This window comes from Hermetia illucens, chromosome 3 (genome assembly GCF_905115235.1).
Source record: "Hermetia illucens chromosome 3, iHerIll2.2.curated.20191125, whole genome shotgun sequence".
Lineage (NCBI taxonomy): Eukaryota > Metazoa > Arthropoda > Insecta > Diptera > Stratiomyidae > Hermetia > Hermetia illucens.
Genome location: NC_051851.1, coordinates 87,757,850 through 87,829,938, shown reverse-complemented (window position 1 = coordinate 87,829,938; position 72,089 = coordinate 87,757,850). Strand labels below are relative to the sequence as shown.

The 72,089-nt window shown below is 42.3% G+C and overlaps 5 protein-coding genes across 6 annotated transcripts in view; 1 reads left to right on the top strand and 4 right to left on the bottom strand.

Moving 5' to 3' along the window:
- The window catches only part of LOC119652932 (enteropeptidase-like), a 9,053-nt gene extending 7,417 nt beyond the window's left edge, over positions 1–1,636 (bottom strand). Inside the window, exons 1-2 of the mRNA XM_038057322.1 lie at positions 1,476–1,636; positions 1,064–1,418 (exon numbers count right to left, since the gene is read on the bottom strand). Of these exons, the coding sequence (XP_037913250.1) occupies positions 1,064–1,418; positions 1,476–1,533 (413 nt within the window). The 5' untranslated portion in view covers positions 1,534–1,636. The remainder of the gene's footprint in view (positions 1–1,063; positions 1,419–1,475) is intronic.
- Positions 1,637–18,575: 16,939 nt separating this feature from the next.
- On the bottom strand, positions 18,576–19,394 carry LOC119651572. The gene is made up of 3 exons (XM_038055207.1): positions 19,236–19,394; positions 18,955–19,155; positions 18,576–18,882 (listed from the first exon to the last, which is right to left on the bottom strand). Exons 2-3 carry the CDS (start codon positions 19,153–19,155, stop codon positions 18,619–18,621), a joined length of 465 nt encoding a protein of 154 aa, XP_037911135.1. The 5' UTR covers positions 19,236–19,394; the 3' UTR covers positions 18,576–18,618.
- A 24,931-nt stretch (positions 19,395–44,325) lies between these two features.
- Positions 44,326–45,245, top strand: LOC119652628 (putative pterin-4-alpha-carbinolamine dehydratase). Its single transcript, XM_038056875.1, has 2 exons — positions 44,326–44,683; positions 44,882–45,245. The coding sequence occupies exons 1-2, from the start codon at positions 44,375–44,377 to the stop codon at positions 45,176–45,178; spliced, it is 606 nt and encodes a 201-aa protein (XP_037912803.1). The 5' UTR covers positions 44,326–44,374; the 3' UTR covers positions 45,179–45,245.
- On the bottom strand, positions 45,190–46,167 carry LOC119652627 (N-alpha-acetyltransferase 40). The gene is made up of 2 exons (XM_038056874.1): positions 45,680–46,167; positions 45,190–45,485 (listed from the first exon to the last, which is right to left on the bottom strand). Exons 1-2 carry the CDS (start codon positions 46,054–46,056, stop codon positions 45,251–45,253), a joined length of 612 nt encoding a protein of 203 aa, XP_037912802.1. The 5' UTR covers positions 46,057–46,167; the 3' UTR covers positions 45,190–45,250.
- A 19,527-nt stretch (positions 46,168–65,694) lies between these two features.
- LOC119651363 (RNA pseudouridylate synthase domain-containing protein 1-like) lies at positions 65,695–67,326 on the bottom strand. 2 transcript variants are annotated; one of them, XM_038054937.1, is made up of 5 exons: positions 67,162–67,321; positions 67,021–67,100; positions 66,325–66,568; positions 65,971–66,250; positions 65,695–65,911 (listed from the first exon to the last, which is right to left on the bottom strand). In XM_038054937.1, exons 1-5 carry the CDS (start codon positions 67,199–67,201, stop codon positions 65,767–65,769), a joined length of 789 nt encoding a protein of 262 aa, XP_037910865.1. In that variant the 5' UTR covers positions 67,202–67,321; the 3' UTR covers positions 65,695–65,766. The 2 variants fall into 2 exon arrangements, with proteins under 2 accessions (XP_037910865.1, XP_037910864.1); XM_038054936.1 differs by having other exon boundaries at positions 67,021–67,326.
- Positions 67,327–72,089: the final 4,763 nt, after the last annotated feature.

Below are 72,089 nucleotides of genomic sequence, written 5' to 3'. Positions count from 1 at the left end.
GGTGGAAAACCCGTTACGAGCTATGCCATGCAATGACACCCACTATTTCAGGACGGGGGACGATGGCGTTTGGTGAAGTTGCTGCCCTATGCCCCATTTAAGGGTACTATACCTCGATACACTACTTGAACTCAAATAGTTAAATAAGTTCAGTTAAATCTTGAAAAATGTAATGTAATCAATATGATAATGATAAAATAGCACACACCCACTCCAATTTGCTTGTCCCTAATTATCCAACAGTGGTTCGTAAGGAACATCCCAATTTATATAGAACATGAGATACCAGAATAAAGTGAGACCTGATAGGTCGCACTCCAATAACAGCTGAAACAGAGAGGCAGTATTGATTTGACGCGATACTCCTGACTGTTTTGGATTATAAAGTCATTATGCGATGGAAGTTCAGCAGCCTTGGATTTAAAATACGATTGATTGATTCTAATGACATGTCGGGAATCAATGTACAACCCCCTCTCCCCCTCCCCCCAACTTTCAAAACTGTTTAAACAGCAGGTAAAGAAGTAATTGGCCTTAGCCAACCCGAATACTCATTTAAACATCCTCCAACCTCTAGTTTTAGTACAAATGCCGACCAATGTGGACCCTAAGAAAACCGTTTACTTGGGGCAGTGTAAGGGGAAACACCCATTGCATTACTCGTTACAAAAAACATATATTTGAAGTGTTTCATCACAAATGTAAATGATATCACAAGCAAAATTTTATTTCAGTCTTATGGGATTTTTTTTTCTGTTACTCCAACCCACAAATGGAACTCTTAACTAAACTGAAAATAATCAGCAGATTACGTAGCTTTATCTAACTCAACTATTCTCTGGCAAAGTAATTACTCTGCAGAAGCCTTCAATATTACAGCATAAAGTAATATTCTCTTATGTAGAAGGTAGGTTACTGAACAAGATGATTTCATATTATAATGGTCAGACAATAGTAGTAACCTTCACCACTAATACGTAAGGCAATCTTCCGATTCGTGTTTAATTTGCAAATGATGCCATTTTCAAACTCAACCCTTCACTATAAATACGTAAGTACTTACGTAATCCAAAATGGATGTGAATTGTGTATACTCGAAACGGTTGTAAGGACATGTTGATCACCAATCAAAACACCCTTGCTCAGAGTTTTCCGCTTGTCCCTTCGCAACGGGTCGTGGTGTTCAATCACAACAATCCAAGGGACAGTTGTATTCAATTTTAACAATCCACATTTCGTCCTCGGGCTGAGTAACTCCTCGATTTTCCGCTCACGGTCAGACTTTGGATTATCAAACCCGAATCCAGTTAATGTCGACGCACTGCCTAAATCCGTTGTCAGGCTTTCTTCTGGGCCTTCGGTGGTGCTTGAACGATACCGCCGCCATTTCGAAAGTCTAGTTCGGTTCACATCGGCGGCTGTTAATAAAAATTTCAAAATAAAAAGGAATAATTAAAGTCACTATCATTTCATACCTGCAATTTCACCGTAGAGCACTACAAATACAAAAATTAAAAAAAATATTAACTTCATTGATGATGTCTCTTAAAATACCGACGCGACGCTTGCAAGCACGAAAACCCAACTAACGGCCAAATTCGCGAAATCAGCTCACCACATACGAGCTTATTCGAGAGATGGGCATAAAAGTTGATAAGGATTTATTTGGATTATTGTTAAAGTACCGCTGATAGCAAAATCTTTGTTTACTTCCTATAAATACATCAATCAACATTCGCTTAGATTCAGTTGAATTCGAAATAAAAGATTGTTGCTCAAATCATTGCTGCTCATATACTATATATGTATCAATATTCACTCGCCAAGATTGGATTGAACATTCGGTGGAAAACGACCAGAAGGCCGATTGAAACAACGAGCAATCAAGCAATCAAAGAAGTCAGTGACGGTAATAAACAATGAGACAATCAGTTGGTGAGCCATGTATTCACAAGTACATGATCATGAGTTTCGGCAAAGTCGACTAGTTCGTGACAACGTACAATCGAGTTTCCTGTAGAGCGTAAATAGCAATGTGGCTTTTCCGAAGGGCTCTTCGGAGTTCCTCCGCCTTTCCAGAGGGGTACCAATATTTAGTGTGCAGACACCTGTTTCTTTTGCGTGGACTAATTTACTTGCACAAGGCTATCGAACGGCTCAAATCTCATGATGTCGGATACCAGTCGACTCAGCTGTGAACGAGTACCTGAGTCAAATCAGGATAATAATCTCGGGCGAGCACAGTACTCACCACATTTCCTCCTACCGGAAACAGTGTACCGTTATAGTCTTGAATGAAATGCTCTAACATGCTTCAAGGCCCTGATCTAATTGGATTGTTGAGCCAACAATTATTTTTATGAATTTAATTACCTCCTGACGCCGTCCAGCCTCAAGAATACTTGCTCACTTCTTGGCAGGACCAAGGCCCCTCCTGCCGCGTCGAATGCGCTAGCATTATCTCGAGGGCTATTAATCAAAGTGACCGTTGCTGGTTTTTAATAATAATAATAATAATCGTTGGCGCAACAATCCATGTTGAAGTGTGTTAGAGCACTTCATTCAAGACCGTAACGGTACTTTAGGAGGCAATGTGGTCAGCATTGGGCTCATCCGAGATTATTATCCTGATTTGACTCAGGTACTCATTCACAGCTGATTCGACTGGTGTCCGACGTCAAATCACGATACAAATTCCACTGCCACCAGTGAGATTTGGACCGCGACCTTCCTTACGACAGCCTTGCGCTCTAATCACTTAGCTATTCGGACCGGGGTTTTAAAAACACTTAATGCATTTTGTTAGGCCTGTCGCGGGAACTGTCACCAACAGAGGTCAGAGGATTTAGTAGTAGTGGAGGAACTTCAACTATTTTTGTTATACCGAGGATAATAGAAAATATGTTGCGTCAAACCCTCTATTTTTAATTGGGCATGGGATCGGCATTGTATATAGATAACATCGCACTTTTAATATATTGCGTCTTTACCGCATTGAGATAGTGATTTCCCTGAGAAGTGGAGATTCAAAATTCACTGAAAGTATTCCCTGGGGTAGAAATCTATAAACTCCTAATTTCGAAACATCCCTGCAACAGAACCGTTATCCATTATCGTTATCCTGCGATAAGAGCGATCCTATTGGCAACGATCTTCCACTATTATATCAGGGCAAAAGTTGGATGCTTACTTTCTTCAATTTGCGCGAGAATTCAAGCGTTACAACCTTGGCATTCTAGAGTTGAGTGAGGTTAAATGCGGGGGGGGGGGGTGCTACTTTCTCCTTTATGACACTGTGCTATTCTACTCTAGATATTCAGGCTGAAGGAAGTGTGAATACCGCATTCGCGGATCGATACCTACAGCAAATGCAAGACGCAGTCATATTATTATACTTTCAAGGCGGGTTTGAATAAGATTCTAACTCCAGATCCCTGTCCAGAACGAAGAACACACAATGAGGTTTGTAAATTTCCGCCTCGTTCGCACCGTCTCGCAATTAGTGGCATATTGTTTCACTACAAAGCTTGCCAGTTAAGTTTCAACCGATCGGCAACATACAGCAATCAAATTGACCATATTACGATCAGCAGTAAATATAGGGGATGTGTGTAACAAGAAAGTAATTTTTCCCGGAGGCTGGTAAGGAAAACTAAAGTTGCCACAGTTAGCGATAACTTCAAAACCTATATCGCGAAAGTGTGGAGGTTCTGCAATCTGGAACGATCAAGCGAAGATTCACCCGAGCTCCACACTTAAGTTAGCGCAGCAGCAACTGGTCCTGTGAGCAACGTTAGCAGTCAACTCCTCACCCACAATGAAGTGCAATTGAGACGGTATAAGGAGCCCTTCAACACGAACTGTGGAGCTGTAGTGCAAACTTCCATAATACCCTGCACCACCTTCTAGTTGCAATATATCTATTTGCGCTTCTTTCAATGAATAGGGCAAAATCTTGAGCATTAAAAGCAGTATTAATTTGTAAGGTACACACCTCGAGGACACGGCAAAATGGAACCAATAATTGAGGTACAAAGCAACTATATTTTGTAGGCTTTGATATCAGAAGAATTAGCTGAACACATAAACTGTATAAGAGTAAAGTGAATATTTAGTTACGATGTACTCGTATTCTTCCTCCTTCCTTTATGGGGTAGAGGGGCTCTGCGCAGTGGCAGTCGTGAATGCTAGTCAAAAATTAGTATTTTTTTCTACAAAAACCTTCGTTTGATAACACATATTCCGCAATATAGTCAGTAGCTCCGTTGGGAATTTTTAACTGTTAATCCTGGCTTGGCCTTATCGAAAAATGTTTCCGAGTAATATCGAAAAGAGTTTCTCTTGATGCCCACTTGACTTTTTTTGCGGTGAGCCCTTTAGAACAGCTTATAAAAATGGGAACAAGGAGTGCTTATCCAAATACTTAGGCCAATTGGATAGTCTCCTGGTGTGATTACTCAACAAGTTTCCTGCCTTTGTGAAGGTTTACTAAGCTTTTCAGGTCCCTTTCTGGAGGGGTAATAAGAACGCCGCCCTTGCAGCCGCCGGTTCTTTCTCAAAAACTTTCGCCCGCACCATTGCGACTTTCCTCATTTGACTATGTCCTCAAAATAGTCTAGATGATTTCGATCCTATGCCTATTCAAAAGCGAACCTAAGTACAATAAGAGGCCATAGATGATGTTTCTTCCGGGTTTTCCAAATAAATTCATAGCGCATGTTTGATCGCGTTGTCGAACTAAAATTATTTTCAATCTATGTGCGTCGTTGATTATTTCTAGTTTTCCCTCCAAGTGAACTATATTTAGGACAGCTTACAGTGCAGCAAATGGCTTAGTTTTTATCGCCTCGGCAGTAAAGCTAAAGGATCTGTACCAGCTGTTTCTAGTTGTTAGCTGGATTTAACAACCTTATGAAAATGTATATGTTTCATACATCATGTATATGTATATGTTTCATACATCAAAATAGACTTTGTTTGAGCTGTGGCAGTGAACTTTCCCAGGAACAGTGGCATCATCATCATCATCATCAACTGCGCAATAACCGGTATCTGATCTAGGCCTGCCTTAATAAGGAACTCCAGACATCCCGGTTTTGTGCCGAGGTCCACCAATTCGATATCCCTAAAAGCTGTCTGGCGTCCTGGCCTATGCCATTGCTTCATCTCAGGCAGGGTCTGCCTCGTCTTCTTTTTCTACCATAGATATTACCTTATAGACTTTTCAGGCTAGATCATCCTCATCCATACGGATTAAGTAACCCGTCCACCGGAACATATTGAGCCGGATTTTATCCACAATCAGACAGTCATAGTATCGCTCATAGATTTCATCGTTATGTGGGCTACAGAATCGTCCATCCTCATGTAATGGGCCAAGTTGAGGTATACTCCTAAATATTGGGCTGCTCGAAATAGTTGAATTGCGTCCTTAGATAAAGTGGGGTGTGTGAAACTACCCTACTTAATACCTTATTCCAACTACCCTTATGTTCGGTGTAAGTCCGTTTGGGAAATACCGACTATGAATTGTTTGCAGAATTGTACTCATAACATACAGTCAGACATTGTATCCAGGAATGATTTTACAACCCCCTGCAGCCATAAGTAAAAAAAACTTTAAGTTGATAAAATGTCCCATACTCTATAATTCTATCTATAGTACTAATACCTCTTAAATTACTTAATAAAATAGATGAAGAAAAAAGAACTGTTTACTACATAGTAGTAGTAATAGACTTCTTCTCGCTTCTCCTGTGTATATGAGGGTTTGGCTACTATTGGGAAGAATTCGTAATTAGGTGAATTATCCGAACCTAACCGAAAGTCGCACAGTGTGCATTCCCCTCTAATCCACAATCTATTTAATAATTTCTCCTATAAGTATGTAATCTTTGAATGCATATTTTCAGGGGAATGACAGTGACTTCTAAAAATACTTGCTTCGAAAATCTCTGAAGAAGTAAGGAAGTATAGTATAGTGTGCAAAACACTGCATATGTGCGAACAAATACACTTTCCAGTGATTTTTAAGGTTTCTTGTAAAACAAAACCTTTGGACAGTAGCAAATTGGTAAAACTTTTACGAGATCTTTAAATAACTAATTTATTTCTTTTACAGCAGTGGACAACTTTTAGTGATAAGTTCTTTGAGAACAAAAAATTTTTTGAAGAGATTTTCAGCCGGGAAAAGGATTCGAAATGGAGACAAGGGCCCAGAAAGCCCCAGAGGTCCAATTACTATCGGACCAAACCCAAGAAAACAAGTTGATCGTCAGCTTACAGCGAAGTCTGGACGAAATCACGAAGCAACTTGCTGCTGCTAAAAAAGAAATCAAAGAACAGAGGAAGCAAAACGAGGGTCTGACAACCCTCATCAAAAGTTTGCAGGAGTCGCTCGACCTGCAAACCGTGAAAAGAAGGAAAATGGCAAGAGAATTCGGATCGAGAGCCCACAATGTCCACCGACAACACGGACAACACCGACACCGAAGAGAAGGTAGATGTACTCCCCACCTCTGCCACCACCGAAACCAGTGCCGACCTAAGTCACCGGTAAAACAACCGAAGCAAACAGGACAAGAAAGTCCTAAGGCAAAAGAGTTGGAAAAAGGTGCGGTACCCGTAATTCTACAGCAGCCGTCAAAATGGCCCGCGATAGAGAAAGAGCTGAGAAATAGGAAGATCAATATCCTTCAGGCTAGGAGGATACACCTTGGTGTAACGATAACTCCCGAGCAGTCGAGCGACCACCGGAAGCTAACGAAGTTCTTTAGAGAACGTGGAATTCAATTCCACACCTATCTTCGCCCAAAAGAGAAGAATATTAAAATAAAAATCCGGGGGCTCGAGGGAATAGCGTCCGAGGATGTAAAAGAAGACCTCGAGGACCAGGGCTTCCACCCAATCAAACAAACAATTCATCAAAATAAAAAACGGACCCTCCAGGCTACTTAAAGTTCTTATGTCGAAAAATGAAACCGGCATCTACAACGTGAAATCGATTTGATGATTGTGCAAATCGAGTCACAAAAGCCCAGCAGCATTTGGGCTACGCCGAAGCACGTTGTGTAAAGTGCGAGGGATCGCATCATTATACAAAATGCGAAAGAAAACAAGAGCAGAAGGCAACCTGCACCTACAGCAAGGGGGAACATCCAGCCAGCTACGGCGGATGTTCAGAAAATCCCAAGAACATAAACAAAACCTTCTCCCAAATGACAAAATCTATCCCTTCCCCAGAGGTATTCCAAACAACCAACAAGGCGACAGGAAAAAACGCAACAGCATCAAAAACTCCCTCTTCCACAGCGAAACCTAAGCCCATATAATTGGATCAAGTGCTGAGCAGCATGCAAACACAGATCCAAAATATGATGGAGTCAATGATGACAAAAATGATCCAAAATCTGTTTAACTCGCAGATCCCTCTAGGCAACCCAACCAAGAATCACCATGAAAGCATTAAGCTTAACATCCCCTCGTGAAATGCAAATTCCGTAAAAAGAAAAATGGGGGAATTGGAAGAATTCCTTTACGAAGCAGAAGTAGACATACTTATCCAAGAAACGTTCCTCAAACCAACAGACCCACTAAAAATACCCAACTACGAAATATAGAGAAACGACCGACTTACTGGCCGTGGAGGAGGAACCGCAGTCATCATCAAGAGAAACATCGAGCATCACAGCCTGGAAACACCACCCATCACAGGAATGGAAGCTACAGTCATCGAGGCAAGGACAGGACCAGCAGATGTATAAATTATATCAGCCTACCGACCACCATCAGCAGGTAGTTTCTCAGAGGATCTTCAACTGCTGCTCAACGAGGACAAACCGACTTTTCTCGCCGGGGATCTCAACGCGCGTCATCGCGACTGGAAACTAATACGAAACACTTTCCTAAACGGAAACGGAGCAACTCTTCACACACCAGAGGAACCAACACATTATGGACGCAGCACAACCGGCACCATAATCGATGTGGCTCTAACAAAGAATTTCAACAACCACATTAGAATCAACGTGTTGAACGACCTCTCATCGGACCACAAATCGGTGCTATTTTCAATATACAACATATATATTAAAAAACGAACAAAAACACAAACTGGGACACCTACCGCCACATTGTAACACAATACACCACAACGACAAAACTGGAAACATCGGAACAGGTAGAGACAGAAATCCAAAAGCTAGCCGCCCACATAACTTTAGCCAAACAGGAGAGCACAACGGAGGCAGAAGCAAACGACCAACAATACTACCGGCTCCCAAGAAATATTAAAGAGAGAATAAGGGAAAAGGGCACCAGGAAGAGAGGAAGAAACACAGGAGATTCCAATCTGAAAAGAGAAGCGAATCAGCTCACCAACGACATCAGAGAAGAAATCGACAGATTCAGGAACAAACAATGGGAATACTTCCTTCAAAACTTAGAGCCAGAAAACAACAACTTCTGGCGGCTCACCAATTACTTCAAAAGAGGCTCGAGAAGACGAATGCCTACAATTCATGTTCCCAATGGCCTTGAATTCTACAAAGAAGAAAAGGCCAAAGCTTTCGCGGACTCACTCGAACTCCAGTTTAGGGAGAACAGCACATCGGACGACGAATCAAAAGACGAATATGAGTCAGAAACAGAGACACAAAATGACTCAACACAAAGAGAAGACTTAGAACTCCAAACAGACCAACTGGAAGTCCAAATCATCATCCAAGAACTAAGCAGCAGAAAATCCCCAGGCTGGGATATGATTACTAACGAGTGCATCAAGAACGCACTGAATAACATCGCAGAATTAATCACCGCAGTAATAAATGCAGTACTTCGACTTAGGACATATCCAAAAGCATGGAAAAACTCCATTATCATCCTTCTGCCAAAACCGGGAAAGAATCCAACCTTCCCACAGAACTGGAGACCCATCAGCCTACTTCCAACAATAGGAAAAATTGCAGAAAGGCTAATACGTAGCAGACTGCAGGACCAACTCACCGCGTTCAACATCATCGCAGAGGGACAATTCGGATTTCAACGAGAGCATTCATGCGTGCTACAACTGGCCAGAGTAGTCCAGCACATTCGCAGCGGATTAAATAAGCGGACTAATCATGTTCGACATATCGAAAGCTTTCGATAAAATCTGGCACGCAGGCCTCATAGCCAAACTGGAGAAACTCAAAATATCTCATTCACTGATAAAACTAATCGAATCTTTTATTACAGAACGGAGTTTTATGGTGACAGTGGAGCAGCACCAATCAACCGAAAGAAGGATAGAGGCAGGAGTACCCCAAGGATCACAGGGATATCCTTATTCGCGGACGACATATGCATCTTCCACACTTCGAAACAGGCACGCTTCATCACAGACAATCTCCAGAAGGCGACCAACACAACATTGGAATACTTCAAGAAATTGAAGATCAAAATCAACCCGGAGAAGGCTCAGGCAATCTTCACCACAAGAAAAAGAAAGCAGAAACCGGGAAACATCAAAATCGGCAATCAGCCCATCGAATGGAAATCAACAGCGAAATACCCAGGACTAACTATGGACAACCGACTAAACTGGAAAAAGCATATCAAGTCGAAACGCGAAGCCTGCACAGGTGCGTTAAACTCTCTTTACCCATTAATTAGAACTAGAAAACTAAATATTAAGAATAGACTTTTGCTTTATAAACAATTAATTCGTCCATCGCTGCTATACGAGGACAGCGTGTTTTACCAAACTTGTATGACATATAAAAACAATTACAAATATGCCAGAATACAGCTTTAAGAAAAATCTTTAATGTCCCGCAATACATTAGGAATAGAACCTATAAATAAATTTATTAATAACAAAGCCCTAAAATTGTATAAAAAATTGACACTCATAATAACAAAACTCTAAAAATTTTAAAAATAAAAACAAATAAAAAGGAAACCTATCCAACCTTAAGGGCGCTAGTATTGTAAGATTATATAGTATTATGAAATAATATAATTTTGCAAGATAAAATATAATTATTGTAAAATAATATAGAAGTATTGTAAGATAACATTTTTTTTTGTGCGTACACGGAAGTGGAAAATCTTAGAAAGATACGTCCGCCGCAGCTCCGCCGCCTGAACGGCGGAACTACAGCGGGCGCGTGTGGGATTCACACCCACTAAAAACCACCCCCGGTCTCTCCAGCCCCAGCCCCGCGGGACCACCATTGAGGTATTACTTCGCGGAGTAGGTTTGCTCTTAGGCACTCATCCTTCTCCTATTTGCAGCTTTCCTCCTTCTTTGTTCCTTCAGCAACTCCTCCTGCATCTCAGTAACCAAGCTCTCCGGGGTCCCGCTCCTGCCCAGCACCTGGTTTAAGCTCCTTCTCTCCATCGCAAATCGTGGGCAGTGAAACATCACATGCTCTGGATCCTCCGGTATGCCATCGCATCTGGGACAGTACGGAGAATCATCCAACACAAAGCGGTGCAGATACTGCCTGTAGCAACTACCGTGTCCCGTGAGGAACTGCGTAATGTGGTAGTTGGTCTCCCCATGTTTTCGCTCAAGCCACACCCTAATGTTGGGAATGAGCCTGTGCGTCCACCGACCTTTCGTAGACTCGTCCCATCTGCGTTGCCAGAGATCAAGCGACTCTGACCTTGCCGCATTTCTACGGTGTGCATGCCCCTCCATACGTCTTGCATTGTACAGGATACTCATTTCTTTGGCCAGAATTTCAACCGAGATCATGCCTGCCACCACCAATACTGCCTCATCTGATGTGGTTCTAAAAGCACTGCAAACCCTCAAAGCCATCCGCCGGTAAACCGAGTTCACCTGCTTCCGTCTCTGAGAGTTTGCAAGCGCCTCTGTAAGATAACATATAAGTATTGTAAGATAATTTTTAAGTAATAATAAGAAAAAAAAACAACGCACCGATTAAAGATGGACAACAATGTCCACAAAGAAAAGGGGAGTAAAGGTGTCGAACACCAGCTCCAGATGTATCACAGTTCCAAGGGCAAAACCTTATTAAAATCGATTCACTGTCTGTCTGTCACACACACTTTTCTCCAAAACAGCTAAACCGATCCGAACGAAATTTGGTGGAAAGATGGGAACTATGAAATCCTAGTGCGCGGCATAAATGGCCCAACGAGTGGCATAAATGTAGGTGGAGTTTGAAGGGGGGTTCTCCATACATGCAAAGGAGGGATTCAAAAATTTGTTCACCGGGTATAGTCGTGTAGGATATCAAATGAAAGGTGTCGATTAGTACTTTCCGCAACTGATATTAGTTTTGTTGTGAATTGCAAACTGCGCGAGTGAGGAGTCAAAATGTACGCACTTGAAGTGAGACAGAACTCATTTTCAGAAACTACCCAACCTAAAAATCCGAAAAAAAATCAGGCCTTAAAATATGTCCCATTCTGATATCTGCTCAAATAAACTTACGAATAGTATATTAGCAACTTTTAAAAATTTACTGAAAACCCCCCTGAATTCATCCTAGGACTTCCAATTTTTTTTGTATCAGCATAGAGGACAATATTTCGTATATATGTGCTAAATTTCCTGGAAATCAGGCAATTAACGCCAAAGTTATAGCAGTTCAAACTTAGCACTTTCGCGCGAGTTAACTGCTTCCAAAGCCATGCAAATAAGATGCTGACGTCATAATTAACGGGAATATATTGACATTTGCGTGAAATATTAAAGCCGCATTTATGAAGAATCTACTTCTCTCCAGCCCTTTTTAAGGTTTTGTGTAAAACACTTATGTAAAATCTAGGCCTCGAGAAATGTCCCATTCCGATATCTCTTCAAATAAACTTACTAATAGTATATAAGTTGCTAACGTTTTAGAAATTAGCCGAAAAACTCCCCTTACCTTCGTCCTACTAAATTTTGTACTGACATAGAGGACAGTCTTAAATCTGTAATAATAAAATTAATAATATATATGTAAAGTTAATAATAGTAGTATATTATTATCATTTTTAGGAGCTGACTACAAAATCACTCGAAAGTGACATTCTCGCATAATATATGCATATATTACGAGCTAGGTATTAATGGGGCAAATGTTCTGAAATCGTTTTATAAAAGAAATATACAAAACCTTTCATACCTGAAGCGTCCTCCTTCTGGTTTTTGGATTTGTTTTATACATTAAAGAAAGTGTGCAAAAACACCAAAATTAAAAAAAAAAGTTTAACAAGCTACTAAAAATTTATCTTTCAATATTTTTTAATAATCATAGTTTGGGAACCGTGATATATGCTTTAAAATACCTTTTATTTTTGTTGATGGACAAAATACTCTCTAGGGTGGCACTGGGAGAAAATTCGCATTTGTACCTTTATTCAGTTCTTCAAAAAAGCAAAAAAATAAGGACTCCACACGGGATAATCCAATTAAGAACTACATTTTTTCTTATTTCGAAATTCAGAAATAAAAATGAATCAGATCTTTTCTGAAAGAAAGAAATTTCCTCCAATCAATGCGGGCTGACATTAAAGAAACAAAATTCCTTCTACAACCTTAAAGATGTATTTTATTATTAATAATATTAATCAATCAAACAATCCAATTGGTTCTGGACCTTCAAGGGTGTTAAAGCACTTCATTCAAGACCGTAGTGGTACACTAGATCATTGAAGGGTAAATTGCAATTATTATGATTGTCACCACTCAATGCATGGGCCATTAAACTTATTGCCTAGATACTACCTGGTCATTAAATAATCAAAAGTGTAAGTAAATTCAGCAAAAATTACAGAATTTTCATACTTCATTGGAAATAACAAAAAAAAATGTATTTAGCATAGTTAGCAACATTAATATAAAAAAATCTGAAAAAAAAAATTATTAGTCATTTGGAAATTCCAAGCCTTTTTATTCGAGTCGCCTTGTGAAGCTGCAAGATATTCCCAGTTCACTCTGGAACGATGATCTTTCGAGCCGGATCGCCAAGTAAACACATACTAATTCCTCTTCTTTAAACAGAAAGGATAATGTCGGAGTTCTTAGAACTCAACTTCAAGGCGGTACAAAGCATCATTTTAAATTACACGAAGAACAACAAGTCACGCCATAGTTTCACGTACTTGAGTGAAGTACGGAAACCAACATCCTACAGTATATAAAAGATTAGCTAAAAGCACGCAGTCTCTTGTGAAGTATACGGAGAAGTATGAGGCATCTCACTGGTGGCAGAAAGGTTTGTTCGTGACTGGATGTCGCATACCGGTCGACTCAACTGGGAATGAGTACCTGAGTCAAATCAGGATAATAATCTTGGGTAAGCGCAATGCTGACCACATTGCCTCCTGCAGAGCGCTGTAGTATACCGTTACAGTATTGGATGAAGTGCTCTAACACACTTCAAGGCCCTGTCCAATATGGATTGTTGCGGCAAAGAATATTATTATTATAAGGCATCAGGAAGTATTTTGCACGACTATTCTACAATATTCCGAAAAAAGATAAACATGTTTCGATCATGCATTAATAGGCGTCAGCAGTGCAAAAGGGCCACTAAAGCCGAAGAGAATTAAGATCCGATCATTTATTGGGACCAACATCCATTAGTTTGCCTTCCGGGACATCTTCGAAAGCATGGTCCATGAAAATAACAGCGTCAACCCCGTTAAAAAAAATCAGTATCTCGGATTTCCGTGTGTGACGAAACAGAGCAACTTACTAACCATCTTAGCATAACAGAGGTGAACCACCAGTCCGCGTGGAAGCTGCGAGCCCTACGACAATTACCCCATGATCTCTCAGGAAGTCTTGCAGAGCCTCTGGGACATTCTCAAAAATGCTCCCACAATGATTTCAACGGGTCAAAAAGCGAATGTTAGATGCCACCAACCAACTATTGGCCAGCATCGATACATTAAGAGGTTAGGATTCATCAAACAGCGATTCACAATACTCGAATCTCTTTCAGGCACTGATTGTCGCAAGGACAAGAAGGATAAATCAAGTAAAGAAGGATCGATCGCCGCCGGGTGATCGGTTGTGCTTGAAATGCAAAGGAACTCACAGATTGTTTGAGTATAATACTTTTAACCAAGTACAGCACAAACCCGCCGATATTTCGTGTAGTCAAAAAAGCTCCGAAAATTATTCAGAGTCTTCTTGTACCTGCTGAAATCCCACAAAGCCAGATATTACAAGCTACCGCGCAAATTCAAATCATTCAACCAGAAAGTGGCGGGCACTGTTAGATACTGGCGCTCAACGGTCATTCACCAGTTAATTGCCACTTCTCAACCGTGCAAAGGTTCAGATCGCAGGAATAACGACATACAGTGTACCATCTAAAGTAAACATTTTGGTCGGAACAGATATATACGGGGAAATATTAACACCTGGAAACCCATATGCACGGCATTCTAAACTCAGCTGAGTGCTAGTCGAACCAATCAGCAAACAACCCATGGACAGGCCATCGAGGCAATGGTATCATATGTAGAGTTTGAAAAGGGTTACGAGAGTTACGGAGATTCTGGGAGACTGAAGAACCACCGTCAACTAGTCCATGGGTGCTTACTCTGTGAGAGTGCCACTCAAGTCTACGTGATTCCGTCAATAGGAAGCCTCGCGAAAGCACCCAAATCAGGCGTTTGGCAGAACAAAATGGCGCAACAAATGACGACGAACCGAACTCTCCTCTGGACGGGACAAAGGCTAAAGGAAAAGAAGAAGTGGGTGGTGCCTACATTCGATTAAGATAACTTTTGCATCATTAATTGCAAGATTCCGATCTTGATGAACAATATAAAGCTTTCATGAAAGAACATGTAAATATGGGACAAATGTAGAAAATGCCAACACTTCATATTGGAAAAAAAGCAGCCTATTATCTACCTTAAAGAAAAACAGCTGTAAAACGAAACTACGTGTAGTGTTTAGAAAAATTCGTGTGGCAAATCATTGAATGACCCACTCATCACTGGGCCAGCCATTCAACGAAATATACTACACTTACTTATGCAGCGGAGGCAGCATCACCATGTAGTAGCAGCAGACATCAAAGGAATGTATAGGCAATTCTGGTTGAATGAAGCAGATCGTGTCTATCAACGAATACTTTGGCCTTTCAATACAAGTGAACCCATTCAACATTACCAATTAAATACGATTACCTATGATGCATTAAGGGCAGCTGCTGTTAGAACATAGCATCAATTGGCAATTAATAAACAATCTAGACTTCCGGAACCAGCTGAAATTTTGGCGAATTACCTGTACCAAGGAAACATTACAATGAGGGCAACCTAAGGAAGCTGATTACCATGTCCCTCAAAACAGAGGGAGCTGGCGCAGAAGTCAATGCACCAAAAAAAACATACGCAAGTATAGTTCAGGCAAAAATATAAAGATAGTAGTATGAGTTAGGAGTAGTTTGCGCCATTTTGGCTGGGCGGATTGGAGAGACTACATTTTTCAAACAGCTAACTACTAAGAGGTGACTGACACATCTATAGAAATTTCGCCACCTGCCTACTAATATTGCTATGGAATATGTGAAATAGGTCTGAGGGCATAGTGACACTTGAATAAAAAACATGTTTGACTGTGGGTATGAAAAATTTATTAATTATTTTCAGCGATAGATTCTAGGCATGGAGCATTTTTTCATTTGCTGGATTAAGTATTACTTGAGCTCACTTCGGCGAATCATTGATTTCGAAAAATAATAGGAAAGGAGGGGGCATAAGGAGAGGATTTTATTCTTGTTGAGAACGGAAATGATCTCAGTACATTTCCATGGTAAAATAAGCTTCAGCACGTAGAGTGTAATCAATATGGAAAGGAGAAAACTAATGGATGCAAAGCCCGTTTTAAGGATAATCGTTCGCTTTTATCAAGCTTCTTCTTTTTTTTTAGTCTTTGTCCTGTTCGATAATGGGGTCAACTCGTCTAGATCGGTTTCATCACTTTTCTTTTCTCGGTCATAGACTTGGTCCGGGTGAAACCAAAAGCTTTCAAATCACCATCCACCGTATCAATATTACGCAAGAATATTTGCTTTTCGGGGCAGTGATATGTTCTGGTATAGAATATTCTTGTGTCTGGATAACTGAGTGAATACGGAAGGTCGTGGTTCAAATCTCACTGGTGGCAGTGTGATGTGTATCGCGATTTGACGTCGGATACCAGTCGACTCCGGTGCTCTAACACACTTCCAAGCCCTGATCCAATATGGATTGTTGCGCCAACGATTATTATTATTATAGAATATTGTTATAGGTCTAATCACGCCTTGGGGAGATTTTACTGAGGTTTCCGCACTTTCAACTCAATGTTAAACAGACGACTTTGCAAGTGTTTGGTGCACAAAGTACGGATTCTTCTATGATTAAATATACAGAGATTATAAACCTCTTTTCTAGGGTGGCAACACAGGCTGATGACAAGAAAAATATCTTTTTGCAACTACTCAGACAAACACCTCTAACGTGCCTGCCGATAACTATATCATGATTGCCAGTGACCTCAATGGTCTTGGCCATAAAAAGACAGATAGCAGCCGGTTCCATGAAGATAAAGGCTTTTAAACAGATAATGAAGGTACCCAACGTGTTGTCAATTTTACCGACGCTCCCGACTCTGTAATTGTCAATACATGATATATGGTCTTATTTTTTTACATTTTATAGGGGGAACAATATAATGCCAATCAGATATATTCTCATAAAACGAAACCACTTTCTCGCCTACCCTAACAGCTAAATCGTACCCTACGCGATCATCGCATCTCACATGTCAAACCACCATTGAAACAATGCAGACAAGACAGTATCTCATCGCAATTTTTAAGGAGAAGAATTGATACTGTTGTTAGTGTTACTGCTAGCCATGATTATCAAAAAAAATACGATCGACAAATAAACAATATACACAAGCAATCCTCGAATTCACCAAAGCTTGTATTATGACATCCAAATTAAGGTCCGTGAAAGAAATATCCTCTATCATAAGTTCCTTGGTGTTATTGCTATTGGTATAAGAGTGCGGACTGTGAAGCAAAGGTGGTCGCTGCTACTTGAGGCATTACAAAGAGATTTGCAATAAACTGGGCACTCGAACATCTCTATTATGTTAATGATAAGAGTGGAACATTACTTAGCTACTGATGGGTCAAGACGAGCAGTTGGAAGGAATATTTCGAACAGATTTCGACGGAAGAATTTACTCATTCACGACTTCCGCAAGCACTTCCGGTATTTGGAGCAATTCTACCTGTCACCGCAGCAGAATTTGAAAAAAAGAACAATCAAGAAACTGAAATCGTTTCACCCACAAATTAGATGAAGTAGCATTATAGCAAATATACCATACGAGTACTGGCCAATTGCCAGAAAAAATGAACGCCGCTTCTTGACAATGGAGGCAAAAGTGTTAAGTCGAATGACGCAAACCTCTTCTAGCACGTCCAAAATGAGTACATCCGAGCATTATGGAGGGATTGCAAGAGAAGCGTTTTCAATGATATGGATATGTAATCACAAAGATTGGTCTTTCTATTTAAGGTTATGAAAACAGCTCCAAAGCCGACCGAAACAAAGATACGATAGACTTGGATTGAGAAACTCTTCGACTCAACCTAAACAAAGTTTTTAGGCAAGAAAATGACAAACTCCGTTTAGACGGGCCGACCCGTCACCTAATGGAACTGATGCTAGAAAAAGGAGAAGCTACTGTTCGGAAACATCTTAAGGCTTTCATAGATGTCTTTGGACTTTTGCCTAGTCTGATTCTGAATATGCTGACTTACACTATACTGCATACGTGCTTGATGTTGGCCCATCTTCTTGACAGCCTACCGAAAATGTTGGCACCTTAATAATTCTCTTTCTTGTTAGATAGAATCTTCAAACGATAATGAAGTTCTTCCTCATATTAAGCGCAAATTTACTATGGGAATAAATTAACCTTTCTGAAAAAGTTATAAGGTCATAAACGTATGAACGTTATGCGAATGCAACGAAAAAGAAGAGAAACTAGTTAGTGACAAGCATTGAATATATGTATGTAGTCCCAGTTCGCTGCTGATGGGGATTAAATTTAATATACAACGTCCGACTCGTTTTTCATCATAAGGGAAACTTTATCTTTGGCATCCTCCGCTCCTCTCATAACGGCAGTAACGAATTTCTCTTATGCCACAGCGCGCCTCATGAGATACTTTCAAAATCCTTTAACGGTACAGTATATCATCTTGATTCGCGCCAAAAGCAAACGCCCATTTAATGGCGACCCAACCCTTTCATTTAATTTTTTACGAGGAGGTTTCCAAGACTATTCACTGTTTCCACCATATCATCCCTCCTTATTACCCATACCCGCCTTCCCACTCCACGACTTTGATCTGCCATCCGAAATGCTAAGCTTTTGTCCAACTCAAAGGAGAACCTATCAGAATTAAGACGTCTTCCCACATTTCGTATACCTATTCTTATCAGAAATTCCGTATATATCCGATATTTAGCTCCATTTAATACAGTTTTAAATCATAAACTTTTATTTCCTTATCCTCATTTTTTTAAATTCCAAGAAAACACATGAAGATGATTTACCATTTTTTATTTGACAACATCCTACCCATCAACTTAAGCAGTTTCGACTGTCACACTATCGCCCTCAGCCTTAGCACCTTCTGGTTGATCTGGTTTGCTTTCAGCAGCGGCAGCAGCAGCGCCTTCTCCTTCTGGCTTCTCAGTTTTTCCTGCTTCAATTCCAGCGACTTGAAGGGCTGGAAGTGGTGCCAATGGCGAAAGGAGTGGCAATGGGGCAGCAGCAGCAATATATTGTTGAACAGCTGGGAGAGCCAATGGAATGCCATTGATGTCGTAATTCAAGGCGACTGGATAAGCCTGTCACACAAAATAATATTTAGATTCACCATTCGAATGTGCTTAGTTCAAAATATATCCAAAAACTCTTACAGCTCTGAAGAATGGGGCAACAGCTTGGTAGGCATGTCCTTCAACGGTGCTGTAGGCAAAATTGGCGCCAACCCGGTCTGAGCTGATAATAGCTGAATCCAATTGTGGTGTACGGACTAAAGTGGCAGCTGGGAGGATGGGGGTCAAAGCCGCTTGGGCGACAGCAACAGCGACACAAAGTACTACAACAGCGAATTTCATCTATAACAATAAAAAATCCAAATTTGAATAATCCAAATATCCTGTAGGCGTTCGAACTGAAAACTGCAACTTCCGCAAACCTTGAAATATGGTTCTTTGTAGAGCAAATCAACGACGAGGTGCTTCCTTGATGGAGACAAAACTTGGAATATTTTAACAGAATTTACCGCAGCTTTTTTATAGCAATCCAATCAGATATGCTTCCCTCATATGATCCCCGTTCAATAGCAACAATAACCGGTATAAAATGGATTGTTTGTTACAATCTCAGTACAAGGTAAAAAAGAAGAGCACAAGATGCCGCCCAGATATTACAAAAATAATTTTTTAAGAGCAATTCATGTTCATTACCTAGCGGGTACTATACGCGTGCAGATATAATAATAATTGCAGATAGGCGTCTAGATATATTCATATATTCTCGTTTTAAATTCGTAACTGGATCTTGCCGCGAATTCCGGTTAAGGCTAGTGGTAAAGGCAGTTGATGGTGGATCGATATTGATAGGTTCGAGTGTGGCGATCAATTTTAACTTTTCGAATATCTCCTACGTTCTGTAAGGTTATCTAAAGTTATGACGAAAGTAGAAGTAATTCGATACGATAGTAGAAGCACCAGATTACAAGTTCATGCAAATAACTGCGAAATAATCTTGCATACCTGGAATGTACTTTTTCTGAGGCGCTGATGCGGTTGCAGGGAGAATATGGCAAGGGCAACTTGAGAAAGATGTTATATCATGAATCCTCTTAACTCTCTTCTTTGAGGAGTTTTCTATTCACAATGCAGTTTGTCAAATTGGCGAATATATTATGGGATAATCTGAACATTTTTTCACCTCCTTACCGACCGATTTTGCAAGCAAGAACTCTGCTTATCAGCTCTTCATTATCGCATAACATTTCTTGGCAGATTACCGTGGGTCACAGGGACTACCAGGCAATTTTCTTCGAACTAGGGAGGAGGAAGGAGAAATCGGGAAAGACTTGAACAGAGACTCCGACTACTGACATAGTAATTATCTTCAATCGGCTTGCAGCCGAGCGGTAGGATCCAATTTCTGGATCGAAAAGTTGCAGCCCCGCAAAGAAGCCCGTAGGAACCTCGTCTATTAGAGCAAGAGGAAATAATTTAAGGAACTCTTGTCCGATGTCAACCTCAACCTTGGGGAAGTATCTATTGACAACGAATGCGCCATCGGTCTGGCATCAGATATTTGTGAGAATAATGACTGATAGAGAAATGAACCAGACCCAAATATTCCTAGAAGTTTGAAATATGTATATATATGCAGCGGCTGAGAGTATAACCGACGTCGCAGAACTGCAATGAAATGACAGGTAATCCATCTCCACAGGTCACGTGGTCTTGGGCGATCGCAAAACGGGCAGTAACCAAAGACTACCTACTGGAAGTTTACAGGAGAATAGCAAGCGAAAAAGCTCTGGACCGGGACATCTGAAGATCCGGAAAAAAACCTGTCAGAGGGATTAGGAAAAGGACAGCATCAAGAATGGTTCCTAAAGTTAGCAATTCCCCAAGCGAGACATTGCTCTACTTTGCTATAGATGCAGGTGGAAATCTTGGAAAACGTTGCTGTGGCAAATTCCAGCAATGTGTGGTATCAATGAGCACGCACGAAATCAACCTGGCACTCCCCTGCACATATCTATATAGATATCTATTAGATACTACTTCGTGAGGAAGGTTCTGATCTACACCTGCACATTCAAATCAAGCGTCCGTCTTTCATTGCAGTCCTGAAACTTCTTTTGTAAGCCGATTATGGTTGCCTTTTTTCCACATCTCTGGGCACAACATCTCCTTCCAATATCTCCATTAAAAGTGTCGCTCTTCCTCAATTAATCTCGGACAATAGAACTTAATGTGGCTCAGTTCCTCGGTTGTAACAGCACCTTGGAATAGTCATAATATGATATAATAATAGTTTTTCGAAAATTCCCAGTCACTTTGGGTAGATTCGTCGAAAACAGTATGCTACAATCACAAATGGCTTTACGTGTATAATTGTCATTCCCGTGACTGTCTATAGACTCTCAGCGCAACTGATTAGAATCCCAAACCCAGCTTTCTCCGATTCAACGAGTTAATTGGTGCTCTCGCCCAGACAGAAGCCTCATATAGCAAGGTGGATTTCACCTCCCAGTCACCTCCCTGCAGTCAATGCCAGGCTTCTTTCAAGCATAATCCATGTATCCCTTGGAGTTTAGCCTGACATAAGCAACACTCCCCGGTATCTAATGATCAAATTAAACGACTCTGTGATCGCAAACTCAAATATTGATAGTAATATTTCCTGTTATTGAGAATAAAGAAGTTTTTTTGTCCACCAAGTTCAACTTGATCATTTGGAACAAAGATTTTATGACACGAATGGTTTCATTCAGTTCCACGTCTTCCGGGTATTTTCCAATTAGAACTCCCTGCCAGATCGTCTGCAAAATCTATTAACGTTGGCTTCTCTCGCACACGAAAAATACTTCTGATGCATAATACTCCACAGTGCAGTCTTGTAGAACAACGGCTGGCATGATGCATTCTTTCGATCTAGCGGTTACGTATCAGAGAAGTCGTGAAAAAACTTCGTTGAGCCGGGTTATGGCCAGAAATAATCAATTTAATCAAAATGCCCTTAATTTAACGTCAATTTTCCGAATTAAGGATATCTCTCACCATTGGCACTGAGTCAGATGCAGATGTGTGCAGTATGCATATAGCTTCACCTTCCAGTCAGGTAAAAGGTTTTCTTTACTCGACGCAACTTAGGCAGCATATAGCCGCAGAATCGGCGACCTAAACTACTTTACTTTCATTATAATCATTGCTGTGTAAGCCTACTGTATCGGGACAGAACGAATATCAAAACCTTTCAACGAGATCTAGAGACTGACCCACGTAAAAAACGGGCACAACGAACTGTTCGAAAACTTTCCGAGCTTCGATATGAAGTTTTTGCTCAGCCACCTTTCCATCGGGAATTTCACCTACGACTTTCTATTTATTCAGGAATATTTAAAGTGGTGATTGGCAACAATTTGTCGATTGACAGCCTTCAGAAATTGCAATACTTACTGTGATAGTCAAGCCGTTGGATGTGCGGTCCCCACGAACTCAAGGAGAGCGATCAGACTCGAGTCTGCAAAAAAATCATTTGAAGTGACTCCTGACACGAAGCCTCCCCGGAGGTTATTTGATACCATGGGAACCGGGATGGCACTCTGAGAACGTTTGATCCTGGAAAATTCCTGAAGGATGGGGTCTGGCCCTGTTATGTGCAATTGGCGTCCTTGTGGAAGTTTCATGTTGGGTGTAATTGGGCCCATATCGCAGTTAGAGCTCCTTTGGAAGTCAAACGTGGAGGGTCGGGTCCATACCCTTTAATTGCAGCAGAGATTTTAGACAGGCCTCGAATCCACTGGTCTGAATACTGAACCTGGACTCAGTATAAGCTAGTACCACACTGCCAGTGACGGTGAGGCCCTAATTATGGGGTCCAAATCAAACCGTGTTCGAAAAGGATCGCCCACACGGTAGGTAAACATGACTTTCAGTACCTACTGGAATATCTGACAGGTAAAGCGAAACTACAAATCTGCACTGCTGATATTAGATATTTTGATAGTCGCCTGTGAATGCATGGAGGGAGTTCTTGATATATAAAAACTAGGTTATAAATCCACTAGCTACACAATGGTCATGTACAACACACAATAGAATATATAAACTCCTTCAATCTATGTAACCTCAACCGGGGCAAATTTAGCCCCGAAGAAACAGAGCCAAAAATAGTTGTGCGCGCATATTGCAAAAGGAAACATGGGATGTTTGCTTGTGGAGGTTTCGGAAAACTTTCGATCCAGGGGAGGCACAAAATCACGAAACAGTATGCCGAAATTGCCTATCGTATAGCGATATGAGGAAGTATAACAATAAAGAGCAATGTCTGGAATGCAACAAGGAACATCATACCATAATGCATTTCAAAAACACATTAAATGTCAACACGGCTTAAGCTATTTTTTTCTGTGAGGGTTGTGCGTAGGTACACAAAACTATTGACTTGTCCGAAGTTGTAATCATTTGTCTGGTTTCCGTCTTTCTTCTGTTTTTCTTTTCATGATTTCGATCTTCTCTTTATTTATTTTTAGAACAACTTCCTTTACTACATCGTCGAGCTTTATCAAGCCCTCCTTTGCATTCTTTTTCAATAGTGTCAAGATATTTATATCTTCTCTATAGGATACTATCTGGGATGTTTTTTTCAGTAGTATACCTAGATTCGCTGGTATCTTTCAGATTATGTACTCCAAAGAAATGTCAAATATCCTTCTAGTTGGTTTCATATCTTCATGTATTTGAGCGCTTTGTTTTTGCATTGTTATTCTGATGAGTCTAATCAGTTTAACTGGAACTTTAAGTTCAGGCAATACTTTGTACTGTACTCCTGTATGACCGTTTGGGGTGATGGAAAGTTCGGTGGATATCAACGTCATATTCTGGTCGGAACAAGTACATTCTACTTTCGAAACGTAAGAGAAGTCAGTCATCCTGTGGGAAAAATGCACCGGAGTTAGCCAAACATGGCAATATTATTAACCGCAATAGAATTCTCCAGCCGCTCCATAGAGTGGAACTCGAACCTGATGGAATACAATATAAAAAATGCGAAAGACTCATATATATAACCTACGCTCTCTGTTTCAAAGAAGGATTGTGGTAGAAGGAGTGTGCAGTGCCACGATTACTAAAAATTTACTCCCACAAAAACATACTGCAATCTATCAAGTGAATGTGTTATATGTGTAGAGACCTGCACAATTAATTGCAAGAAAAATAAGAAGGATATTAATGCTATAAACTGCAGCAATTATGGTGGACCACTCGTGGTTAACTAAAGAGGTTTTCTAGTCTATGTGGAAATTCAGCAAAAATCACAACTAAAACAACGAGTTCAACGCGACGAGCAAATACCCCTTCCAAGAGCACATCTACGATTGAAGGTTCCGAAGGCATACCTCGGTAAGGCGTAAACTATGCTGACGTTTTGAAATCCGCACCTCAACACCAGGAAAGTATAGGCTGCCCAACGAGAAATTTAGAGGCTTCTTCTTACACTGACTCAAACGCAAAACCAGTTTATGGTTGCGACGCAAAACATGCCGCAGAAATGATGCCGAATCAGACTCAGATTTTACGGATCCTTTTCAGAAGATTTGCTTTTGAACCAGCTCAAAATAGGTCACTGGAATACAAAACGGCGTCAGCAAGCAAATAAAACATGTCTTGTTTGACAAAAAATCAACATAATACTTATATCCGAAACTCATCGCACTCAAAAAAACAATTCAAATTGATAGCTATTGTTTCTACGACACTAAGCTTCCGGAAGAGGAAGTCCATGGTGGGAATACTTATCAGAACCCTCATTGTCTTCTAGAAGGAGTAGCCAAAGAGTGCCTCCAAACAACTTCAATCCGATTACTGGAGTGGTCCAGCGAAATAACCATCATGGCGATGTACTGTCCTTCAAAGTTTAAACTAACTTCCCAAACGTTCGAAGAATTTGTTAATACTGTGCGTAACAGATTTCCTGCCGCTAAAAACTTTAATGCTAAGCACACTCATTGCGGATTCAGACTGGTCACTTCCAAAGGGAACACTTGATAGTCCAAGGCACTTAACATAATTTCCTCTTAACAGCTAACTTATTGTCCAGTAGACGAAATATCCCAGACTTCATTGAGTTTGATGTTACTAAAAACGCGAGGCGGGAGCTGATAACGAGCGACCCGTGCTAGTTATTTTCTGATCACTAGCCCGTCATTATGACACTAGGGACCATACCTATGACAAGCAATAAAAGTAGGAACTTGACTGCCACATCAACAAACTGGTTGAATTTCTGTAAGTCGTTCATATGCAAATCAACATTCCATTGAAAACCAAGGTGAAGTTAAGAAAACAAGGGCAGACTCGTAGATCTCCAGGCCTAAACAAAAACCAGTTTAGAGTCGCGATGCAAAACAAGAAGCAGCTATGGTGCATAATCAGACCCAGATCTTACAGATCCAAAAGATGATGTGATAATCTCAACGTTTACAGATGATACTGCCATTTTAAGTATCCCTACCGATCACATCCACCTTCTACGAATTGAAAAGTGGCCTTCAAAGTGAAGAATTTGCGTGAGTGAAACCAATTGCTACCACGTCACTTTAACTCTGAACCGACGAAATTGCGCTAATGTCTCAATCAATTATAGATGGGTAGGTGTAATGTACGTAATATTACAACAGTGTTATCACCTTAAAGTGTAATATCATATTACCACCACCGAGTGTGATCAAAAGTCACCAAACACTACAATATCACCTAAAATCATCACATCACATCGCGCTTTACCGCATCACCTAAAATCGTCGCATTACCTAACATCATCGAATTACCTAGCATGACCGCATCATCCAGCATCAGCGCATTACCTACCATTATCGCAACACATAACATCATCGCATTACAGAAGTGATGATGATATTACTTCTCTGGAAAGTAAGGTTTTTAATGTTATGTCAAATTACAAAACATCACCGTTCCTCGCAGCAGTTGTCGAATGCCAAGCTAATGCCCACGCCGAGCAGCGCTTGTAAATCTGCTTTTGTTATGGTTGCTTGTTCTGTTGGCTGTTTTGGGTTGACTTCGCGCTAGCTTTGCACTGGGGCTGGTTTTGGGCTTAAAAAATTATTTTGGATGCAAATGAAAATGTGAATGCAGATTCCTTCGGCTTCTGATTGATATATGTATGCTGCTGGTGTTAGATCAAATGTAGGCTTAAATAAGGCAGCCGAGATCAATGCGGTATCAGTCTTTTATGACATGTACTGCTCAAAAGTTGTCAGGGCCTTATCTATTGCACTTTTATCTAAGGTGGAAATGTGATTTTATCTTATACACTTTAAATACTCATTTAATTTTTAAATAAGCCACTCTTAACGATATACAATATTAACATATTAGATTGACAGTCCTTAATTTAAGTTAAGAAATCAACTGATCAGTTTTACATAGGCAGTTAACAGTAAATTAAATTCGAAAAACGAAAAACTAATTACTTTCCCATAGGGGGTGCTCTAAAACATTAAATATTCTTATTGCATATTGCACATAAAACGTAGATGTGAATGTGCATTTATTTACGGTTCTTATATATAAGATAAGCATATGCTTGATTAAACGGTAATAACCAACGGCAACAAGTAACTGCTTATCCTTTACTTCCCATCAACCAAAGCCTCACGTTTACGTTATTCATAATTAATTGCCGTTCTATCTGCACAATGCAGAGCAAAGCAGTGGAAAGTGTATATTACTTTAGCGATAAATAACATAGGGTAATGTCGTTTGCCTTCAAGTCAGGGAATCTCTTTCACCAACGGGAGGGGAGGGAGGAAGGGAGTTGTTAGTTCAGGGAACCCCTTGCCATCCGGTCCCTAATACACAACACGACTCCAGCTGCCAGCGCTCTTCAGCATCTCTCTAACAATGTTCTCTAGAGTGAACTCCCTGTGCCTGCATAAAGCTACTGACCAAAGCCGTCCCACCTCTCACAAGAGAAAAAGATGTATTCGGAATCGTCCGCCACTCCATTGTAAAACACACAATCAGGAGATCGCGCCTACCCATTCCTGTGCAGGTAAGACTGAAGCAACCAATTTAACCAATCTCACCGTGCGTTCGGTTCAGCCACGGGTCTAAATTGTCAATGAGCCGCGCAATCCATCTGTCCATTGGCTCATTTTGCCAACAGAGCTACCACTCGGTAAGGGTGCGTTGACGTTCATCACGAGCAATAACGGTAGATAGCTCTACGCTCCTTGGCAAGGAGGGCAACGTGGATGACTTCCACTATCACCTTCACGGCCCGTTCGGAGACAGTGTGATAAGCAAACGTCACTCGCAAAGCTCACCATCTCTGCACTTGAGCAAGGCACTTACCATGCACCTCCTTGTCAAGGACATGAGCCCATACCTCCTTAGAGTAGAACCGACTGCGTCGCTCCCATAAGAAAACGTCTCCTAGTAAATATAGGGTCCCCAACATTCGCATTACCCGATTCAAGGCGAGACTCCAGGTGCAGTCCTGTCCGCTGCAGCTTTGATTTACTCTTATCTTCGAGTCGAGCATTAATCCAAAGTATTTAACCGCTGGTTTTGACTCTATAGTCACCTTTTAGATCGATATGGGATGCAATGCTGGGATTCTCTTTCTGGTCAAGATCACTACATCGGTTTTTTCCAGCGGAAGGCTGAAACCATGAGCACCCGCTTAGCCATCGCATTAATATTCCAAGTCTGTTTTGCGCCTGATCAGCAGTGCGTCCGGCAACAAGTGCCGCAACGTTGTCTGCATAACCGACCAGGCACGATTCTTCGGGTATATCGAGTTTCGGCAGACTATCGTAGGAAGCGTTCCAGAAGGCCCTAGGATGAATTCCTGTGCTAGATCTGACGTGATTTCCATCCTTCTCTGGCCTTCTAGCGTCTCATAGATCAGGGAGCGGTCTTTCAGACAATCCCGCAATATCCGCCAGAGATAGCTTGGCACGTGAAATGAGTTCTCTAATGTGCCTAGCATATCTGTCCATCGTACGGAATTGAAGGCATTTCTGACATGAGCACTATGCGTCGAGATCGGCGACTGTGTGCCTCGGCTCGATGAACCGTACCTACAACCACCATAATAGCATCCACTGTGGACCTCTTTGTTCTGGAGATAAGTCCCCAGGAGCGCGCATCGCTTCAGCGAGTCTACTCCTGATGAGCTTCTCGAGCACTTTCCCGGCCGTGTCAAGCATATATAGCGGTCGGTATGCAGATTGGAGCTCCGGGTCTCCTTTACCCTTGCTGATCAGCACGAACCTGGCCATTTTCCAGCGACAAGAAACAATGCCCTCCTTCAGGCAGCAAAGGTGGCCATGTTTAACTCCCGCCGGGATATCATCAGGACCTGACGCCTTCTTGTTTTTCATAGTGAGAACCGCTTCTTTGAGCTCTCCCTCTTTCTCCTCTATTGTGAAAAGGGGACAATCCTTGACGCTTTCCGCATTATTGACATTGACCCGTACAGGTTGTCTGGAGAATAATGCCCACACAATGCAGAGTTTTCGCAGAGACCCGATTTTCCGAGTGACAAGTTTATAGCCAAACCCCCACGGGCCTTCATTCACCTCGTTAACAAGGTTTTGTCGCGGCTGGGACCCTCCGGAGCATGAAAACCTCGCACGCCGTCGTTATCAGGTTCATCAAAAATTTAGGACGTCAGCTGCAACGACAACAAATAAAATCTCCTTCACGTTGTCCTCTTTCTGCCTTTTCCCCAGTTCGCTTTGCTATCTGCGGTCCGTTTGTCGCAAGCAACGTTCTCAGCGGGGAGTACGGCTGTTTCTGCTCTACAATCGTCTTCCACTGCGCTCTACGTACGCCTATAGAAGGAGATTCGATCCAATAGTTCCTCCGATGCCGACCGCATACGCTTCACCACTGCGGCGCATTTCCTGGTGAGCCTTTCCTCTTCGGCTTTAGCTAGGATGGTCGACTGCACTTGCACTCGGTTTGTGTGCGAAACAGGGACACTACAGCATATTAAAGTTGCCGTCCACGCACCAGTAGTCGCGCCACTTGGCAAGGCTTCCTCTTTGTTTAGGCGTAACGGTGTCACATCGGGTATGTCAGCCCTCGCTGCCTCTTTCTCTGATCGCTGCAGCGAACGACACAATTTTGTGCTGCGCATAAACACACTCAGCTCTTCCTCCTTCCCTGTTATTGCGTCGATTTTTTTTTGGTTTATGTGTATTTTTCTTGAAAAATTCACCAGCGCATCGTGTGCAAGGGAGCTGGCCGCAATAGTCAGGAATGGGTGCACCCCCGGAGACACAGCCTCTTTCCCAGTTCCCTGAGGCCTAACCTACGCTTAGTTGATTCCGGAATTCACGGACTAATCAGCACTCGCTCGAGGCAACGCGGTCTACTAACACCGGTTCAATACACACTACCCGACCAGGGCTCCGAAAGGGCTAGCTCCTGATAGACGCCACAACTACCACCTTGGCAGAGCTAGGCTCACATCACCACATTGACGTCGAAAGAGAGTTGTCGACGGCTTCGGGGACGTGCAACGGTCATTCGCGGTTCGCTCTTCAGCAAGAGGCTTTCTCATGGCTACTAACTAGAGGAGGTATACTGCCAGCTAGGGAGTCAGAATTACTTACTCAGGTACCTCGGGGACGCTGACGGCCTTTGAGGACAGTCCAGAGTACTACGTATGATCGCCGGTGCACCTTTGTATGTGGAAAAATCAAGACCTTTAAATAGTGACCGTAAACGAGGAGAACTCATTTCAGGTGACCAAGTATAAGAAAGGTTAACTTCCCATCCTAATCCTTTAACCACGACAAGATTCTCAACTACAGTAAAATATGGAAATATGGAATCCAGTCGCCTTTCTTGTTGTCCATTTCAAGCGGATATTAAATTATGCGCTGGTAAAGGTATGTCCTAATTTTTCGTACTTGTCTCCTTTGGCTCTCCTGGGTGGCTGCGGATATCGGTTATATGCAGCGTTCTCCTCATCGATTGCCTGCTAACACTCTTCGTCAAACCATTCTGTTGCGCACCGGTTTGTGCCCGATGGTTTCCTCTGCAGCAGTTCTGGATATGTGTTTCAGCCGGCTCCTTCTCTCATCAATGCCATCGACATCCTGGTGTCGGTTCAGCGTCTGTAGGGTGTTTGTTACCCACATGGAGACGAAAGTAGAATTTGATAGTAAAGCTGTAAGTGTTAAGTCAGCTTGCATTACCCAGGTATTTGTTGAGAACTGCAGCGCCGAGTCTGCAACCTCCCTAAGACGCATACTACCCTCCAAGCCACCCTTAGGGACTAACAACATCCAACCCTGTGAATATAAAAATAAAATATAATAATCGTTGGCGCAGCAGTCCATATTGGATTAAGGTCTCTTGCGTCTTGAGTCGACTGGTATCCGACGTCAAATCATGATACAAATACCACTGCCACCAGTGAAATTTGAACCGCCACCTTCCGTACGGCAGCCTTGCGCTCTAACCACTCAGCTATCCGGATACACCCTGTGAATATAGGGTGGATAATTTAAACTCCTCTTGGTAAATACAATGATTATAGCGAAAAAACTTGAAAGCAGACAGCTAAGTAAATGTATATATACACATTACGCATTTATTGTAAATTATGTAAGATTTACCACGCCATGATGATGATGATGTATATCAAGTTCAACAATGAATGACCTGTATAGACCATAATTCTTCTGCGACATCGTACATCCAATGCCGTAATGTCGGCTACTGATTGCAAAACAGCTTATAAGTGAGCTACTTTCGATTTTCATGCATGATCTGCATGGATCGAACTACCCATAATGAAGATGTTCGACAGGCAGACTGAAAAACGAGTGCCACTTCAATAATTGTAGCACTTAACTCACATGCCCCGGTAAGTGATTCATTACCGGTTTTCGCACAAAAGCCGCGTCCAGGGACCAATCTGATGTGATATCTTTGAGAAGCTACTCCTTGCCGACAAACCCATTACCAACATCATTGAATTTTAGGATATTTTCAAAGCGAGATCCGAGTAATGATTTATTCAATTGTCCAGACAAATGATTTTTTGTAACATAAACCAGTACGGTACATAACAGGGTTCCACAATCTTTTGATGGATCTCATGAGTCTAGCCAAAATCCAAGAAGTCGATCCAACCCTCTTCAACCTTAAAAACCAGATCCACCCACGACTTCATTCCGTATAATAAATGTATAAATTTAAACATTGAAGTGATGAGAATTAGAATTTCGATATGTTCAGAGCAAGTAGACCATTTATAATAATTATTGTTATGAAGGCTCAACGTTTGAATGTCATTAACGAGCAGAGCGAAGCGGCGATGGCGTTGGAAGCTGACTTCTTAGCATATTCTTGAAGCGCTATCCTTGGAAATACCCGATAAGGTGAAGATATTTAACTGTTTAGTCAACCCGCTCGTGCTAAGCAATTATCTACGTATCTGACTTACCATATGAAGGTGCTCCGATGCAATTCTTGTATTGCAAGAAACCCTTCGGACAAAAACTGGAACATATCTTTCTTCTCCTATTTCTGCATATATTATTTTGATGGAATTGGACCTCATTCAGCAGACTGATGGCCTTGAATTAATTGAATTAATTTCGTGTTTCATTTGCGCCTAAAGTACAGTACTGAACAAGGCGTTATGTGATGTTTTATTGTAAGAAGTAACGTAGGCGACAGCAAATAACTTTAAGCGTTTGCTCCTGTAAACATGATACTTAGCGTCTTAAATGAACACTAAATATTACTTTATCACACTTAAGTGGATTCCAATAAGTGCAATCTAATAATAAATGGGCGAAAATCTGTATCAAATAAACAACGTGTGTAGGTGAAGGTCGATTATTGGGTCGTAATCGATAATCGTTCTCTGCACTGCATAATACATAATATAAGTTATGTGAAGTGTGTACAATTCGATCCAATCCTCCAACGACTCGTAAAACCTTAAAATGTGCAACCAGTGCCTCATGAAATACAAAAGCACAACAAAGTGATATTTAGGCGATATTTTATGAATATGTCTAGACATTCAATAGCAAATGATTTGAATTGTTTCAAACTTTTATAGCGAAATTATTAGGAAAATTATGAAACAAAATTTTGCAAATCGCTTTACCTGAAATGAAAGTCAGTTCCTTCCCCTGCACTCCTTCTCTACAGTTCTGCGCCAAGTTCCCTTGGGGCAACCCACTCGTTGGCCATCTTGGGAGAGTGGATTGTTGCCCCTAATTAATGTGTGACCTATCCACTGTCACTTCCGCCCTCCGATCACAGTGCATGCAAGTGCTAGGCCTGTGTACAGAACAAGTTCTTCTTTTGTGATAATGTCAAACCAGCGTACTTCGATAATACGACGCAGAGAAGTGTTGATGGAGGCTTGGAGCCTTTGAGTGACAGTGGGGGTAACTTTCTACACGCTAATCCCATATAGTAACACAGAAAAAACACTAGCACAGAACAGTCTTAGCTTGATTTTGGTGTTGAGATAATTGCGTTTGCATATTAAAATCCTCCGGACAAGGCAGCATGAAAAACGTCACCGATAATAAGAAGAGAGAATAATAATAATAATCTGCCGTAGCCGGTCCCAAGTCCGGTTGTGAAAGGAAGAGGGATGGATAGCTTCAGTCTGAATGGCTGTACGCCACCGCAGCCTCTCAAGGGGTAGGTGAGGAAAGTGCAGGAACTTTGCGGTCTTGCATATTACTCACTGAGGAAGCTATCCCCACACCTGGCAGTTAGGTATAAAATGCAAATCCGTATATGAGAAGAAAAAGAAATTCAAGATCCGGTACGGATAACCGGCGGGAGTCGTCTGACTTGGTGACTAGGTCGGGCTCCCGTAATGGACAGCACGGCGTCGAAACCGCTAGTCGTGGGGCGGTTCAAAGTCTAGGCGCCACGACGACAAGGAGCACAGCTCCGCCTACTGCAGCTGTTTCGCCACAATCTGTAGCGACCACTGCAGCAGGTTCGCGTAGGCAACAGGTGAAATGGACGGAAGAAATGAACCTCTTCATTATCCGCTCCTACTACGAAATAACGACGGGGGTGGGTACAACATCTTACCGCCCCTTGTTGCACCAGAGATTCGTCGAGCGTTTCCCGCAATTGACGCACGTGACTGTGCAGCGAGTCGCAGACCAGTACCGCTTTATTACTCGCAGCGACACAATCCCGACCACCATCAGGGAGCGTATTCGACTTGAGGTCATCGGGGAAACTGCTGACCAAGAGTCGATGGGGGCAGAGGCGGCTGCAGCAACAACACCACGCCGAACTGCAGGCAACAGTTTCAGTACTCGCCGAAGCACTCTTCTCCACCGTCCAGCTGAGGTTTCCGCTGAGGTCCAGGACGAATTCCAAAGAGCGTACATAGAATTCTCGGATATGGATCGTTTGCATAGACCAGGTATTCCCAGGCTCTATGCATCTCTAGCAACTTCGGGAATTCTATCTCAAATCAATGATGAGATTGCATCTCAGCTGTGTGCTGATTGCTATCAGATTGCACGGTCAGATGATTCGCTTTCGTGTTATTGGTTTGAGTGACCCAAGACATCCGCCATGGAAAATTCGTCTGGAATGTCGACGGGATTCACTAAGGCAGGATATTGCTAGACTGATTCAGATCAGCACTGGCAATGTCAGCAGACGGGTGAGAAATAAAGTGCAGAGGGTTTACCGGGACTATGCCGTCCCCAGTGAGACACCCGTAGTTGAAATTCTGGACACACAAAAGCAGGAACTTTCTGTCATAAGCAGTCAGTTACAACGGCATGGCGAAAGTCATTCCAGACGTGTCCAAAATGCAACATACAACAACGAATCCCAACAGAGCGTCCAGACAGTACAGTTTTCGGTGACGGAAGCGAAAGAATATTGGGATGGACTTTGGGGGTTACCCGCCCAGCATGCTGAGTGGATCACCGCCGAAGGCACCCACCATGCCAATGCGCCTGGCATGAATTTTGCGGATATTACCGAAGAGGAAGTTCGACGAGCCACACACAGCTCGAAGAACTGGAAGAGCCCAGGTCTGGATCGGGTGTAGAATTTCTGGTATAAGAAATTTACCAGCGTACACAGTCGGTTGGCACACAGTATAAATGAGGTCATGAGTCGGCCGGAGGAATTTCCACCATTCCTCACTGCAGGGATTACCTACCTTATCGCTAAGAAGGACACGGTGCAGGACCCCGCAGACACAAGACCGAGGAGCAGAAAGGATGCCGAGTTGGGTCAAGGGGTTGCAAGGAGCAACTCATTATCGACTCGGTAGTTGTAGGACAAGTAACTAGAGGCCAAAGAAACCTCTTTAGTTGCTATATCGATTGCGCCAAGGCTTTTGATAGCGTTCCGCATACCTGGCTAATCGATATTCTACATCAGTATCGCATTGACCCGAAACTAATAAAGTTTTTGGCGACAGTCATTGAAGGGTGGCATACCAAGTTATTAGTGCGTACATCTGAGGGTGCTAATACCTCAGAGCCCATCCGTATACGGAGAGACATCTTCCAGGGGGACTCATTGAGGCCCCTTTGGTTTTGTATAGCACTGAACCCCCTTTCATGACTACTGAATGAAGCTAGAGGGCATGGTTTTACAATAAAGTATGACTTACGTGCTAAGTGCGAACTGACACACTTGATGTACTTAGATGACATCAAGCTGTATGCTGTTAGTGACAACCATCTTAGAAGTCTGTTGCGAGGAATAGACATGTTCAGCCGTGATATTCGGATGGAGTATGGATTAGACAAATGTCGAATCCAAGCCATCCGCAAAGGTCATCACGAGTCACATGCCAGACATAGCATTAGTGACCTCCACATCGAAGCTATGACCGAGACAGAATTCTACAGGTGCCTAGGAATTTTGCAAGGAACCCATGCTCGAGTGGGTGATCTGAAGAATGCTCTGCTGTCCGAATTGCTGGGACGTGTAAAGCTGGTGCTGAAATCGCATCTCTCGGGAAAGAATAAAATAAGCGCGTTGAATGTATTCGCTATCCCTTCACTGGCTTATGCATTCGGAATATTGCCGTGGAAGAAGACCAACCTGGAAAACGTCCAGCGGCGGATACGCACAACTATGTCCAAATTCCGAATTCATCATCCAAAGTCTGCCGTGGAGCGGATGAACCTCCCTCGTGATATCGGAGGTAGGGGCGTGGTTGACGTGGCGGCACAACATCACCGCCAAGTCAACTCGCTGCGCGCTTATTTTTATAGCAAAGAGCAGGCGAGTCACTTGCATGCGGCTGTCTGTAAGGCAGACTGTGGACTGACTCCACTTAACTTGAAGGATCGATCTTTCAATCCTCTGAGTGGGGTGAAGTCGGACCAAGACCGGATCCATGAATGGAAGTCGAAGGCAATGCATGGTAAACACGTGACAGCCTACGCAAGAGCAGCATTCCGCAGAAGTTAATAGCTAATGTTGCAAAATGTTTCATGCTTTACGGAGGTAAAATCTCAGAGGATTTTGACGTGCAAAGCGGAGTCTACCAGGGTTGCACCTCATCACCGATATTATTTCTCCTATGGTTAGAGCACAAGGTTGCCGTACGGAAGATCGCGTTCAAATCTCTCTGGCGGCAGTGGGATTTGAACCGTGATTTGACGTCGGATACCAATCGACTCAGCTGTGAATGAGTACCTGAGTCAAATCAGGGTAATAATCTCGGGCGATCGTAATGCTGACCACATTGCCTCCTACAGTGTACTGTAGTGTACCGTTATGGTCTTGAATGAAGTGCTCTAACACACTTCAAGGCCCTGGTCTAATTGGATTGTTGCGCCAAAGATAATTATTATTATTGAACAAAGAACATCTTTTAGGTCTTACAATAATCAGTATTCTTATAAACGTTGGTCTTTCTTATTCTTATGCAGTAAATGATCTGTAAGACGAAGGACTGTTTCGGCTATTACAATACATTGTATGTACCTATATCTATATACATGGCGTATTTGTCTGTAAGAGTCTTTTTTAAGATTTTGTTTGCAAAATCAAATGAAAGGTCTCGATTAGTACTTTTCGAAACCAGTCTTAGTTTTGAGATTTATTGGAAAGGCGGGGAATGGGAGGAGTCAAAAGTGATGATTTATTTAATGGACCCATTCTCAAAAACTACACAACCGAAAAATTTGAAAAAAATTATGAAGCTGCCTGTATATGGTACCCAGGCCTCGAAATACTCTCCATATCGATATCTGTTCAGATTAAGTTAATAATACTATATTACCATATTTTTGGGGAAATTGAGTACAACCCCGCTTAAGTTTATCCCAGAGTTATAAAAGTTGGTAGTAGTATAAAATATAATATGAAGCATATTATTTCCAAGTTTGATCAAAATCATACTATTAGTAACAAAGTTACAGTAGCTCAAAGTTGACTTTACCGTGAAAATTTACTGCAACTAAATATCAATATCACACTAAGGTTGGTAGTCAGACATGCTAAATGCATATACATAACGGGTTACGTACAAATGGGATAGTTCTACACTTAAATATACTCCCAGAAAAAGCAAACAAAACCTTTCATACCTGAAGTGACAAGCTTCCGGTTTCCCGACTTGTTTTCGTTTGTGACAATATTTTCTTGTTTCTCTCACAGATTTTTAGCCGTACCTGCTTCGCTCTCGGTTGATTTATCATGTTGTCGATGGCTTTATCATTTATGTTAACCGAACCAATTTTGGTTGATCTAGTACAGTGTGTTTCGGTCAATATTGTCCTATACTTGACCTCCTAAAATTTATCAATTACATACGTAGCAGTAAACAAGTAGTCCGTAGCTGATCGTCTAGTCAATTTGCCAAAACACCCTCCGATGTCATTAGCAGTGCCATCCTTTTCCCATTTTCAAATAATTTATATAGACATCATCATTCCCATCTAAAAGCGCAACAATCGTTTTACAGTTTTACGCCCAGGTCCACCAATTTGGTATCCCTAGCAACTGTCTGGGGTCATGGCCTACGCCACCACTCTACCTAAAGCAGGGTCTGCTACGGCTTTCTTTTTCTAGACATTCCCCCTAGACTTCCCAAGCTGAATCATCTTCTCCTATACCGTCAGGGGGTTTCGACCCTATGATGTATCGATTCAATCAAAAGAGTTTTTGTGAAACAAAATAAGCTCTCCCGACAGCTCTTTGGGGTGGATTTCATTATCATAACTGTTTTTGGTTGTGTCGATCATAATAAGGAGAAATTTCGACTGATTTCGAGATTGCAGTCCCCCATCTTTATTGATTTTAGCCACATTGCATGCTGTGAGTTTGGTCTTTTATTGGCACATGTACTTCCCCTTACCTTCGCGGTCTCTAGATAACGGCAGAGGCTAGCATAGGGTGAACCATTGGCACCATCACTTCGGTATTTTATTTTGATCCCTGAAATGCTGGATCACTATATAGACAGCCCTTTGAATGTTTGGCGCTTTATTGTTCTTTTTCGGACATCTAATAGCAGCTTTGATTTCTTTTAGAGTTAAAGATTCCAATGAAGATTCATCGTAGGTATATGAGATATTTATTAGCTCCAATATAGAGTAAAATTGTGGTTTTGGAATAAAATCCACATCTTAAACGCTTCGCTTCATCTTGTTTTATTGCTTGCTAATCTGTCGTCAAAACCTTTTAATTTATCTTTATACATGTGTATTTCTTTTTTCTTCTCCTAGTAATTTTATTTGCTGCTTGTTGGAAGTTTTCATATGTTTTTCTATTCGCTTTTGCTCCTTAGTGAAGTATAGGGTATCCGTACAACCAGATTGTGCTTTACTTTCACTATCATTGCACTTAACTTACTACACAGCAGCGTCACAAACGGAAGATCAGTATGTTGACTTGACTAAAAAGTGGGCCAAATCACAAATTGGTCCTCGTAACTCCTCGTAATGTGTGAACGTCAATAATATTGGAGGCCTATTATCTTTCGATGAGAGTTTTTTTTGGCGATCCCCAAGTTGCCAAGAGTAAAATTGGTTAATAACGCAACATTAGAAAACCAATGAACCCAATCAAAAGCCAGGACTCTCTACTACTATTACAATGGAGAAAAAACATAAAATAAATGAACGATTGAATACCATTTGAATCAGTATTTCTTCCATCGATTCCGATAGCACAGTCAGTGTTTGAAAGAATGACGATCCAAAAGGCAAAGACATTAAGCTTTTAAGAAATAAATCACGTAATCTAGCTCAGCCAAATGTCCATAAATTTTGGTAATTTCACAATTTTGAAATGAGCTAGCTGCTTAGTAGCATATTTGGTAACACATGTATAAGAAAGTCTGGGTAAGATAGCAGTTGCAAGTGAAAAAGCAGTTCTCATCCTTTATTTGCGATAGATTCGCCAACCGGACGCCTGAGAAATAGACATACAGTATTGCGTAGCCTTTTCATCTAAAGTACAATCCGAAGACAATCCAGCTGAGGAGATCCACTGTTGATGTTGAAGTAATGATCGTTGACTGGAAAACATCACACCATTTACACTCCAATGTCATTTGAAATGATACTGCCATGGGTAATTCCACTTCTATCCTACCACCATATTCCCTCGTCTAAATAGGACTCTTCGGCACTCATTTTTGCTTGGCCCAGTGAAATCTAAATTTACTATTTTGCATTTTTATTTATCGTCGCTGACGATATTCTTAAAAGATAATGTTCATTTGTTTCCCTACATTACATTCTGTAAAAAATTAGTATTTGTTGCTATCTCGGGGCCGTAGAGATAAAAGTCCATGTGGAAATTATGAGGGAAAACTGGGCTCCTCGTGGAAAATTTGCAGGATTGTAATAAAAATTATGCAAACCTGCCTATTATCTCTTTTTCATTGACATTTCTGTTCCGGGCCCCCAACAAAACTTTGCGCTAGAGAAAATTCACCCCTTTCCACCTCTCTCTGCTCATGCTTGTGTTATCTCTATCCAAAATCCTGCTAATTCCCACATTTCTGCAGGCAATTTGAGGTAATATGAAAATTTCAATATTTAAATCTTCATCGGTCATTCGAGCTGTTAAATTCTCGTCCTCGCCACCAGCCACCAGACGAACTTAATTATCGTCATCCTTTCCTTGTTCCATGAATGGGTGTAATGATACCGGAGTCGTGCTATCATAAATCCAGAGAAGAAGTTGTCTTTCTTCTGTTTTCCTCTAGAATCGGCCTGAACGCCGTTTTTTACGGTCGAATTAAAGCGATAACCACCAAGTAGTTTTTTAAAATCATGTGAACAAGGTGGCTGGGTAACAACGTGAATGGAAAGGTTGGGTGAAAAAGGTTGAAAAAAAGCATCACGATACTCAATGAAAATGATCAAAGTTACCTTGATTTTCGACTCGATTTGATATGATTTTATCGGTCTCATCTCACCGACTAAACAGTCCTAAATGAAATATTAAAGATGTCTAAAAGAAGAATCGCAGTTCCAAATCCTTGATGTTTTAAAATGGTTCTCATCGGTAGATATCGAAGACACTAGATCACTCTTCGTCATCGACGTGCTCTTTTGCTGATTTTTTTGACTTATATTATAAGTCAAAGAGTGTTTGTTTAAATGCAAAAGTTAACAAACATACTTTACTAACGATTTGAAATTTGACACCGATGACAACTGAAGCCGTGCCAAGATAAGAAGAAGAGAAATAGCAGAACAGAATATATTTTGAAGCCTACAATTAATGTGGTAAAGTGGTATAATTGTAATTTTTCCCTATTCTCTGATCGAATAGATACTAAAAATAAGTCCTGTCTCGTTTCATGCCAGTATTTTTTTAACACTCACTCCTCGCTTTCACTATCGATATATTTCAAAAAGTACTAATCAAGATCTATTTTTGGATACCTGATACTGCCATATTCGGAAAAATTGTTTACACTCTCTTTTCGCTAGCATTTGGAACCACTCATTAACTGAGCACCAAATCACTCCATTCACTGCATGGGTAAGATTTCCAAATTTCCATGGCCAGTTTCATACCAATAATTACCTCCACTTCCGAAAGAAAAGCGTGCAGCAAATAAGCGGTAAACCGATTTTAAAAAAGTTTTATTTTGAACAAATATAAAAATAGCGTTGATATATCAGGCTATCCATACCAAAATCTATAACATGAAATTATGAAAATTATCTAAATTTCCGTATTCCAAAAATATTCAGTATCTTTACCTTTACCGTGTCAAAGGAGAAACGATAACTAGAAATTTATAACAAACAAATGAAAATTTATCAGTAATAAAAAGGTAGCAAAGGACACTGAGAAGAGCTCAGATGATCTTTAACCTTGAAGGTACGCATTTTCATCGTCTTCCGGAAAAAAGATCTATTCTATATAGTGAGATAAGGGTATATACCAAAAAGGAAATGGATGGCTAAAGTCATTCCTTCAAGAATAATAAATGCACGCAGCGCCTAACAAAATTTCGGGAAACTCTTATCACCCCTCTCCGGAATTCTAGAAAAGAGATTTGATACCAGATTTGGCCAATTTTCAAAACCTCACAATTTCATAACCTATTGTTTTCGGACCGCACATTCGCCGACACTTCTCAATTATATAACGGATGTGCATTAATTATGATAGGGTAGAATACTACCTAACATTCGATAGTTGACGAATATTGGTCCTGCATGTCTTCCGGCATCTAAACATAGCGCAATAGAAGAGCCTTCGGCACATTAACTAATTCGTGAAATATGTGGGGTATCAAATGAAAGGTCTCGGCTAGTACTTTCAGAAGCCGGTCTTAGTTTTCACATTTGTTGGGAAGATGGGAAGATTTTAGGGCCATATGCAGGATCCAGATTAGTTTTAGCATTCTTGGTTTGTATGTCCTCTGATATTTGAGTTGTAACACAGACACTACAGAAAAAAGGTAAAAATTTCATTACCATAATTAAGACCAGGTCCTTGCAAAGTTGAAAAGCTACCTTACAAAAGGCGTTACTACCCTAGCCCTGTTTTTTGGAAAGGCATTGAACAAAGTGTCCGGATAGCTGAGTGGTTAGAGCACAAAGCTGTCGTACGGAAGGTCGCGATTCAAATGTCACTGGTGGCAGTGGGAATTGTATCGTGATATGACGTCGGATACTAGTCGACTCAGCTGTGAATGAATACCTGAGTCAAATCAGGGTAATAATCTCGGGCGATCGTAATGCTGACCACATTGCCTCCTACAGTGTACTGTAGTGTACCGTTACAGCCTTAAATGAAATGCTCTAACACACTTCAAGGCCCTGAGCCAATATGGATTGTTACGCCAACAACTATTATTATAAGTATTAAGATCATAATCAATAAACAAACTTTGTCCATTACCGTTAACTATAGTGCCTACATAAATATGCATATATGTTTACATCTAGATTTATGGTACGTATCTGAATATTTCCATTTTACTCCATATACACACAAAAGCCAATATCACTCGCACATGAAAACATACACATATACAATTGATCACTACAAGCAAGCTTCCTATGCATATATACACATGTAACCAATCTGATATACAAACAACTAAGGAAAGCTAAAAGGTTCAAAATAAGTTGTTGCCATACATATCTCAGGCGATTCATGTTATTGTACCGTTGATGTATATCGCTGTACATAGAACACATCCTATGTATGACATCTTCCGAGAAGTAAATTCACACGGAATTAGGAGCTTTGACTTATTATAAATTTGTTAGTAGTTGAAGGATTTCTTTGAAACTTTCCATAATTATACTCTATATCATCCTTTATGCCAGATTTCGTGCAAATTGAATTTAAGGGGGTTTTTCACAATATATTAACATACCATTCTTAAATATAAAGGAATGGAATGTATTTTGAAGTCTAGATTTTATATAGCTGCGTCTTTATTATTATTTCGAGATTTTCCAGTTGAATAGGTTCTGAAAATGTGACCTGTTGCAGTTTATGGTACCACATTTTGGGTCATAGCTTCCTTGCCTGTCTCTGATATAAAAATTACTAGTTCTGACCCCTTTCGTTTGATATCCCACATGACCATATTCTGATAAAAAACTAAACTTATCCAAAAAAAATATATGCATTCTCAGCAAATTTCGTGACAATAGGCTCAGTATTTTTTTGAGAACGATGGGATCCTAAGTCCGCATCAACTTAATGCTGGACCGGACCAAATGGGGAGCAACTTACTCCCTCTTTCCTGGTCGACAGACCCCTCGCTTAGGGCTTGCACCCAAACTTTTCAAAAATGTTAAGTGATGACGGCTTTACGGTTTCTTACCAGGGCAGAGGTAAATCGTCAGCCGCTGCCTCACCTCTGCCCTGGGAGCAGCGTGACCGTAGCGGCTCGCAGATGTTGGTAAGAAACCGTAAAGCCGTCATCGCTTGACATTTTTGAATAGGCTCAGTCATTTCGGACTGAATCGAGGGTAAGGTTTTGTTCAAAACAAAACCGTAAAATTGTAAAAAAAAAAACAAAATGGCTAGTTATTTGATAAAAAAGTTGCAATTTTACGTAAATGTGCGGTCTATGAATCCCTTTATATATATGAAGTGCCGTCATTTTCTATTGGGTTCGTGGAGACTCCCCATACATTCGAAAATGAGATTTTTAGAAGAATTTTTTCACAGAATATGGTCATGTGTGCTATCAAATGAAAGAGCTCGATTAGTACTTTCCGAAACTGATCTTATTTCTGATATTGGCTGAAAGGAGCGAGAGCTCAAAATGTTTTCCCCGAAATGTGAAACAGGTCAAGTTCTCAGAATCTATACAACCGAAAAATCTGAAAAAAATCACACCAAATCTAGAACTCAAAATAAATCCGGTTCCGGTACTACACAAATAAAGTGAATAATGGTATATTACCATATTTTAGAGATTAACTCGAAAGTCTTCCTTAAATTCATCCTCTAATATGCATGTACATATGTATATTTTAGAGTCTGGCAATATATGAAGAAATATTTTCCATGCTTAGCTATTTACGAATGGAAAACGTGTATAGAGGTTGATTTGAAAGACAATTTCCTTTATTGGCTATTAATTTTTCAAAATAGACACAAATCATTTATCTGAGAAGCCAATGCGGAGTTTCCAGTAGGACAACAAACCCTAGTACACTTCATTGTCGGTACGAAAATAGATATTGTATAATGTCCCGCGCTAACTCTTTATGTCTCCCAGATCGGTAAACCTTAACCTGGCTGAACATCGGTAGTATTTGCATTAAAATTGAAATGGAATTTCGAATTTGATTGGTTTTGAATTAGAATCCATTCATTTTTTAAGGTTTTGTGTAAACACAAAACGTTATTAAAATCGGTTTACTGTCTGTCTGTCTATCCGTCACACGCATTTTTCTCGATTAACACCAAATTTGGTAGAAAGCTGGGAACTGTGAACGCTCACCCAGACAGCGAGTTGCATCGTTTTACGACGAATTTAAGGGGGTCCATATACATGTAAAAAGGGAGTGTAATTTTTTTTTTCATCAAATATAGTCATGTGGGGTATCGAATTAAAGGTCTCGGTTAGTACTTTTCGAAGCTGGTCTTAGTTTTGACATTTGTTAAAAAAGTGGGAAGTGCGGGGGGGTTGAAAGTGATCATTCCTTTAAGGGTGCCATTCTCAGAAACTACCCAACCGACAAATCTGAAAAAAAATCAGGAGGTTGCCACTATATGGTGCCTGGGCTCCGAAATAACTTCCATACTGATATCAGTACAAATAAAGTTAATAATAGTATATTACTATAATTTTTAGCAATTGGCTGCAAAACCCCCCTTAAGTTCATGCTAGCACCACGCAATAAAATAGGGTATAACATAGAGCATGATCTCACCAAGTTTGGTGGAAATCGCACTATTACTACGTTACGTTACGTTATAATACGTCAAAGTTGCCGCTTCTTTGCAAATTCAAGACTATGAATGTCAATATCATCCAAAAGTGGATATTCTCACATAATATATGTATGTATTACGTGCTACGTACTAAGAAATACACAAAACCCTTCGTACCTGAAGCATCCAGCTTCCGGTTTCCCGACTTGCCTTGTTGTGCATTCGGTTGTGTCCATTTTCTTCGCCTTCCCGCGTGTGGTCTCTTCATTGTATTGTCTCATGCGTGTTTAGATGCACGTTTTTCAACCTCCTCTCTCCTGGAACAATTTTTCGCAGTCCACCAACAATATTGGCATGGTTCATGTGCATGACAAAGGGCAACGAGAGGTGAAGTGAAAATCTTTTCTGGTTGCTTGAATATTTGTTCACACACTGGGTACAACCATTTCTGAGAAAAGTGCGTGTGACGGACATAAATTGAACCGATTTTAATACCGTTTCGTTTTTCATAAAACCTCAAAAATAATTGATAATGTTAGCAGAACGGAAGTGCGTCACGTACAGATCCGCCCATTCACAATAGCACAACCATTGTGATCGCCGTTAGAGTCAGCTGTCAGATTTAGTTTTTAATAGTAGGTTAACTGGGCAACAATTAGTGGTACACAAAACAGTGATGATCCCTGCTACCAGCATGAACTTTTTAAAGATATCAGTGGCCAATCCTACAAAATGTATAGCCATGATTCCGAAGGTTGCATTACTGAACCCAACTTTTCCCCAGTATCAATCAACCACGTTAACACTCACACATTCACACGGCGCAAGAACTTTTTCTTCTCATAGTCGTGAAGTCGCTGCTGCCCATGGAGCGGGGAGCGAAAAGAAACATCTCTGGAGCCAGATTGCGACAGACAACCGAGCAAGATTGCACGCAACACGTCACTTGGGTACGGGGATAGTAACACTTCAGCGCAAGAAGATGGTGAGTGCGATTATTGATTTCTGCAAATCACGTCCCAACTGTTTGTTGCTGAACCACTTGTTGAGTGCCGCGATTGTTTCGGCTTCTGGAAAACATCCATTACAGTGCGAAATACTGAATTGCCCTTGGCCTCGCTCTTGCAGCAATAATTTTTCTTATCGCCTGACCTCGAGTAACCTGTTCTGACTTTCATTTCAGCCAAAACTCACCGAGCAAGAACGCGCCGAGCAGCTGCAGCCTCTGCTTAGCGCAGGCTGGTCCATGGTGGAGGGTCGCGATGCAATCTACAAGGAATTCCTATTTAAGGACTTCAACCAAGCATTTGGGTTCATGACATCGGTCGCGTTACTGGCCGAGAAAATGGACCACCACCCGGAATGGTTCAACGTGTACAACAAGGTGCAAGTGACCATGTCCACTCACGACGTCGGCGGATTGAGCGGAAAAGACATTCGCGTCGCCAACTTCATGGAGGAACTTAAGAAACGATACTAAAAGCGAACATGTTAAATTTGTAAATTGTTTTCTATTATTTCGAGTAAAATATTAGTCTAAGGGGAAACCGTGTTATGTTAGTTTTTTGGCTAGAATCTCGTAATCTTCCTCATCGGCCTTGTCGGGGGAGGTTTCGTCTTCTGTGTATCCTAAGCTAGTGAAAAACGCCGTCCCCTCGGGGTTGTTTTTCAATACTGTGAGCACGATCTTCTCCAGTCCGAAGTGGCGTGCGCAGTTTTCCAAAGCAGTCATCATGAATCTGCCTAGTCCTTTGCGTTGTGATGACTTCTCGACGTGCATTTCATAGCTGAAAGAAAGAGTTTAGTTACAGGCAACTGTCCAAGAAAGTAACAGCGTGAAATTCGAACGAACGCAATGTGGGAACACATGCTTTTCACGGCAAAGAAGCTATGATAAGAAATAGATTAGTTTAAAGCTTTTTACCGCGTCCAAGTGTGCCTACCAAGCCACATTTCTCTCCTGAATCTCCAAAATACTTACCAGTATAAAACGCTGCTCCCATAATCCAAGTCGAATCTGAACATCGCATAGGCAACGGGTTGCTTCTTCTTAGTGTCCACAGCGACCAGGTACCGAGCCCAATTCTTGTTCAACTCGTTCTGTTTGATCTTCGGCTGCCAGCCCAACTTACACGTTTTATAGTAAGGTCCCACGTTCGCCTCGGCCAATTTAAAAGCAAATTTGATCACCTTTGGGTCCATGTCAGCTTTGTGTTTACAATACAGGGACACCTCGAAGTCATCCTTTTTGTACTTGGCATACTCGGGGAAAGCCTCTTCTATCGGATTTTTACTCCTGGACGCAATTCCTAGTGACTTGTGTTGTTGCGTTGCAGAAATTTCCGTTGAATTCGTCATGTTAGCGGGTCGATCCTTTTGCACGTCGAATACTTTCAGCGCCGAGCCGGGTAGCCAAAAACGGAGGAAGCGCGCGGAAACTGTTGACAAACCTCAGGCAAGCACCGCCGGCAGCTGTCACCAAAGAACTAAAAAGTTGTATGGATAAGAGTGGTGAAATGTAGTAGTGATTTTAGGTTTGTGTCATTACTCAATTAACCACAGCAGATTTCATATTTAGAATAATTTCATTGAATTAATTACTTATTGTGAAGTGGGTATCGAGGAAACGGTGATAAAACGCTCGCTTATCATAAACCCAATCGGCAAACCAGAGATAGAAGTTTGTGTGGCAACCGCCTACCAGTTGAATTGAATGCACCATCCACGTACCGACAACCCGCAACATAATTAGTTCTACTCTGGATGTGGAAGGAGTTGAGACGAGAATTCGAGATATTTTTGTGTGTCAGTATTTATTCAAAATGTTCATTAACGATTGAGATATTTCATTCGATTAACGGTCGCCAGACTGACAATTGCATCCCATCCACATTGCGGCCGCAGGGCAAATGCAGAGTATTCAGACGTAACTGACAGGCAAAACTGTCCGTTGATGGCGGGCTTAAGGCTCCACAGAAGTATCTTCACCCTCAACCCATGACGCGTTTATCAATACCCTCTGGAAGTAGAAATGATGTTAACGATATGAAAATAAATTTCAAATGGGTATAAATGAGTGCCGCAATAATACGATGATTGCAGCAATAGGACTTTACTATAGAAAGAAGTAAACATTTGAAATGAATGTGGAAAGTGGCTTGACTATAGTTAATCGCGAAGGTCGAGCTATCCTAAAAACCACGGAAGTGGGAAAACTGGTGCAGATCTCCCTCACCTAATTGCAGCTCCACTAAAGGATCCCCTCGACACGAGGTTGCATGCTTCTAGGCCCGGAAAAATGGGTCGGGTTCTTGAACAATTTATCCCCCTTACGTGTCAAATGTCAGTCAGGCGCCGCCTTTAAGGGACTAAGGGATCTGATAGCGTATACAGAATCAAATGGTCTTGAACTCTTAATAGGTTGTGATGCGAAGCATATTTGTTTGGGGCAGTAGCAAATGCAATCCTAGATGAGCTAAGCTGTATGATTTTATCACTTTAGCTGGTCTCATGACCGTAGGCCAAGAAGAAATGAAGTAATCGTACAAGTTTATTAGAGACTAGCGGGTGTTAGAGGAAGTCTTACTGTCAAAACACTGTTGCTTAGAATTTAGTTTAATTATCGTAGGCGAGCAGACTAATTAAAAGATGGAATCCTAGGAAAACCGACTGAATAAAGCTCAATGAACTTCTTAGCAACAAATTACGATTCCCCAGGCGACTATGGATTCCTTTGGCAATAGAAGATCAATTGGATATGTTATGGAACAAGGAAAAGTACTCAATTTCGTGAAGGAAACATCAGGTTGAAGAATCATTAACTTTATTGAGTGCAAAAAAAGACTCCAGTTAATTGTTTATATTTTGCTAATAGAATTTCAAGATTATTCGTGAATTGTACATGTTGTGCATGGATGTCGATAATGGGAATGATGTAAAATATACGAAGTGAACAGGAATCGATACTCGAAACGGTGTATGACGGTATAGAATATGTGTGAGATGGTATGGAACATGCGTAAGACGGTATGGAACATAACAGAAACTGTAAATCCCACATTTGTGCTTGAAAGGGACTATCCTATTATCTGATGCCTGCTCCCCCATGGACACCACCTTGTCGTGGTGGGGGAGCTTGTGGTAGTCTACTACTACACTAAGAGTGTCCAAAAACACATGAAGATGGTAACAAAGGATTGTAACTCTCCAAGTAGTAGACTTTGAATCCACCAGCGACTCTGAGAAATCAGGTCGTGGCCGAGGCACGGATTTTGGAGGCCTCACCTAATTCATGTTCCCACACGGAGAAATCTGTGGAAGACAGGCTCCCCATTTCAGTGGAAAACCTACACCCGGTGTCTACGACGCGGTCAGCCAAAAAGGATAGTACAGCAGTTCCCTTAATAAGAAGAACTGGCAATCTGACTACGGTCGGCCGGTCGGTGACACTGTTACCTAACTCTTCTAAAATACAGGGGAGGAAGGCTCGGCAGAAAGAAACTCCAACCGCAAAGTAGAAGGGGCTACAGGCTTGCCTGTCAGAACTCTCTCCTCCGCCTGTACCCGGAAAAACGGAAGAAAGGGAAACTGGTAATGTGGACGCACCTAGTCTAACGCCGGTATGTGAAAATAGATCCCTGCAGCCCGGACTCCGTGAACCTCCTACCCGACGACAACGAAAGGCACTGACAAAGAAGGCGAAGTTTCTTGGGAATGTGGACATGGAAGTTGCTACACCATCAAGTGTAATGATATCCAGAGAAATCGGGCGCAAGGAAGCGGAACTTTCGATGGAAGGTGAGAGCAAGCTGGTAACCCCGGTGAGATCCACACTGAACGCAGCACACTTTTCAGTTAGCGGCGGCTTTCATATTAGACTGCACTTATGGCTACAAACATAAGAGTTAGTCAAATCAACCTCCAGCATGCCAAAGCTTCTTCCTATCTACTGGCGGCAAAGCTGACAAAGTTGCAGGACCGTCCTTATATATTTCTGGCTCAAGAGCCATGGGTTCGTTTCAACAGAATCTATGGTATTGGATCAGCCAGGGGGACTAGGATCTTCTTCGATGAAAGATCCCCGATCTCGAAGATCTGCGTTCTGATGTCACAATTGTTAGAAGCAACCATGCTGAGACAATTCTCTTGTTGTCGTCAACTTACAATACCAGGTTAATGGTAAGAGGAGAAACGTTATAGTTGCCTCTGCCTACTTCCCCTTTGATTCTTTGTGCCCTCCGCCGATGCAAGACCTAAAAAAAACAAAACAATTCTAGAGCCGAAGTCCACTTCTCGAGTAAGAACAAGAAGTGGACTGCACAACAGAGCCCCAGTGGTAGTTAATAAGTTTAAATCTTATTAAACTTGATTCTGATGTATTCTTTGCTTAGCCCCGGCCACTACACAATAGAACCATATATTAGGATGGAACGAACCACACCAAACCACATCCAAACAATATCACATTTCTTTATAATGATCCTCTTGCAGGCATAGAAGGCTCAGCTCCATATTTAGACCCCAATTTAACAAAGAAATAGCCCCACTCCGGGAGCTACTTATACCTATTGTCAAACGATTACTTTCGCATTAAATTGTATTAGCTTGGTTCTTAGTATGAATACTATCCAATGCATAAGACACTCTTCCAGTCCTACTCTATTCCCTCAGGGATCGTCAACGTTCCTTCATGGGTCGTTTACGATACGGGGAGTGGCGTCCCCGAGGTGCCCGAGCAAGTAGTTCTGACCCCCTAGCTGGCATAATACTTGCGTACTAGGTAGTAGCCTCGAGAAAGTAAAACGAGGAGATAGTGGAAATGGAGAGTGAGCTGGCTGCGTTTATTCGCAGCACGAAAATGCGCCGTTCGCCCCAGCGCCCAGCGAAGGAGGCAACAAGGGCTGAAATACCCGACGAGACATCGGGAAGCGCAGACGGAGAGAAATACTAGGAAAGTGATGCGGCACCTGCAACACAGATAGGAACCCAGACCATACCGCACAGTGCTGTAATTGGAGAAAGAGGCACAGTGGAAACGGCCGAAACTAATAAAATGGTTTCGAATTAAGCCGAGTGGGAGGACTCTCGATTACTCTGGCGCAAGCGGAAGAAAAAAAGACTTATTAAAAAATGAACGGCAGTTGTGAAGCACATGCGATCTTCGACGTTCCTTCAGAGAAACGTCGGTAAGGGGGTGAAAAGAAGAGCTCCTGGATAGGATTTCATATTATAGGCGAACATGGAAAGTAGGACAAAATCCGCAGGAAGCAGAAACAACCGCGCTTCCCGAGGAGAACACCACGAGTACCAAACGGATCGCTGACAGCCCATTGCAGAGCGAACTTGGCAAAAAACGAAAGGAGGAAGGGACATCTGAAGGAGACTTCACTCAGGTGCTCTCCAGGGCTGAAAAGAAGAAGGCGAAAAGGATGAAAAGACAACAACACGTCGCGCCATCAGAAAAACCTCTGCCTAAAACTAAGGCGAACACGAAGGACGGAGTGCCAAAAGAAAAGGTGGGGAGACGAAGGAGGACTAGATCGCTAGCTTTGCTTATTAAGCCGACGGAAGGCAAGACTTTTGCGGAAATCCTCAGCGAAATCCGTTACAAAATCAAACCCGAAGACAACGGAGCGGAGGTGTCTTCCATACGTAAAACGAAGGGTGGTGGAGTCTTAGCCGAACTAGGCCCGAAGACTATAAATAAAGTCACGTTCTGTGAAGCAGTCAAGGGGCTTCTAGGAGACAAAGCTTTGGTTTCTAGCCTGGAACCCAAGTGTGCTTTAGAAATCCGAGACCTTGACTGTCTCACGGAAAAGAACGAGGTAGAAGAGGCCATCAAACACGAATGTCCGGAGGTAACCAATGTCCGGATTGGTATCACCTCCGCAAACTCCCGAGGCCAAAAACTCGCTGTGGTGGAAGTTGCCGAGCAATACGCGAGGAAGCTTCTAAACAGCGGGAAACTAAGAATTGGTTGGGTAGTGTGTAGGATACGAATTCGGGCCGCCCCAACCAAATGTTACAGATGTTTGGATTATGGGCACACATCTGCAAACTGTCGGGGACCTGACAGAAGGGCAACATGCCGTAAATGCGGTCAGGCAGGCCATAAAGCGAACAGCTGCAATGAAAAGGAAAGCTGCATTCTATGCAGGGACCGTGGCGCGACTGATGAGAGCATTGCGCACACTGCGGGATCGGGGCGGTGTCCAGTTTTCAGAGCAGAACTGGAAAGAGCTAGGATACGGTCAACATGATTCGCATCATACAAATCAATATGCACCGGAGTGCAACCACTCACGAGTTGCTAGCGCAGTTCGCTGCGGAGACCAAAGCTGATTTAGTACTTATCAGTGAGCAGTACCGAAACAAGGGCCCAGTTTCATGGCACCCAGACATATCAGGTACCGCTGCCATCTGGGTTCGGGACGGCACCCTCCTGGGGGTTCTTGCCCAAGGCCGAGGGGACGGCTTTGTCTGGATTCGGTGTTCGGAGATAACGTTTTTTAGTGTCTATCTTACGCCGAATGAGACGATGCCGGACTTTCGTCGCAGGCTGGAGGTTTTGGAGGACGCTATCTTAAGCACGGATGGGCGGATCCTGGTCGGGGGTGACTTCAATGCTAGGGCACTTGAATGGGGCATGCCTCACACAGATTCCAGAGGGAAACGAATTCTGGAAATGGCGGCGAGAACACGACTGGTAGTTCTAAACACCGGATCCACCCCAACGTTCCGGCGCCCGGGCTGCGAAAGAAGCATTCCAGATGTAACCTTCGCATCGGAATCACTGGTGTCGCTGGTGGACGGGTGACTTCTGGAAGACTTTTCGGCAAGTGACCACCAATACATTGCTTTCCAAGTGGTGGACACAAACTCTCGGTGTGCGCCACCCCAGCGATCTTTCTGTGTATGGAACGTCGCGAAAGTGAACACCGGGAAGTTTGTCGAAACTCTGGGAACAGGTGGGGCCACGCTGAAGGGTACTCCTGGGGGCGGTGGCGCCGCGGCTGACACTGTCGTAAATTCAGTTATGAACCTGATAACGACGGTCTGCGGAGCCTCCATGCCCAGGAAGACATCGAGGCGCGGCAAACCTTCCATGTATTGGTGGACAGTGGAAATCGCAGAGGTCCGGAAGGAGTGTCACAGGCTCCGCCGCTTAACACAACGTCTAGGCGACCGGGAGGAGGCATGTACCATAATGATGGAGTACAAATCAGCCAAAAGGAGACTCCGCAGCGCAATAAACAAGAGCAAAGCTCGCTGCTGGCAAGATCTGATCGACGAGGTGAATGGGGATCCGTGGGGACTCGGTTACAAACTTGTAACCAGAAAAATCGGGGCTCTGCGGAAACCCTGTTCACTTAAGGCCGAGCAGATGGACCGCATTGTGACGGCACACCCCGTATGGGATGGTGACGTCGGCGCGGAGAGCGTAGAGGACTGTCCACTTTTCTTTGTAAAAGAGTTGGAACAGGCAGTCCTCTCTATGAAAAACAAGAAGGCGCCAGGACCCAATGGTATTCCAGTAGAGGTGTACAAACTGGTATTCCAACATCGACCAGACCTACTGCTCGGCGCATTCAACGATTGCCTGAAAGAAGGCATTTTCCCTGCTCGTTGGAAAGTTGCGAGGCTTGCGCTGATCCCTAAAGGGAAAGGCGATCCCGAACTGCCATCTTCATACCGCCCACTATGTATGCTTGATACTGCTGGGAAAGTGCTCGAAAAGCTCATCAGAAGTAGACTCGCTGAAGCGATACGCGCTGCCGGAGATTTATCTCCCCGGCAGTTTGGTTTTAGGGCAGGGAGATCGACAATTGATGCTGTCATGCAGATCGCGGACGCCGTTCGACGAGCAGAGGCACATAGCCGCCGAACTCGACGGGTGGTGCTCCTCGTAACGCTTGACGTCAGAAACGCCTTCAATTCCGTAAGATGGAAAGACATTCTAGGCACACTAGACAATACCTTCAACGTGCCGAACTATCTCTTACGGATTTTGAGGGCCTATCTGAGCAACCGCTCCCTGCTCTATGAAACACTAGAGGGTCAAAGGTGGATGGAGGTCACGTCGGGGGTAGCACAGGGGTCCATCCTAGGGCCGGACCTCTGGAACGCTACCTATGACAGTCTGCTTAAACTCGACTTGCCAGAAGAGTCGTGCCTGGTCGGCTACGCAGATGATGTCGCAGCGCTTGTTATTGGACGCACTGTCGAACAGGCGCAAAGCAGACTCGGCATATTGATGCGACTGGTAAACGGATGGATGACTACTCATGATTTCAACCTTGCACTGGAAAAAACCGAGGTAGTCATCCTGACTAAAAAGAGAATTCCGACCCTGCGCCCCATATCGTTCGGCGAGTCGATAATCGAGTCAATATCAGCGGTAGAGTACCTCGGGTTGACTCTTGACTCAAAAATGAGCTTTTCTGAACAAATGCAAGCAGCAGCGAACAAGGCCGCGGCTGGAGTTTCGGCGTTAAGTAGGCTAATGGCAAACATTGGGGGTTCTACGTCTAGTAGGCGACGTCTCCTGATGAGCTCAACGCAGTCTGCCCTACTCTACGGCGCAGAGGTATGGGCTGGCGCTCTTAACAAGGAGGTATATCGTAGACGCCTCGCGCAAGTACAGAGACGGGGAGCTTTACGGGTGGCGTCTGCGTACCGCACAGTCTCTGAACCGGCCGTGATGGTGATCGCGGGAGTTATCCCCGTTGCTCTTCTTGCTAGGGAGCGTCAGGCCATATACAAGCGCAAGGGAGGTAGTTGCTCGCGAAGAACGGGAAGAACGGCAACACACTCTAGACGAGTGGCAGCTCTCTTGGCAAAATGAAACTAGAGGCAGATGGACTGCGCGGCTCATCGGCAACTTAGGTGCGTGGCTGAATCGGAAGCATGGTGAGACTCACTATTTCCTTACCCAATTTTTAAATGGGCATGGAAGTTTTCAGTCTTACCTGCACAAGATTGGAAAGTCGCGTTCTCCGGATGGTGTGTTTTGCAATGGAGTTGTGGACGATGCCCACCACACTTTTTTTTCTTGTGGAAGGTGGGATGGGGTTCGTCAGCAGCTCTATTTAAACACAGGGGATCTCTCTCCAGACAACATTGTGGAAGAGATGCTGAGGACTGCTGACAGCTGGAACGGTGTTGCCCATTACGTTCGGGCCCTTCTCGTTGCTAAGAAGATAGAACTCGACCGGTGGAGGAGCCGGATGGCAGGGGGCTCCTTGAACTGACAGTTCCCTTCCTCCTTTCCCCTCCCATTGGTGAAAGGAATTCCCTGATTTGAAGGCTCCGCAAGGCGGGAGAGTTCGGGGGCTGGCCCGAAGTAATGTGACAAACGGTTCCAGGCTAGCTCTCTGACGATCGGGAGGTGTTTAGTTGGTAGTCCGACGACGTACCGAATCGGGAGTCCAACACTGCATGCGTAAATGCATTCACCTACCCTAACCCCAAAAAAAAAAGTCCTATTCTGATTATAACCTACGGTATTCACGTTGTTTGAATGATCCCTCAATATCTAAGACGGTAACTGAATTTACTTGTTGTGTACCAACCATATATAGTTAAATATAGTTAAATAATAATAATAATCGTTGGCACAACAATCCATATTGGATCAGGGCCTTGAAGTGTGTTAGAGCACTTCATTCAAGACCGTAACGGTACACTACAGTAGACTGTAGGAGGCAATGTGGTCAGCATTGCGCTCGCCCGAGATTATTACCCTGATTTGACTCAGGTACTCATTCACAGCTAAGTCGACTGGTATCCGACGTCAAATCACGATACAAATCCCACTGCCGCCAGCGAGATTTGAACCGCGATCTTCCGTACGACAGCCTTGTGCTCTAACCACTCAGCTATCCGGACACAACCAGTTAACTATGGTAATTAAAAGAAAGACTAACGGTTTCGTCCTGGACAGAGGCAACTCATCAGACGCTGCCTCACTTATTCCGAACAAATATGGTAAGATCGTGAAGATCGATTTCTGTGGATATGCCTTTGAAGTAGGTGTGTAGACATTTGAAGAAGTTCCACCTCACTATGATCATCCAGGATTCCCTCTAGGGTTTTCAACATGAGAGAGGTGAGACTGATTCACTGAAAGCCTTTCGTGGACTCACGCCTTCTCCATAGCTCCGAACTTTGAATCCAGTTCGACTTGGATTAGGGGAGTTTGTTTCTGATAACTTGATCAATCTTCCTTTAGATTGAAAAGTATCTGTTTTTGTATCGCAATCAAGGCTTTTCTTGACTGTCCTTGGCTAAGATGTCGCTGACGAACTTGATCACAACCTAGTTTGTACTATTATATGATACCCAGTATGAAAATATCGGACTGAGTTATTTTTTCAATTCAGTGCCAAACGGGCTAGAGCAGACAGGGCAAAGTTGCTGAATGGAAACGACCCTTGTTATTTTGGCACGAAGTTAACTGGTGAACTAATAAGCGACAATAACAACGACGACCCGGCATGGCATGGATTTATGATTTGGTAAACGACTGGGAATAGGTTGCACATGAGCTGACCGCTATAGCATTCTGTTACCCTAGCATACGAGAATGACATCTCATGGGTAAATGTTACAGTTGCCTCCATCTCGATAATAATCTTGGCGAAGATGCAAGTACGGTCAAAGCTATGACACTATTAACATAAGTTGACAGTCTAATTCAGTTGGGACGGACTATTAACTATCGCCTAATCTGGGGGGGGGGGGGGCGTAACCTCCCTGCCCGCGTAGACAATCAAAACAGTTGGATCATTTAAGACGACTGCATTTTCAGGCGACCATAACATCTTGCAGCTAGGACCACAACCGGCAATAGGCGAAATTTTTGGAAGGAGCAGCAATACACCACGCTCACCGCTTCCGGCAGCTGAAATTGGTGGAACCCCGCCACGAAATTAACAGACAGAGGGAGCACTGCTGGCAGAAGCTAATCAACGACGTTAGCGGAAAACAATTTTTCCTCTCTACCCCACCCGAGCTGACGCTGTCGATGAGGGGCTGAGTACTGAGGAATACCCACTCTTCACTATAAAGGAACTAGATGAGGCGGTCTTGTCCATGAAGGAAAAAACGCACCGGGGACGGACGGTATTTCCAGCGAACTGTTGAAACTTGTATGTAAATAGAAGCCGAACTTTCTACTCAGCGCAAGTTAGCCAGCGGTTGTTGTTGTTAAGAGACTTGTGCTGATAAGCGAGGCGCCGTCCGCTCAGTATGTAGGACACAGCGGGAAAGCTGCCTGGGAAGCCCATAAAGCCAAGACTGACTAATGCAGGTTAGGAGGTGGTGTAAGCGGTGAAACTGGCCAAGGCATACAAGTACCACTGTCGGCACTGGTACCTCTAATTCTGCGAGGTGATGCCATATTCTGGAGGCTCTGGAAAAATTACTTCCATACTCCAGGCTACGTATTGCGGATTTTGAGGGACTATTTAAAGGACCATGCCCTGCTATAGGACACCAAGGAATAACAGCGCAGAATAAAGTTCACATCGAAAGTGGCTCAGGGATTTATCCATTTCCCGGACCTTTGGGATGCCTAGAAGATTTTTTATGATTTTCTGCCTGGTGTCAAATGTCGGAAATCCCTTATCCCTTCTTTACGATTCCGAAGTATGGGCTGACTTCCTCAATAGGAGAATGTAACGCAATCGCCTAGGATAAATACAAAAACGGGGGGCTCTGCCAGTTGCATCCGTCTATCGTACCATCTCGGAGCCGGCAGCAATGGTGGTAACAGAAGTTATTCCAATCTGTCTCCATGTTGCCAAGTGGTGGTTTATATACTCCAAAAAAGCCTAAGGAAATAAGAAAGCCGTTGTTTGTGAAGAGAGAGCGCGCTTTGTCTGCGTATAGCAACAATCTTGGTAAAGAGAATTGAGGTTTAGATGGATTGCAGAGCTCATCAAAGTCGCGCAGCCGTGGGGCAATAGAAAGCACGGTGAGGTTGATCATTATCTAACTCAGCTACTCAGCGGATATGGGTGTTTTTTATATGGACACAATCGGGAAATCATGGTCGCTGACTGCATTTATTGCAATGATGCCTGCCACACCTTTTTCTTCTGCAGAATGTGGGAGCGCCACCACCCATCACCTATCGATTGAAAAAACGATAATTTACCCAAAGTTATAGTTTCTAATATATCTCACGAAAGGGTAATTCTAAACTTCAGTTCAAGTTTCGTTCTCGCATGGTAAATTGGCTCTTACATATATAGGAACAGTGTCCAGCCGTGATCCAAGAAGGATCTCCAATCAGACAGTGAATTTCCGCTTAGTGTTTACATTACTAGTAAATTCCCGCTTAGTGTTTACATTACTAGTAAACTCTCACTTCGTAACATAATGGTTTTTTCTATTCTGAAAGAAACGAGATTAGTCTTTTATGATGACGTCATACACGTTTTAGAATGTACGAAAGTCACAAAAATGGTTTCACCCTCTACAACTTTGTTAATAATGGTTAGATTTGCTTCACACTTCCCGGAGTTGTGCCTTATATTATCCCTTACACCACTGGCACTAGCATGAATTAGGGGAGTTTCTGGCTAAATTTCTAAAATATTATAATATACTGTTGTTAACTTTATTTGTGTAAGTATCGGGATAGGATGTACTTTGAGACCTAGATTTTTGAGGGTCATATTTTGAGCCCTTATTCCCCCACATTTCACCCGATATCAAATATGGGACCTGTTTCGAAAAGTACTAATTCAGCCCTTTCACTTGATATCCCATATAGCACGCACCACCCTGATTTTTTTCAAGTTTTTAGGTAAAGTAATTTTCGCAAATGAGTCCTATCTCATTTTAAGATTTTGACTTCTGACTCGCACACTTTACAATCCACCTAAAAACTAATATCAATTTCGGCAGTACTAATCAAAACGTTGCATTTGATACCCCGCATAACTATGTCCGGTGAAAAAAAAATTTACATCCCCCTTTGCAAGTATGGAGAGCTCTCATTTTGACTCCGCGTAAATTTATGTCACTCATTGTATGCACTGTCAGCCCCTTGATCAATGCATAATAAAAAATTTTAAAATGAACTACCGAAAATGCATATTGCGGCATCGCCTAGCTAACATTGGAAGTGCGACATAGGCCAATGACCCCGTGGAGAAAATCACAGTTTTAGATGCTATTCAGTGAACCAATATTGTCGTAAAGAATATAAAAAAGAAATGATTAAGAACTGGCTCCCAAGGTTTGTCTTTCCTGAAACGAATGATGATCCTCAAAACTATACGGACAATATCGACGATGAAGGCCCCTTACATTCTACAAACCTGCTTATAGAACAACTAGATGTTGATTCAAACTACAAGGAGGACTATGTTAACATTGACAACAACGTGGTAATAGAGGATTCAGCTCTGCAAATTGAGGATATAATTTCTACGGTCACCTGCATACCAAAAGACGCAGACAAGTCGGAGAATGATGAAGAAATGGCGTTAAATGAAATTAAGTACTTATGATTATGTACATAATATATATATATTTTTAAATTATTAAAAAAACTTATTTCCATAAGAAAGGGTACACGTAATCTCCAAAGATGCTTTGTGTCATTTGAAACATTTAAAACAGTATTTATATTTACTCGAGGGACATGAAACTACAATGTGTAAAGGACGCGGAACCAGCTTACACTGTCTCCGCCCATGGACTAGGCAATTCTAATATCCACAACACACAACTCCTCCATTCGGCCGACATGATCGTTACGGCCAAAGAAATGATTAGTGATGACTGCCCTGTCATAATCGTCGACGACGACCTGAGCTTCCCTCCTGGGGACCACCCCGACGCTCGAATCGGTGAAGCAAATTACTGTGTCAATAACATCCAAGGCTTCCAAGACGAATTCAAACTTGCTTCAAGCAAGTCTGTCTTCAAACGAAAACAAACGGATTCGGGCATCTCGGACAACGAGGCCTCAGCGAACAAAAACCGCTTTTATCTTCTCTCTAACAACAAGCATCGCCCTGAAGCGACACACGCACGTTCCGGAACCTCGAAGTCTGCTGACACGCCCAACGCACCGTTAGTTAAAGATAAGAATAGAATTAGTTTTCTCCCCCCGATTTTCTTGTATGAATTGACAGCCAGGACACTGGGCCTTGTAATTAAGAACATAGACAAAAATGCCAAATTTGAAATTACAAACATACCGACCGACAGGCTTAAAGTTCGGCTGATTTGTCCCTATATCCATAAGAAACTAATACATCTAATTAAGATCAGCAAACTGTAAGGCCATTCCTTCACGCTAAAAGAGGAGAGGAAGCCAACCCTCATCCTCAGAGGAATCTCCCCCATGAGTTCACTCGCGAAGACGTGGCTTCGGAAATTAAAGAGCTAATGCAGATTACGCCTGTCCGCGTAACTAGGCTTTCCATCCCGTGGTCGCTAGTCAATGACACCAATCTGAGCCTCTTCCGTGTGACTTTCAACTCTGAGGCAGACTCCAATATAGTTAAAAAAAAATAATACCCCACTTTATCAACGGATTAGCTTGGAGAAACCTCGAAAAGGGGATGCCACCCAATGTTTCAATTGCCAACAATTTGGCCGCGTATCCTCAAACTGCGGATACGACCCCAGTTGCGTGAAGTACGCGGGACTAGACGCCTCCAGGGACTGCCCCCGTTCGAATGTAGAAGACAACGCCGAAAAGGAGTCGGTGGCTGCTTCGTTCTTCCTTCACCTTGACAGATCCTCGTCTGTTCATATCTCGCAGCCTAACACCTCATGTCAACTGGACCGCACCTCCCCCACTGACCCCGTCTTTCGCCGCAGTGGCCAGGGGTCGAGCAAGACCCGAAACCATTAGCCCTTTATCGCCCCCACATTCTTCCATTCCCAGGGACTTCTGCATAGAAGCCAGGTCCCTATTCAATATGTCTTTCTCCTCGCTGTGGAACGCACTCTCCGACTTCTATCACAACTACCTCCATCTCCCCCGTGAAGACAAACCCAAAGCGTACCTACAATTCCTCTTCAAATTGCTAGACAACCAAAATGAAGGCGCTCACACTCAACACTAATTCGCTCATTTCTAACGACAAATGTTTCGTTCTCCACAAGCTTCTGGAGGATTCCGATCCAAACCTCGATCTCCTAAACGAAACCAGACTGGGGGAAGCAAAAACGTAAAATTACATGCTTCCGGTTATAGTACTTTCCGCAACGACGCGGGCATAGGCACAGTCATTCTAGCCAAAGCGGGACTAAGGGCAAATAGGATCCCATCGGCTGCACTGGCATCAAACTACCTGTTAGCAGTAATCAGACTTCCTGTCAAGGGTAGTGGCGTCCACTGAGTCTTAATCGGCTCTCTCTACTTCCCGGGCGGCACAGATCGTCACCTCACTCCCATTCTGGCCGAAGTCTGGGAAATCGCGACCAGTTTCGATGCCTTCATCCTCAGCCATGACCTCAACGCAAGGCACGTATCTTGGGGCGACTCAATTTACAACGAAAACGGCAAAGTGCTTTTCGATTGGTTCCAGTCAGGCCCATTCCTTAGCGCGGACTGCATTAACGCGGGTGTGCCATCCTTTCTTCGTAGGTCTTCTTTCCTAGACGGCTTTATAATCTTGTCCAATCTATCAGCATGTGTGCTCCTCTTTAGCACTCCACTCGGACCATCATGTCCTCAGCCTCTTTCTACATCCACAGCAAATTCTTCCTTTACTCCACCATCCACATAAATGCAGATCCTTCAATCTGACAAACTGGTACGTTTTCCAACGGGACTTAGCCAGTGCCCTCCCCTGGACAACCCCTGCATCCTCTAATATTGAGCTAGATGCTTACATATGGAAAGTGAACTCTGCCTTCGAAACTACAATTGATAAACACGCTCCAGTTAAAGAACCTGGTTACTACAAATACGGGTGCCTTCCTTCCTCAACCCTCCTCTTAGTCGGCGATAGAAACAGACTACTGCAGCGCAGGAAACGATTATTTCACCTGTTACGGAACAGATGCAACGCTGACTGCCGTCTCCTCTCCGAGATCATCGGACACCTAAATTGATAGATCAGTAGCTTACTCCAAACTATAATTTTATTTTATAGTATAAATATATATATATATTTCGGGAGCCTTCATCAGTACAAAGCTACTGAAAACAATTGCGATTATACGGTTTTACTTATACTTAATCACTAATTACCTATATTACTTAAAAAAAACTACAATAAATTATTAACCAAATTACCTGTTAATTACTGCGGCGGGTCTTATTAATTTTGAGGGGCAATCCTATACCTGCAAGGTCATATACTCAATCAACTGGAAAACAGGCATTGCACCGTAGCCTGCGCCTTAGATCTCGGAAGCCATTTGATTCAGTTTGGAAAGAGGGATTGCTATCCAAACTAATTCAGTCCAATTACCCCCTCTCCTTATTCAGAATCCTCGCAGACTTCATCTCCAATAGAACTTGCCACGCGCGCTTCGATGGACTTCGCTCCATCGACTTCCCGGTAAATTCAGGAGTCCCTCAGGGATCTATTCTAGGTCCCAAACTTTTTAACAACTTCCTCCACGATATTCCCCTCCCTCCCGTAAACTTATTCCGCACGCCAACGGCAACTCAGGCCCTTTCTGAGGGTTGCCCCATAATTCCGCACATGATCAAGCTGTCGCGCGTCAGACTGAAAAAGTGGCTGTCCCACCCTAACCCGCTGATAAAAATCACGCTAAACCCAATGCATTGTTACGCGAGCAGAGGTACTACGTGTCAGGGCTGGCTCTCCTCTCGGACAATAATTCTCCTCTAAACCATCACGCCTCCCTCCTTTTATAAAAGCTCCTTCCCGGACTATCACAGAGGCTAGCCGCGTAAGTCCAATGTTCCGGCAGTAAATCCCCGCGCAGGTGTAGATCACCTTTCATTATTTTTCTTTACTTAGTCCAGATTAAGACAATGGACATTAATTAGCCTGTACAATATGTGATATCTGAAAGCAATAACTTCTTCCCTAAATTAAGATGCCTAAAATTTCCTTTTTCCCGTTTTCCAGTACGGAGTACTATTTTGTTGTTTTGTTATGTTTGCTTAATAGTAAGTTATAAATTATTCTTACGTTTAAGCGCATGTTATGTCAAATGAGCATTGACATGCACCACTAGGTGCTAGGCCGGATATTTCCGTAGGTTAGCGTTACATACTTAATTAGTCACGCTGTCACATGAATTTCTTTTTTTTGCTCAATAAATAAATCTGGATCTGAATTAAGAAGTGATGCAGGAGCTGCACACGCAGGGTAGAAATAGTAATTTCAAGTTAAAAACAACTTTACAGAAGCAGCAAATATAAAACAAGTCGGGAAACCGAAAGCTTGACGCTTCAGGTATAAAAAGTTTTGTGTTTCCCTATGTGAGGAGCATAACGTAGTTCTCCATTGGCTTATAGCATTGACCCGAGATATTGAAATCGTTCAGTTCTGGGCAGGCTACTGCCATTGACAGAACTGAGCGATTTAAGTATCTCGAAGGGCAGGTTACTGCCATTACCAGAACTCAGCGATTTAAATATCTCGAGTCAATGCAATCTGCCAATGGAGAACTGCGTAATGAAATTGTTTCACGCATTAATGCAACCTGGATGAAGTGGCATTCCCCAACTGGTGTTCTTTGTGATCGACGTATCAGCGCACGTCCCAAATCTAAAATTTACTGCAATGTCGTCCGTCTGCCACTCTCTATAGTTCAGAATGTTGGCCGACTATAAAGGAGAATGAACGGCGTCTTGCGGTAATGGGGACGAAGATGTTGCATTGCACTGGTGGTGTGACACGTTTTGATTACATCTCAAATGAGAATATCCGCGATCGATATGGGTTTGCATCGATCGTGGGAAAACTGCAAGAGAGGCGTTTTCGATGGTGTGGTCACGTAATTCACGCTAACGAGAATTCAACAACCAGTATTGATCAAAACATCGAAAGCAATGGTAAGCAACCAAAAAGCCGGCCAAAACAATGGTGGCTTGATACGCTGGATGGGGATTTAAAGGTCTCGCGATTACATCCTGATGAGGCATTTGATAAAATAAAATGACGAAACCGATCATCACGAGCCGACCCCGCTTGTGAACTGAAGGCTGAAGAAAAAGAAAAAGATGTGAGGAGCGACGAGTGCACGACAGCTCCCTGTAATATAGCTAAAAATTCCATTGCCCTCTATTTTCTAGAAAGTGATTTAAATAAATCATTTGATGGAAAGCCCTGTGTTGAAAATGGTCAACCTCATACGTTTCACGCTCTCAGTTTAATATTATTAGCGAATGAAAACAATTTAACCAACATCAAATATAAACAAGTCGGAATACCGGAAGCTCGCGCTTCGGGTATAAAGGTTTTGCGTTCATCTTATGTAAGAGACGCACATTTTTCTGTCCGTATATAGCTACAAATCCAACATAATCCTTCATATTTTTCCAAACTACGAGACATACGCACATATTAGAGCCATAGATATCACGCTCACCCTAAACAAACAAACTGCCTATTACCTACTGTACACATATATGCACGTATCGAAATTTATCGTACCCATATTTCCGATTTACGTCTTATATCTAACTGAATTAGGCATTACCCGCAAAGTTCATTAGCACGCATATATTATATACCTACATACACACATGTCTGGTTGACAGAAAACTAAAAAACTAAAACAAAATAATTCTCTGCGACCCAATTCATAAGAACTCATTTCGTTGTGGTATTGACGAATTGATATGTGATGATGACGTCATGCGGGTTGTAGAGTGCACGAAATTCACAAAAAATTGTAAAGTTTCACCCCCTATAACTTTGTTAATAATTGTTGGATTTTCTTCAAAGTTGACCAAACTGTGCACTATATTCTTCATTATACGCATGCCAAATTTTGTACTTCTGGGATGAATATAAGGGGGGTGCCGGGTAAATTTCTAAAATGTAGAAATATACTATTGTTAACTTTATTTGTGCAGATATCGGAGCCGGATATATTTTGAGGCCTAGATTTCGTAGAGATGCACCACTGTGATTTTTTTCAGATTTTTCGGTTGGATAGGTTCTGAGAACGAGACCTGTTACACTTTTTGGGGGTCTTATTTTGAACCCTCACTCCCCTATGTTTCATCTAATATCAAATATTGAACCAGATTCGAAAAGTACTAATTGAGACCTTTCATTTGATACCCCACATGGCTACATTCTGTAAAAAAAAAATTTGCACCCTCCATTCATATGTACGGGGAGCCCCCCCTTAAACTTAACACAAGATGGCGCCACTTACTGCATGTAAAGGGATCACCAGATTACATACTCTCACCAATTTTCGTGACAATCGGTCTAGCCGTTTCCGAATAAATCGGGTGTGACAGACAGACAGACAGACAGACAGACAGACAGACAGACGGACAGACGGACAGACAGACACCGTCTCGATTCTAATAAGGTTTTGTTTCACACAAAACCTTAAAAAGGGCTAGGGAGAATTAGATTCTTCTTGAATGGAATTTTAATATTTCACTCGAATTTCAATTATTCTCGTTAATTATGACGTCAGCATCTTATTTGTATGGCTGTTAATTAGCAAGAAATTGGAAGTTTGAACTGCTATAACTTTCCCACTAATAGTTGGATTTTCATGCATGCGTATGCACGAGGCTGTCCTCTATGTCGGTGCAAAATTTAGTACACTTAGGATGAACTTAAGGGGAGTTTTTTAGTCTATTTCTAAAAGCTGATTATATACTATTAGTAAATTTTTTGAACAGATACCGGAATGGGACATCTCTCGAAGATTAGATTTCACATAAGTGTTTTACACAAAACCTTAAAAAGGGCTGCAGATAAATAGAATCTTCATAAATGTGACTTCAATATTCTACGCGAAGGTCAATTATTCCGAGTAATTATGACGTCAGCATCTGATTTGCATGGCGTTGGAAGCAGTAAACTCGCGCGAAATTGCTAAGTTTGAACTGCTACAACTTTGGCGTTAATTGCCTGATTTCCATGAAAGCACATATATACGAAATATTGTCCCCTATGCTGATACAAAATTCGGAAGTCCTAGGATGAATTTAAGGGGGATTTTTCAGTAAATTTCTAAAAAGTAGTAATATACTATTAGTAAGTTTATTTGAGCAGATATGGGAATGGGACATATTTTGAGGCCTAGATTTCATCTAGGCGCACCACCCTGATTTTTTTCGGATTTTTAGGTTGGGTAGTTTCCGAAAATGAGTCCTGTCTCACTTCAAATGCATACATTTTGACTCCTTACTCACGCACCTTGCAATTTATGCCAAAACTAATGTCAGTTAGTACAAATCGAGACCTTTCATTTGAAACCCTACACAACTATATCCGGTGAACAAAATTTTTGAATCCCCCCTTTGCATGTATGGGGAGCCCCCCTTTAAACTCCACCTAAATTTATGCCACTCGCTGTATGCGTGGGATTTCATAGTTCCCACCAAATTTCGTTCGGATCGGTTTAGCCGTTTTGGAGAAAAATGCGTGTGACAGACAGACATTGAATCGATTTTAATAAGGTTTTGTTTTACACAAAACCTTAAAAAAGATAATAGATTTTTTCAAAAATTAAAAACATTTTGTATTCATGTTCATGTACATTCTTGTATGGTTAATGAATTTTATATTATAAAAAGCTCTTTCTATTTTGTCAACTTTTTGAATTTGTTGAGAGGGCACTTCCCTCCCGAGGGGAAAATTTCTGCTCTCACTGGTATCCGGTTATGGGAAGTTCCACTGTCTAACCAACAATAAGGCAAAGAGCACTTAAAAACAAAATTAAGATAGGCGTCAATTACAAAGGTTGCGGTCAGTCTTCTGGCCTAGATGCATATGGGTATTCAAAAGAAGCGAAACACAACAAGAAGCTCTTCAACCTGAAAGTTAATCAAAATATCCAAAGTTCAAGCAAAAATTCGACAAAAAAAATATTTTATTTATAAAAAATAACAAGTTTTGGTTGTCAACTACTCGATTAATTCCGTTCATCAAAGGAGCTGTAAGCGTCTTCAAGTTCAGTGGGTACTTCCGAATAAGGCTTCCACTCAGGCAAAAAATGTTCATTGAAAGGATCTCTGGTCTCGACTTCTATGCCCTCTACTGTGTTCGGTATGACTAGTCTGAAAACGGAGACAAATTTAAGCAAAGTGAATACATTTGCATCGAAATTACCAGTTACTTAATAGCGTGAAGAAACATTCGTGGAACAAGCTTATCCTCGGCTAAACCGTAAGTGTAATCACCAATAATAGGGTGACCAATAATTTGACAATGAACTCGAATCTGATGGCGCCGCCCCGTTATGGGTTTAATTAGTACTTTGGTCGCTTCTCGATTATTGTAAGAACCTTTCTCTAACACGACTATGTGCGTTACGCATTTACGCGGATTTTTGCAGAATTCAAGCTCTGAGGTGGTGCACATTTTTTTGTTGGTCTTTTCGTACCTGCTATCATCCCCTAAAGATATCAAACAGTAATTCGTGGAGAGCTTATGGAAAAAATCGACGAATGAGAAGTTGTGCCCAAATTACCTATTTCTATGTCAACGGTGGTGAATTTCTGATTCACGTGTCCATTCAGGAGGGCAATGTAATACTTCTTTGATGTTCGATGCTCAAATGCTTTCGATACCGCTGTGCAAGACACTTTGTTGAGGGGAATGCATAGGATTCCGCTGGTTGAATAGTCCAGGCGATGAGCGAAGTAAAATTCATGTGTGAGGCTCGAGTCCTTTAGTTCCGGAAATTGTTCCCTCAGAATCGTTTGAACGGAAATCTGCGAAATGAATCAAATGTAAACAACTTTGCAGAGGACTGCATTTCTTGGATGCTAAAATAATCGCCAAAGGTACGAAGCGTTTTCGAGTTCAGATAGTAACAGTACATCCATAGAGCCCTTAATATAATAATAATCGTTGGCGCAACAATCCATATTGGATCTAGGCCTTGAAGTGTGTTAGAGCACTTCATTCAAGACCGTAACGGTACACCACAGTACACTGTGGGAGGCAATGTGGTCAGCATTGCGCTCGCCCGAGATTATTACCCTGATTTGACTCAGGTACTCATTCACAGCTGAGTCGACTGGTGTCCGACATCCAATCACGATAACAAATTCCTCTGCCCCCAGCGAGATTTGAACCGCGACCTTCCGCTACGATAGCCCAGCGCTCTAACCACTTGAGCCATCCGGACACTTATAACCTTAATTAACCGCCCCATACTCACCTTTCTATAGTCATTACTATTTATAAGCAGATCAGGCGGTTTATCAATCACTAGAAAATTTTCGCTTCTGTGGAGGAGAACTAATTTAGGAAATTGTCGATTATTACGTGCTAATTTGATCCAGGGTAAAGGGAAACGGACAAGTATTTTGGTGAAGAACAGGCTCACGCGATTGATCCATGCCTCGAGCACTTCACGGCCGAGAAATTGCAGTAAATAATCAAGTATTTCGAGGAAAGGCATATTTACAAACAAAACTTGAGCAGCAGAAAAACTTGTCAGATCTGACGGATAAACTTTGTGACAGTTGATGTTTTGTTCCCCCAGGAGATGTCACTATTGACGGCAAATGGAACAATTACTGCATATGTAAGCATCGTAATCATAAAATTAAATTCCACTAAGGATGCACATACCTCCGGCTTAAATTCAATTTTTATGGATAGAAATGACGGAACTTATGCAAGGGACACCAATAATTGGCACTTGTAACTCAAATAGTGCTTTCCGCAGTTCTCAAAATGAATTCATTTAAATTAATTTTATTCGAAAGTAACTGCCGAAAACGAAAAGCGCCGCCAAATTGCAAATGAAGTAATCTGCCATCAGAACGAATCCTGCCGACGTAGGATGAACTTCGCCGACCTGAAATCTATTTATTCTATATTTAGGCTCTAATACAATTACGGAGTAATAGTTCGGCTTGCTAAAGCTTCAATTATCATTATTTTCGCATTACCAGGCATCAATTTAGAAAAGCTAAATCATTTTTCCACTTTCAAATTTCAAAATCAAATTTCAGTTTCTTCCGCACTATCGCCGCCGCTCAGGCAGTATGGAGGTGTATAACCGTGCTTTTCTGGGGCGATTGGTGATTATTTCTTTATAAAAGCTGCTGGCTCCTGTTAGTTAACGTTTTTTCCTCTCTTTTGCAGTTTATTGGTTCTCTTGATCAAGAATAGTGGATCACTTGCATCGCAGATTCCAGCTGCCCATGTAATATTGCATTTTGACACATCAAGTTTTTCCGCCTCGGTTCGTGCCCCAAATGGGAGGAGTCTCAATTCTCGATTACTCACAAGGTAGGTCAAACTTTGAACTGCAATTGCTCTAAGACGCTTTTCAGTCAAAATAAAGTAAAGATGCCATGTCTACATTGATTGCTACATGCTTGATTGAAAAAAATCATTGCAACTATCAGAAGACAAACTTGAAAATGAAACTACGCCATCTATGCATACTTGTGAAAACTTGACCGATTCCTTAATCCTAATATGGTTGAATTTTCTGGTTAAAAGATTTTAACAGCTAATTTTGCTTACTTAAAGCAAATGAGCGGAATCTTAAGTCCAAGTCAGGGCTTTTGGCCATTTGAAGTAAGCCGGTGGAAGCACCTAAGACCAAATATAAACTACGCGACACGAGCCTACATTCAGCACAACTTCTACGACACGGCGTGCCTATATAGCGTTAGCGCGGCAACTAACTTCAAACAACTATATATTTTGACATTATAACAGGAGGATACAAACCAAAACTGAAAAATCATAGCAGCCAACTGAATCTTTTATAAGAAACTGACATACAACCCCAGAGACAATTGCGTCGCGTCGTGTAGCTTGGCTGAATGTTGCGTATGGCTGTCTACAAAAACATATAAAGATATTTTAACAGGCGCTGCAGTTTGTGGCCGTGTCGCGTCGCTGTAGCGGCTTGCAGAGGCATCAGTCCAGGAATGTGGAGCATCGGCTGTGTGTGACGAGATGACGGAGGTGGCTTTAATTTGGGAGCGGCCTCTCAAAGTAGGCGCAACAAGGTCTCTCCGAGGCCGTCTCTTTTGTCGAGGACCAAGTCGCCAGGGAGTCGAAAGTTCTCCCCGTACACTAGCTCAGCAGGGCTGGCAGCAAACTTTTCGCGGAGGCCAAGCAGAACGAAAGACAATACTTGCGATTGATGTGTGCCTTCAGGGTCCGACGTTGACGTTCTAGCATCTCATGAGACTGGATTCCAGGAGCTCTCCGACCTCCGAGCAGAGAGTAGATTCAAATTGTATTTCCTGGCAAAGGGCCTATAATATCGAGGTGTATAGTGTGGAAGCGCCTTGTCGATCTAGGGAATAAACTTACTTCCTTCTTAGTATGTCTAGTGATTTTACATCTTTGGTATACGACGCACGCTCTGGGCCAAGAGTTCACATCCTTGTTCATGGACGGCCAAAAATACTTGCTAGAGACTGATCGGTTCGTTGTCCAAATGCCAGGTTGCGCAAGATTGTGCACCGAGCAAAACACATCTTTACGCAAAGCGGTCGAAATATATGGCCTAAGTCCCTTTTCAGAGATGTCGCAGTAGATAGAGGAATGTGAACCGAAGAAAGGGAACTCCTTGAACTTGTATTTGGAGTCTGATTTCAGGCTCTGATGAACTACGTCTGGGCCACAATGATTGCCGAAAAATCGACTGCAGCTGTGATCTTGATTGCACCGGGACAAAGCGTCAGCGACTAAGTTGTCCTTACCGGACGCACGTTGGATAGCCGGTATGAACTGGCTGCCACAAGCTAAGTGCTTAAGTTGGCGAGGGGAAGGTTTATCGGGCTTTTGCCGTAAAGTCAGAGGCTGATTGTCCATGAACAACGTTAACGGCCTGCCTTCAGGGGAATATCGGAAGTGTTTAATACTCAGATACACGGTTAGTAACCCACAATCAAGCGCTGTAATTCCGTTGAGCGGGATTCAATTATTTTGAGAAGAAATCCAACGGTTGCCAGCTTTGATTCACCTTTGGTGAAGAGTAGCGCCCACTGTTGTGTCTTAGGCATCGACGAATATGGCTAGAGGTGCATCTTACTGAGGAAGTTTCTGGATATTACACAACCACTCGTGAAACCTAGGCCTTAAGTAATACCTGGTAGTGAGCAGCTTTGGACAAGAAACGACGGTAAAAGTTTACCATGTGAAAACTCGCAAAGGCTTGCACCTTGACTCATCCAAGTTTCGTAGTACAGAGTGGATGAATATCTGAAAGGTTTGCGCCGCATTTTACAGTCCAAAAGGTGTGCAAATTACTGTCTACATAGATTTGATAGTAGGCCTTGGCGAGATCCAACAACGTGAAGACACGATAATATCGAATGCGCAAACTCTTGGATGATTGGAATGGAGTACCGGTCTGGAATTGTCTGAGCAGTTAGGCGTCTATAATCTCCACAAGGTCGCCATTCGCCATTGGGATTGGATTCCAAATGGAGCGGAGATTATCAACTACTGTTGGAAACATTTCCCATATTCTGCTTAAGTCGTTGTTCAAACTCTTTCCGCGCAAAAGCAAGTTTCTGGGGTAGTAGAGGACGCACCTTTGAGAAGATTGGGGAACCACTAGTGTTTATGTGGTGCCGGACATCATGCTTAACTGGTTGAGGGAGACTACATTCGGTAGCAATGTTGCAATATTTTTGGAAGAGTGCGCGAATGCGTTGATCGGCAATATCCTAAAAATGATTGAAAGAATGTTGCCGTTAGAGCAGGTTGAAATTTTCCCTGACGAACGAATAGAGATTGTGGGGTCCATCAGGGACTTATGTTGCATATCTAGCAGCAGCTCATAGCGACATAGGAAGTTTGCGCTTAACATGGGGACACTGATGTCAGCCAAAATGAAGTGCCACGAAAAGGTTAGCTTACTTCACAGTAATGCAACGTGTTGGTATACTTCAAGTCGCCCCCCCCCCCTTGCGTTCATAGTACGATCACAGGCGACAATACAACCATCAAACTAAGGAGGGCTAATATCGAAGAGTAGCGATAGCTCTCGAAAACTACATGTTGTTGTTTATGGTGCCTTATCAGGATATTCTGATAGCCGTTACCAAAAATCTAAAACCAAATTTGACAAAAGCATCGATTTAATTTCCACCGAATACCACAAGTGATATTTTTCGAAAAGAAACTGAGAGACTCTTTTCATTTTTAAGAAAATAAACCTATATTATCATTGGTGGTGGCTTTAATGCTCGCGGTAGAAGCGAGTGAAAGACCTCAGTTAAAGGCAGGACTCTAAAACTTCTGGTCAGCGGCACCGAATTCAGAATCTTGAATAATGGTAGCCCAACATTTTGCTAGAGGTTGAATAATCGACAAATCCATACTTCTGTCCAATGATAAATAGTAACCGCCTCCTCTGGGGTGGGGCACGACCTCATTAAAAATTAATAGCTAAAATCGTAACTTTAGTTATGCTTCAAAACATGTCATTAGTAAAACTCTTCTTCAGAATAGACTAAATCGACACCTAAAATCGACAACAAAAAGGAAATAATTCAAGAGCAGATATTAAAGTTTACATTCAAAGTAAATAGAAGAGGATTAAAATCGAAGATGCGGTCGCAGCCACATGTAAAACTCTTCTTCAAAGCCGAACAAATACAAAAAAAAAACTTTTAGAAACTGCCCGAACAGGAGTACCCAGTTAAAGTACACCAATGTTCATTCGAAATGGAGAACCAACCCGCGAGAAGCTAAAAACAATTCTTGGAGTCAACTATTTACTGATCTGTGCAAATGTAACAACCCTTTTCAATTGAAGATCTTGACTACATCTTGATCTTGACTATCACACATCGTACTCGGCCCTGAGTATCGATATAGCATCATATCAGCACTTTGGGGGCTCAATTCCTCCGTAAAACTTAATCTCACGAAAGCACTAAACAAGAAATGGCTTCAATAACCAATTCGGGTAGATTAAATTTTTATTAAAGTAATCCCTATTTTCCCAAAAAGTAAAGACTTATCCAATTTTAGAAACTTTTGCCCAATATCCTTAATCAATATATTAGCCAAAAAGCTGAATGCGGTGCTGATCCAAGGAATTGGAAATTTCGCTACGCTTACAGACCGCGCAGGTCGACAAACTCCTGCACCTCCTCTTGTATATCTCTACTCTTGATATGCAAAATGCGTATGAAAAGGAGGAAGTGGCCTCAGCCCGATTCTTTTCAACCTCTTGTTAACTTTTTTTGTCAACCTTGCCATTCTATGGTGCCTAGGCTCCGAAATACATTCCATACC

Coding starts and splice junctions, on each gene's coding strand:
- LOC119651363 (XM_038054936.1), bottom strand. CDS start 67,263: ATGCCTTTCCTCGAAATACTTGATTATTTACTGCAATTTCTCGGCCGT. Junction 66,251..66,324: donor CACCGTTGACATAGAAATAG/GTAATTTGGGCA, acceptor TGATATCTTTAG/GGGATGATAGCAGGTACGAA. Junction 65,912..65,970: donor ATGTTTCTTCACGCTATTAA/GTAACTGGTAAT, acceptor CTCCGTTTTCAG/ACTAGTCATACCGAACACAG.
- LOC119651572 (XM_038055207.1), bottom strand. CDS start 19,155: ATGAAATTCGCTGTTGTAGTACTTTGTGTCGCTGTTGCTGTCGCCCAA. Junction 18,883..18,954: donor TTGCCCCATTCTTCAGAGCT/GTAAGAGTTTTT, acceptor TTTGTGTGACAG/GCTTATCCAGTCGCCTTGAA.
- LOC119652627 (XM_038056874.1), bottom strand. CDS start 46,056: ATGACGAATTCAACGGAAATTTCTGCAACGCAACAACACAAGTCACTA. Junction 45,486..45,679: donor GGGAGCAGCGTTTTATACTG/GTAAGTATTTTG, acceptor TCTTTCTTTCAG/CTATGAAATGCACGTCGAGA.
- LOC119652628 (XM_038056875.1), top strand. CDS start 44,375: ATGATCCCTGCTACCAGCATGAACTTTTTAAAGATATCAGTGGCCAAT. Junction 44,684..44,881: donor CACTTCAGCGCAAGAAGATG/GTGAGTGCGATT, acceptor CTTTCATTTCAG/CCAAAACTCACCGAGCAAGA.